The 69,280-nt window shown below is 53.8% G+C and overlaps 10 protein-coding genes across 10 annotated transcripts; 4 read left to right on the top strand and 6 right to left on the bottom strand.

Moving 5' to 3' along the window:
• Nucleotides 1-8,962: 8,962 nt before the first annotated feature.
• On the top strand, nt 8,963-9,334 carry CGGC5_v001097 (uncharacterized protein; the record flags this gene model as incomplete). The annotated part of the gene is made up of 2 exons (XM_032029961.1): nt 8,963-9,013; nt 9,077-9,334. The coding sequence occupies 2 exons, from the start codon at nt 8,963-8,965 to the stop codon at nt 9,332-9,334; spliced, it is 309 nt and encodes a 102-aa protein (XP_031890526.1).
• Nucleotides 9,335-11,288: 1,954 nt separating this feature from the next.
• CGGC5_v001096 (uncharacterized protein) lies at nt 11,289-13,830 on the bottom strand (the record flags this gene model as incomplete). The annotated part of the gene is made up of 4 exons (XM_032029960.1): nt 11,289-12,648; nt 12,703-13,403; nt 13,466-13,687; nt 13,741-13,830. 4 exons carry the CDS (start codon nt 13,828-13,830, stop codon nt 11,289-11,291), a joined length of 2,373 nt encoding a protein of 790 aa, XP_031890525.1.
• Nucleotides 13,831-14,747: 917 nt separating this feature from the next.
• Nucleotides 14,748-16,298, bottom strand: GUN-0 (Endoglucanase; the record flags this gene model as incomplete). Its single annotated transcript, XM_032029957.1, has 1 exon — nt 14,748-16,298. The coding sequence occupies one exon, from the start codon at nt 16,296-16,298 to the stop codon at nt 14,748-14,750; it is 1,551 nt and encodes a 516-aa protein (XP_031890678.1).
• A 2,219-nt stretch (nt 16,299-18,517) lies between these two features.
• CGGC5_v001094 (uncharacterized protein) lies at nt 18,518-20,188 on the bottom strand (the record flags this gene model as incomplete). The annotated part of the gene is made up of 5 exons (XM_032029956.1): nt 18,518-18,735; nt 18,793-18,934; nt 18,992-19,762; nt 19,815-20,056; nt 20,107-20,188. 5 exons carry the CDS (start codon nt 20,186-20,188, stop codon nt 18,518-18,520), a joined length of 1,455 nt encoding a protein of 484 aa, XP_031890677.1.
• Nucleotides 20,189-35,228: 15,040 nt separating this feature from the next.
• On the top strand, nt 35,229-39,312 carry CGGC5_v001093 (uncharacterized protein; the record flags this gene model as incomplete). Its single annotated transcript, XM_066150771.1, has 4 exons — nt 35,229-37,476; nt 37,825-37,985; nt 38,039-39,159; nt 39,222-39,312. 4 exons carry the CDS (start codon nt 35,229-35,231, stop codon nt 39,310-39,312), a joined length of 3,621 nt encoding a protein of 1,206 aa, XP_066009906.1.
• Nucleotides 39,313-43,660: 4,348 nt separating this feature from the next.
• cdcA (Tyrosine-protein phosphatase cdcA) lies at nt 43,661-45,799 on the bottom strand (the record flags this gene model as incomplete). Its single annotated transcript, XM_032029954.1, has 3 exons — nt 43,661-45,189; nt 45,242-45,562; nt 45,772-45,799. The coding sequence occupies 3 exons, from the start codon at nt 45,797-45,799 to the stop codon at nt 43,661-43,663; spliced, it is 1,878 nt and encodes a 625-aa protein (XP_031890685.1).
• A 1,369-nt stretch (nt 45,800-47,168) lies between these two features.
• PCC1 (EKC/KEOPS complex subunit PCC1) lies at nt 47,169-47,606 on the top strand (the record flags this gene model as incomplete). Its single annotated transcript, XM_032029953.1, has 2 exons — nt 47,169-47,206; nt 47,333-47,606. 2 exons carry the CDS (start codon nt 47,169-47,171, stop codon nt 47,604-47,606), a joined length of 312 nt encoding a protein of 103 aa, XP_031890684.1.
• A 448-nt stretch (nt 47,607-48,054) lies between these two features.
• nuc-1 (Phosphorus acquisition-controlling protein) lies at nt 48,055-50,156 on the bottom strand (the record flags this gene model as incomplete). The annotated part of the gene is made up of 2 exons (XM_032029952.1): nt 48,055-49,554; nt 49,605-50,156. The coding sequence occupies 2 exons, from the start codon at nt 50,154-50,156 to the stop codon at nt 48,055-48,057; spliced, it is 2,052 nt and encodes a 683-aa protein (XP_031890683.1).
• Nucleotides 50,157-54,927: 4,771 nt separating this feature from the next.
• On the top strand, nt 54,928-56,480 carry CGGC5_v001089 (uncharacterized protein; the record flags this gene model as incomplete). Its single annotated transcript, XM_032029951.1, has 7 exons — nt 54,928-55,103; nt 55,164-55,242; nt 55,323-55,522; nt 55,598-55,734; nt 55,794-55,914; nt 55,978-56,020; nt 56,076-56,480. The coding sequence occupies 7 exons, from the start codon at nt 54,928-54,930 to the stop codon at nt 56,478-56,480; spliced, it is 1,161 nt and encodes a 386-aa protein (XP_031890682.1).
• Nucleotides 56,481-65,869: 9,389 nt separating this feature from the next.
• CGGC5_v001088 (uncharacterized protein) lies at nt 65,870-66,343 on the bottom strand (the record flags this gene model as incomplete). The annotated part of the gene is made up of 1 exon (XM_032029950.1): nt 65,870-66,343. The coding sequence occupies one exon, from the start codon at nt 66,341-66,343 to the stop codon at nt 65,870-65,872; it is 474 nt and encodes a 157-aa protein (XP_031890681.1).
• Between the last annotated feature and the right edge of the window lie 2,937 nt (nt 66,344-69,280).

Raw genomic sequence — 69,280 nt, 5'->3', positions numbered from 1 at the left:
CCAGTAGGCAAAGATAGACATGTGAGTGGACGATTCGGCGCGGGTGGAATAAGTGGAGGTAACAGAAAGAGTGTAAGAGCAAAAAGCGTCTTCGATTCCGACCTGGATCACACCCGGACACCACGTCCCAGCCGTACGGGGTATCCTGGTCGAGAAGGCACCACCCCTGCTCCTGCTCCTGCTCCTGCTCCTGCTGGTCTACGAATACCGCAGTAGAAAGATACGTACCTCCGATGCCCTTGCACCTATCGCGCCCCACGCTTTCTCAGGCCGGCGCTCATGTCACTGTCATTGTCATTCGCATTAGTCTGAGAAAGATACGTACCGCCACCACTTACACCTCACCTTTGGCTCTTGCCTGTGGGCTGAGAGCACTGTCCCTCGAAATTCGACGATGCTGGTGGCAGCAGCAGGCGCAACGGGAAGGAGATGGATGGCTTCATCGTTCCCCCAAGGTCCCTCCCCCAGCTATCGCTAAGGCAAGGCTTGACGGAGCACGTCGACGTCCGTCAGTCGGTCCTCGTCGACGAGGAGCGAACCTATCACCGCCGCCCCTTTAGTCGGTACCTGCCTTTCCAGAAGACCAGGACGGGGCTGCCACGATGCCACCGGGTCGCGGCGCAGAATACGTATCCCGGAGCGGTAATCAAGCTCGTGCTTTGGTTCCTCCTCGCCGCGTGAGAGTCTGGGGACGAGCTTGCTGACGATTATTAACATTACTGTGTATCTCATCAATCAATTTCCGATGTCCCTTTCCCATATCAGTCCCTTCGCCCCGGCCTGACCTGATACTGTCCCTGCACCCGGCCGCGACACCTCTCTCCGACTATCCCTCCGACACGCGTGGGCAAATCTCCCCGATTCCCTATCTCTGTCTCGCCTCACCCCGACTATCAATGCCGACGTGGATCGACCGTTGCTGGCGGCTTCACTCCGGCTGAACGTCTTATGCACGTCTTCCCCGCGAAGGGCCCCCGGATTGTGCATCATGTTGGACAAATACCGCATAGCTACCGAGTTGCGACACTGCCACCTCGACACTCCATCATACCTAGTAGGTACTCATCACCGGCCAGAGTACAACCTGCCAAGACAAACCAGCGAAACTATCGACGGCTTCAACGTCGACAGACCAAATACAGTTTCTTGACCCAATGCCTGCTCTTGGGCTGCCTCTCTCGCTTCAACGACCCAAAGCTTGGCATCCACCGAGGATGAATTAAATCGTGAATCGACCAAGAGGTTGCAGATAAGAGATCCGATAGGCGCAAGCGTAGCGGGACCTGTCAGTGGTGAACAGTAATTGGGCTGAATCAACGAAATGCCTCTGGTCCACTCAGAGGTGATCGTTTGGTTTGTGGCTGCCCGTCCGCTTGTCAGGTCGTTCCGTGCTAAATGCTCTTCCAGGCACAGCCTCGGCCGAACACTGAGCGAGTCTCGTCTCCAGCGACGAGCACCCCTTAAAAACCAGCGACAGACTGCTGCAGCCCAGCCCCTTGCACGGGCGGCCCAGCAGTCCGGCAATCGCAGTGGAATGCCCCACTCGGCCTCCCTCCACTGATGCGGACGGGACAAGACTCGTCGACGTGGGACTCGCCTGGGGACCCCCCAATCCATTTGCTTCTTCTCAATCGATTCGCCCCAATACGGCAATCCTCTTCACGACAATTCCCGTCCCCTCCACCCTCCAAAACACCCCCATTTCGTCTGTCAGCCATCATGTCTCGACCTTATCGCAAGGCGTCTTCGTCTTTGCTTTTTAGCCGTGGCATGCGCTGACAGGTTTTCAAACTAGGGAGTCATTCAGTAGGAGGGATACCAACAGGGCGATTGTGGTTTCTTATTCACTCGGCTTGGCCAAGAAGTTGAAGGAGATGCAGGCTTGACGTTGATCTTGGGACGTAGGTCACCCTCCATCACGGACAGAGACCCCCGATGCCCAGCATGTGCCTCGAGACCAATGAGAGAACGCCAGGCTGTTCGTTCCTGACAAGACATTCTCCAAAGTGGCCCAGACTGTCAAGCAAGGCTTGACCAGTCATGCATGCCGTGGCTCATGCCATCGCCAGGGCCAACCAACTGAGCCTACTTTATCTTTCATCTGCAGTGTGGCATGATTTGAGCTGTCAGCCAGATCAAACCACCAGAACGACAACCTGCAGATGTTCTTCCTCGCGAACCCCGAAAATCTCGGACCATAACTTCCTCCAACAGAAACAGGCACAGAGGCAAGCACACATCAATTTCAGTGTCCAGGGTCGATTCTCGAAAACCACTATCATGCTGACTCCGTTGCCGGCAGTCCTGTCTAGCTCCGTTTTCGGCATATGTCAAGGGAGATTTCGGGACTCAGTCTGCCAGCCCCATCGCGCTCGTCCGCAGACGCGCCTTTTGTGGGGGGATAGGAAATCCATTAGTCGTGCTTCTAAAAATCGTTTGCTAACACAGCACTGTCAAAATGCCGAGGGCCACTCTCGATGGCAAAGAAAGCCCCCAAGGCCCCGAACTTGGCTTCCTCCACCGTCGGCGATCTCCAGCTGGGGCGCTCCCGCAGCCCCAATCAACGGTTCGCGTTTACTAGAAACCTGGGTTCACACGTTGGATTCCAATGCCATGGGGCACGTCGTTGTCTAGACTCTCGAGGGCTGTCGAGGTGCGACCAGACCCAAAGAACCTGAGAAGGGACTGAAGGACTTGTAAAAGAAGCATCGCCTCTCTGAACCTCACGAGAATTGCCGACGAAAGGCCGGTTTGGCTTTCACGACACAACATCAACAATGAAAGTGCAGCACGACCAACTCGTGGAAAGGCGGCAGAAGTCGATTAAACATTTGCCGGACGATGACAACGACGCCACATTCCACGCGCTATCCGTCGACCAGGTGGAAGTGTTCGCTAACTTGCCAAGATCGGCGAGAGGCTTGTCTCGTTTTCAAGCTTCCGCAGCGACTATCTTACAATCGTTGATGATGGTCGATCAGCGCACAATTGAGGCATCAGATCAGACACTACATGACGTTGGCGACGCGGCGACACCTCCAGATACGTTAAAGGTGACCTCAGCCGCAGGCATCTGCATGAGATATCGTCGCACCATTACGCCGCATCATCTGGACGCAAGATAAAGACCTTTCGTGTCATCCAACGAGAACTCGCCGATATATGTTTCCCCGTACGCTGTCATGCCCCTTCGTCCCAACGCTGCACCCCAGCTTTCATGCTGTCGTCTGCCGACACGAGACTGGGCTGAACCCATTGAAATCCAATATGGCTCGCGTTCGAGAATCTGACCATCACCCAGTCCGGACGACGTCCGCCCATTTTGAAACCTCGCTGGTGGGAATCGCGACCCGGAGTTGGGGGGCAACCCAAAATGACGTCCCTGGGCAGCAAAGCAGCATGGGGGAGGCTGTTCTTTTGCGACAGGCGTCTGCAGGGAAGCATTCCCTGTTCCGGGCCCCTACGAGTGCGCTAAACCTTAGCCTTATCAGCGCTCAGATGGCCCAATCACGACCCCGGTCACTTTGTCAGAGCAAAATGTCATTTTCCCTCTAGCGGCGGTTCCCACACAAAGGAGGCGGGATCCACATCGGGGCTTTCGCTCCTTTCCGGAAGGCGGCGTCTCCACTCCGCGGCGCCGCTCGGGCCGGCATGTCCGTGGACTCGACTTTCTGCTTTCGAACAATGCCATTGATCTTGAGGGAAGTGCAAGCTGCATGAATACGACGTGTGGTAAAAGCCCAGTGAATGTTTACTATGACAATTGGTTGGGTGTAGAAAACCTTCTAGCTCGTCCAGCATGAAAGGGGCTATCCAGTATTCTTCTCAAAGTCTGGACCTAACAATGCGCTGATTGACCATCTTCCGTTTTGTGTGCTGTGGCAGTCTACCTCCATCGCCGAGTTTCCGCTTGCTGATTATGGCAACATAGACCTTGAATTGAGCACTCATGGTCTTTTGGTCAGAGCAACAATGATCACCGTCACTGCTGTTGCCTAGCAAACAGTATTCCTCCATCTCCGAAGATTCACGTTAGAATATGAATAGTCCCGAATACACTAAGAAAGATGATGGGAAACATTCAAGCACAGCTACTAACTGAGGTTGGGAAGCCATTACAACCGTGTCAACGCCGACTTCAACGTGGACGAATCAACCCTTCCATCCGGCTGCTATGATGAACAATGGCCAAATTTGTACATCGTCAGGCACGATCGGGTTGAAGGCTCATGTACTGCCATTAGAAAGCCTGATATTTATCCAAATGTCTTGCTGTGGACTAACAAAGTGTCGGAGGTCATATGTAGGTGGCGCCGTTGTTGACTGTCAGTAGATTTCATCTGCCCCGGCTGTCCTCACGACAGCATACTCCACAAGCAATGTGTGTAATCTGCGGATATCTATAAATTCACCCACTTCTGGTTTTGATTATGCATGTTCCCAACCACCGAACCAATAGTTTGGTGTGCGTGATTTTGAAGTTAGATACTTTACCGCAGTATTCTACCAACACTGAGCCTATGGTCGACGATCCCCGCTCATTCGGCGTCGACAAAGCCGTTTTTTCACTTCTTTGGTCTACCAATTAAACTATGGTATAAGCCACGGGCGAGGCGTGGATTTGTCGGACTAGGAATCACAAGCATTTCTTCGTTACTAGCAGAAGGCTTCTCAAGTCATAAGTATGCATCCGAGCCCAGCTGCCTGTATTCAAGATGGCGACCCAATTTATTTTGCGGCGTCATGTCCCAGACAGAAATTTTGAGATATTAAATACTCCCGCTGTACCACTCCCAGCAGCATTGTAGCACTCAATCTCCAAACCGATGTCCTTCTTGACCCCAGGGTAGTTGATGTTGGAGAGGACTCCCTGTCCGAGAAGCTCTGTGCCGTCGGGTGCCAGCGTGATCAAGAACCTTCTTCCAGAGCCCTTTCTCAAGTGCAGGATGAAGGTGTTGATCTTGGCATTGTCAACTGTGGTATTCCCAACATGCGACGGGGTCAAGATCAACGCCATCGGATCTCTACTTGGCGACAACTTTATGAAGAAGGCCGCAGAGATACTCGTTGAAGTCTTCGTCTGAGTCGAAACCTTCTTTGATCAAGAAGAAGGTCAGCTGCATGAGTACTTCACGTCCCTCGGCCTGAAATCGCTGGACTACGCTAAAGATGCGGTTATTGAGAATGACCTTCTTCTCGGGTAAGTCTCAGAACGCTTCGTTCCAAACACCGTCGTCAAGCGACATTTTTGCTTGGATCTAGGTCCGGGCCGAACCACCACTGACCTAGCTTGATGTATGAGACGCTCTGTTCCCGCTCTATAAGGCGGGGCATCGAGATTCAGTGTTTCATTGTAGCTTCAAGGGGTGCTTTTATCTTCATGTGGTCTGCGGAGTATTCATCCCAGACGTGTGACTGGACGTGAGTGACCATACGAGGCACATCTGGAGAGTCGTAAAAGTCATGTTGGTGATAGGTTGGAGAGACGCATGGCAATTGACTTATTGACTTGAGCTGTCCGATTGTGAGATTGAATTCGTCAAGCCTGAGGTGCATAGCCTGGCTTTCTTGTGCCTGTCAAAGCCATTAGACTGGGCTTCCAGGAGATGAGAGCCTGGCGATGGCATCTTTTCCAGTATGACTGAGTTCTCACCGTACTTGGTTCATTTCCAGTCAGCCACGGTTGTCTTGAGGCTGAACTAGGACATAGGAGACTTTCCCAGGGCGATTTTTAAGATGCCATGAGCTGAAACGGCCCCCCAACCGAGTATCAGCACTTGCCAGGAAGTACGCGAGCCAGAATTCAAGTCTACATCAGCCCTGACTGCTGTGAATCGAGACTTCATAAAGCTGTCGGCTACAGTTGTTCGTGATATCTGTTCTTTCAAGGGAAACGAAATGAGATGGCCTTCACCGATTGTGTTCAAGCACATATTGGCATTGGCAGTAGCACGTACATTGCACTAAGGTACCATCTCCCGCAACGCAGGACGTGGCTACGTTAAAGCTGTCGTCTGGCGCCGTCATACCACGCCGTGAGCACAATGTGTCCGAATAAACACGAAAGAACCAAGCCTTGATCTCATCGGTAGACTATGCTGCTACTCCGCATGTTTGAAGCCAGGCTAGTCGTTGTGGTGAAGGGAGAAACTTCGGAGCCTTGAAGAACAACAACTACGGCAGAGGATATTGTTGTCTCAAACCCTCTTTGGTGACTCCACGTAACTAAATATGAGCTCGTGGCTTTGGGTATTAGCTCGAAAACCTTTGGGATAGGCTATTGGACACGCATCGTGGCTCCTGACTTCACCGAGCTATGAAAGGCGCTGCTTGCTGGTTCGAGCTTCCCAGTTTGGTCAGCCAAATTGCCTGGTAATCGATGCCCGTTCTTGTTCGGACATAGAAAGACGTCTTCTCTAACAATCAACAAGCTGGACCTGAGAGTGGGTCTGCCTTGAGTTGAGAGTTGGCGTTTAGCAGTAGGAAAATGCTTGGGAATAAACCATCACCAACAGCGATGAAGAACAGTCTCTGCAACCTCCGAACTTTGTGTCACTCCCAGTGTTGGAAGTTCTCACTGGAACACTTCACTGTAGGCAGGAAATGGAATGCCGGCTTTCTATCGCATTGTTGTCTTGCGTTGTGTTTTCAGGTTGACATTTGTCTCTTTAAATATCCAAGATGGTCCTCGAATCGTCGAGTCTCATCTAAAAAGTCTCTGAGGTCTTTCCTAAAGTTCTCAGCGTGAGGCAGGTGTAGTCTCCGCAACAGCCAGAAAACGTTGGCGGAGATACATATGCGAGTGTAAAAGACCGTGAGAATCGACAGTCAAGACCAAGTTCGATTGATTGTAAATCCGTCATCTAACACAGATCATAGTTACTGCTCCCCTTCCCTAGAGATGCTACCGGCCACAAGGTAGTATACCACCGCGATATGCCCCGAGATCGTAGTCGTTGTCTTCGACTAGTGTTTAAGGATTATTCTGAGTATCATAGCTGTGGAGTGGCTGAAGATTTCCAAAGCGACTGGCAAATCTTACTTAGTCACAAGCATGTACGGGCAATGATTCGGGTATCCTTGAAGACGAGCGCAGACGCACATTGTACGCGATTGTGCCTGTCGGTAGCTTTGTGGCAAACAATGCGCTTCATATATAATTCGTATGACGACGTGCAACAAGTCGAAGATCTCGCGGGTTCTGTAACCAAGTTGAGACGCAACTTGATGAGGATTCGCTTGGTCTTCATCTCGTGCTCCATGGCGATATATGAAGACGCTCAGCAACGGCATTTCGCATGTAAAGACAACCGGAAATATGCCTCCAAGAAGTGTTCAAGCTGTTGAAATCAAGCGGTTTTGCTTTTTGGTTGTATCATGCCGAACCGAATCGAAAATCAGCCAACAAGCCTCTCCTCCCGTTACCGAGCCTTCATCGCCTCCTGTCAACTCTGTCGTCCGTGAGAATACTCCGTCATGTGGGCAAGGCAATGCTGGCGATGGTAGGCTTTGCGCAGTACGACGATTCTCTTTAGCAGATTTGACTGATGACAGCATAGCACTCTGCAAAAGCTTAGGATCGAAATGCCAAGATCACTTACTTCATTTGAACAACCAATCATTTGCGGCGTAGCTGCTTATAAGGCCCGCAGAGGTGAGATCAGTTTGGCATTTGAGGAACGGCAGAATGTGCCTTCCCATAGTTTGCGACTAACTTTGCTAATCTTTCTTGTCTTCCTACTCACCATGGTAAGTCATCGTTCTGTATGAGAGAGTCATACAGAGCGATGCGCTTCTTTATTCAGAAAACTTCTAGTGACTTGATAGGTTTGTCTCCGGGTTCTGAGCACATCCTGCGGCCTGTACTTGCTTAAGCATACGGACGCGTCTTTTCATAGTCTTCTCGGGCTCAATCAGTGCCATTACATGTTTTTGGGTCTGTCCGGGATGGACCTAGCCATGTGAGCAGCCTCAATGATGATCGGGGGGATTGGTTGTTCCCATCCTGAACTCGGTCTTTCTTGTACGGGAGAAGGAAATTTGTCCCGACGAAGGACGGTGGCCTTGGCATAGAGTACAGCAGCTAAGGCGCTCTAACAGTGCCTACTAGGGGTCCTGCCTGGCATAGTGCATGTCTAACAACTTCGTCTCATTTGTTGCCCACACCGAATGAATGCACGAAAGGCGTAGTGTAAGTGTCTCACTCAATTGGGGGTCGAAGGAATCTACATCATCGAAGTCCGTTGGTTGTTGATTGACAGCCTGCGGTTTGTGGCGGTGATCCGTTGGCGGGCAACAGAGAACTGCGACATCTTGCGGGAGACGCGCGCATAGAGTTTGTGGGGATACGCGACAACTGTCAACTGCTGCCGGTAGGGGACTAAAAAGAAAAACAACGATGCTGTGCAGTCTGTCCTAAACCTAAAAGCCCCTTGAAAACCTTGGAGCCGGAGATAACCGTCTCTTAGCCTTTGGGAATCTTTCAGTCTCTAACATACTGTGATGCTGGAGGTCAGGACAGGAAGTCGGGGAGGAATTCCTCATGCGGTGCGCAAGAGCAAAAGTGGTATGAGGAGCAGCTGCATTACTGTTAGGAAGACCAATCTTTTCGTGTAAGCCAGACAAGTCGAAAAAAAGTTACAGGCTGGCCGTCAGCTCCATATGGGGAGACGAGAACTCTGAATATATGATTTAATCAATCAACCTCTTGTTAGTGCCCGGCCCTGCCGCATCCCACAGGCTCCGAAGCCGATGGGCGTTTTGTACAATCAGTCAGATATAAAACAACTCTCTGTTCTTTTGAGACTGGAAGGAAGTGAACGGCACAATCACACCGATCATCAAGTAGCTCAATTCGCTCGCAATCTCAGTAAGTACGATGGAGATCACGAGAATAATACTTCGAGAGACTAACTTAACTATAGTACCATAAGTCTGCATCTCAGCGCTCAGCCTCGTCATCATGAAGTTCTTCTCGTCATTGAGTCTCCTCCTCCTTGCAGGCGTTGCAAACGTGCGTACGATTTCTTCTCCAAGCCCTTATAGGTCATTGGCTAATAGCAAATCTTCTGAATAGGCCCAGTACAAGTGCTACTGCACTGGCTTCGGTGCCGCCAACCCCGACCAGTTTTCCAACACCTGCTGTGTCACTGGAGACGGAGTCACGTTCCCTGACGGAGTGGATCGCAAGGGGACTTGGTTGAACGACGGCGGACTCTGCCAGTTCAGCGGGCTGGGACAGTTCAGCCAGAACCAGTTCATCTCCGCGTACGCAGCTTGCTGTGCCAGCACAGGCCCTCAGGAGGGGGATAAGTATGGGGGCAACTGCTTCTGAATGTGGAAAAGTGTACGAAGCTTGTCCAATAGGCTGTAGGGGAGGCGTTAAAACTCTATAAATCAAAGCATCTAGGTCTCAACTTCAAGTACTAAATAAGCTAACATTAAGTGGAACAAATAAACGCAGTATTGCTTGTGTTGACTATTGCTAAAGGCTATATAAGTATATAACGCGCACATTTTCCTGAAGATCTAAAGACTGTAACGAATTCTTTTTTGGCTCTCTGCTTGGACTTAGTCTGGGAACAGCGCTTCTGAAGGAGGTCCTTTGAAGGATAGGTGACGTTAGGGGAGTGCGATGGATAACTCTGAGATGCGTATTAAGCGCGAATATTCACGTAGTGACGCTAAAAGACGGCAATTGAATAGCGGTCTGTCTCCTGGAGGACTGATGACAAGTGACAACGACGACGACGTGGTGAGCATTATACATTGAGACACCGTGACAAAGACGTCTTGACACTCTTCTTCTTGTCGTCGATCACAGACAACCGCGATAGAATGCAATGCTGGAGAATAAGCTCACTCAGCATGCTAAGCAGCCTTTTATACACCCCTTGATTACGAGTGTTCCAGACTATCCAAGCATCCATGGCACTTTGGAGCTAGGCTTGCAAACCAGGCTGACAGTGGTCTGCAGAGCACCCGGCCCTACCTCCGTTTACCTCCTGACTATGAGGTCGTGATATAAGTCCCCTCTCCCACTACCTTTTCAGCTGCAACCAGAATCATATGTCGTTGTCTGGTGTGTTATTCGAAAGAGACCTGTCTTTACTTCCGTGGTACCTTCCATTAATCTTAGACGCCCAGCCGCACTTTGAACCACGTCGGCGATGAGATCGGCGTCAGTCTTCATTGTCATCCACGCTCTCATTCGCGGGAATACCTACCGAGAGAAACCATCATCCTCGCACAAGGACTAAATCTTCGTCAACGACTTTTCGCACTAACCGAATCGAACCCATGGACGCAAAGTCTTATGAGGAGTTGTTAGTTTCTAACACACACCCCCGACATTCGCATCATTTTGCCGTGGCTAGTATCATCAAAGGAGACGTACTGCTGTTTATATGCTATCACCACCAAGCATCACCTCATCACCAGAGATCAGCATCTGTCACTGGAACTTGCTCGGTTGGAGATGGTACACTCACTTAACGTGCTGTAGCACGCCAGCTTGGATGAAGTATGTAAAGCATATTACGTAACGATACATCCAAAAATCTTTGAAACAATGTGGTATCGTTGATCGCCACAGTCCATCCAATACAGGCAGTCGTACTAAGCTTCAGGCCACGCAAAAGCCTGAAGCACCAATGACACCGTTGCTCGTGTCCGACTTTCGCCGTTTCGCTGTTTCGCCGTTCCACTTCGTTGCTGGGATATTACTGAGAACATACGTTATCTACAAAAGAATGCCAAACTCATCGAGGATTCCTCCTCGCGCCGTAGGGTGGACGAATGTCAGCCTTCATCAGAATGAAAGTACATTCACTGGAATACGATGTAATTGCACAGAACATCAGTTCCCATGCGAACCCAGCCTTCTTTTATAAATCACAAGAGCTTATCAGCAGCAGACCTCGTAAGCAGTAGAGCATACTCTAGCCATGCCCTCACCTCAACCTCTCGACACTGAACTCAGAACATCAGCAACCGCCCCTCGCCGCGGGATCATTTGACACAAAGGAATCATCATCAACACACGAAGCACCGCAGATGCAAAATTTTAGTGCATTCTTCCAAGGCCTAGCTATATCGCTCCAGTGACCCCTGAAATAGGGGCACCATAGGCCGGGTATCAGGAAAGAACCCCCTCCTCAACGCCAATCATGTCCATGAAACCCAAGAAACCATGTTTACCGAACCGAAGCCTGCGTGTGCTACCGAGACTTCATAATAATATCCGCTTTCTTTAACCTTCGCCATCTCTCAAGACCACTTCCACACGCTCAAAAGACGAGAAGATGCTCCCCCTTCTCATCCCTTCCAATATCATAACTCAAAATCCTATGGTCGCGGTAATGCAGCATAAGCCGGTACCGCCTCGTCGCAGGCGACGGCGCCGCCGCACCGTCCGCTCTCAAAAGACACCCAGGCGCGCCGGCCTCCTGCACGGGGCCCACCGCGATGCCGTACAGGCTCCTGTTAGGCCTCTTGCCCGCCTCTTCGTCCGCACGCGTCGGCAGGACCCAGTCGATCCGGAACCCGTTCTTAACCTTGAACCCCTCCCCGCGCAGCCCGTGCGGATACGCTGTCCGGGTGGGCGTCAGCAGCACCACGCGCCCGATCGCGGAGCCGACCACCACAAGCGACAGCTCCGGCACGTGGATGATCATGTTGAGGCGCTCGGCGTGCTGCATGAACATATTCTGCGCGGGGTCGAAGTTGATGGGGTCCCGGCAGACCACCGCCGCGCCGTCGTCCATGTTGATGCTCCTAAGCTCGATGTCGTACTCGTAGGTCCGCATGATGCAGCTCCGGCTCGCGAGCTCGTCCAGCACGTCCGGGTCCTGGTCGACCGTGTTGCGGTTCCGCACTCTCTCCCTCTTGTGGAAACGCACCCTTCCGGTCAACGAGTCCGGCCAGCTGAAGGCCTTGCCTTCGTGAGGGAGGTAGACCATGTCGCGAAACGGTTCAATTTCCGACTCGATGCGTGTGTGCCATCCTGGTTGGTCTTTGTTCTTTTCCAATGCCCCAAGCGCGGCATCGATTGGGTACGCATGCGTCAAGGGGGGATCTTGTTCCGGGAGGTAGTTGACGGGCAGTTGCATAAACCAGTCTTGGGCTTCCAAGAAGTTCGGCAGCGCAGCACTACCGTCGCTGTCGCTATCGTCCTCAATCTCGTCTTCGTGCAGCGGCGCACTGACGTCGGTGTCGCTAGAGTCAGACGACAATGTTTCGGCCGGCGGTTGCATGTTCAGCGGAGCACTACCATCGCTGTCGCTGTCCTCCTCCTCCTCCTCCTCATCGTCGCTGTCGTCAACGTCTATCGTGAGCGCCGGCCCGTTGCCCCCCGGTGGATTTCCCGCCAGTTCGTCGTCTATCCATGCTCCCCCATCCAAAGGCGGCACCTCAAACCCCATTGGAGCGAGAGCAAATATCTCGTTGGGCTCGGGCTCTGGGACCGCTTGTGCAGAAAGGGGTGACGGGTGGTTGCGCACATTGGCGAGGCTCTTCTGTGTCTCCACCCAGCGTCCAGCAAGCGGAGGCTTCGAATTCATAATGTCGCCCTCCTCCAGCCCAAGCAACTCTGCCGACGAGTACGCAGGCAGAAAGCTTTCATAAGGTAGAACCGCAACACCCCAACCCCTGCTGCGTGTAAGTATAGCTCACAACTTCACACCGTATCAAAAGGGGACTTACATCTGGTGGCGAAAGTTCCAATGGTGCGTCACATGCGTCCTGTGCTGGATCTGGATCGCCTTCGTCTTGGGCTTCCAGATATCCAGGATCCACAGCGTACCGTTGATGTCGATGGCGACGACCTTCTCCGCGAACCCGTCCTCGTCGTCCCAGATGGAGATGTTGGGTATGTTGTGCCCGCCGTCGCCGAGCGGAATCACGATGCGCCAGTTCCTCTTCCTCTTAAAAACGCACGCCTCGCAGTGGCTGTACGGCCTGTCCCGCCGCCACAGCGCCTCGGGCAGCCGCGAGAGCGCGAACGCGAACACCGTCACCTCGAACCGGTTGGAGCTGACGGCGATGAGGCGCGACTGCTGGTGCACCACGATGCCCCACGCCGAGCGCCCCACGTTGTCGCGGAAGAAGGGCGTCGGCACGGCGGCCGTCCGGCTGTCGACGTAGTCTGCGATGGAGCCGACGTACCACGCGATGACGGACCCGTCGTCGTACGCCGCCACCAGCACCTCCTCCCGCCCGAGGAAGCCGGTGGTGATGTGGTTCGTCTGGTGGTGGAAGCGGGGATCGAGCGTGCCGCCGACGTGGATCGCGACCTTGTCCGGCTTCGTGGCCAGTATCAGGTTCGGCTCGCGGGGGAGCGCATGCCGCAGCGCGCTCTTGGGCCGGTAGGCGAATATCCTGTTCTCGTACGCCGCGAAGTAGAGCTGCGAAAGAAGAGAGTGTGTCAACGGAATCCCATCACCTCGTCCGCGATGGTTACACCAACATTGTATCGCTGCGACAGTGCCGTCAGGTTATTCCGATAGTACGGCATCCGCGGGACGTGTTTCTCGAGCGGCTGCTGCTCCGCCGCCGCCGCGGGGTCATCCTGCTCCGACCCGGTGAAGATCTGGTCCGTCGGGACGCCTTGGACGATCGTCTCGGTCGCTACCTGGTGGATGTGGTCGCGCTCGTGCTGCCGGATGATCTCGGGGGCGCCGTCGCCAAACTGAGGGGTCGGAGATTCAGCAACCCAGCAGCTTCCCTGGGGATAGAACTTACCCGTTCCACGGCGTCCTGGACGAAGCATCTCCCCAGCACAGCCTCGCGGAAGCCGCGATCGGGCTGCTGCTGTCCCGTTTGGCCCGCCATGGACTTACTCCTCAGAGTCCTGTCCTCTCTTTCTCTTCGAGCGCGACATAAGCGCTTTCCGGGGAAACGGTGTGCCGGTGGAAATCAACCTTGCTCTTATTCAGTACGAGAAGGTTGAGAAGAAGCCTCGGGCCTGTTGTGAAGAAGAGCTGTTTGGTTGTCAGACGTGGCCAGCGGGGTCAGGCCGTCCGTTAATCATATTTCGGGTTTGTTTGTCGACAATCCGCCCGCCTGCCCACCTTTGCGGCCGGCACGTAGGGGTTGCAGAGAGGCAAGGAGGGGTGGTCCCACTGTAATTTGCTTATCGATAGGGAAGGACCACCTATGCTTTATCGATAAGAAGCTTAGGTGAGCTCCACGTTCCATCCCCTCGCCCCGCTGCTGGTCCCTGCTTCTCGCTGTCTGGAGAGGAGGGGTCGAACCGTTTCATCAAGCCCACGCGATTTGCAGTTTGTGGGGGGCCATGAGAGAGCTCCCAGGAATGTGGATGCATGCTTTCGCGATGGTTGATGGCATCAATTGTCACGAACTAGCTCTCAATGCACAATGCGTTGGGTGAGTTTAGTAGGATTCGGTCCAGATTGTGTCTCACAGTCTGACCACAAGCAGAACACACAGCACATACAGCACACACACAAGTCGATCACGTCAATGCTCGTAGATAAAGGTCATAATCATGAGTCCAATTGCCGTGTAACAAGCACTTCGCAAACACACCATCGTCAAGTTTCTAGCTCGTGCCTGACCAAATAGGTAGCCGGGTATCCGAAGCTGGCACCTCGTCCAAGTACCAATTCACCCTCCAAACGCCTAATTTTTAAAACTCAGTCGAGACATCAAATGCATACCGTCTCCAAAAGCTCCGTAATCCGTGACTCAAGCAAGCACTCCTCCCGGTCGTCCAACTGCGGTGCGCTCTAAGCCCGCATGATCTCGACCATGTCCTTCATCCTGTAGTCCAGCACGGGCGTGACCCAGTCGTCCTCCACCAGCGAATACGTCTCCTTGGTGTTCTCGTGGGGCTTGCGCGGGTTGACGGCCCAGTAGCCAAAGTCGGCGTCGATGACCTTGAGGTACCGCAGCAGGTTGTTCCAGTAGTTTGCATCACCAATACTCGGACGGTGCGGCGCGCCAAATTCACCCACCCACACGGGCGCCTGGTCGCCCTCGACGAGGTACGCCCAGTTCTTCCGCATCGCCTTCACGAAGGACGCGTAGCCGCGCTTCGAGTAGCGGCCCTCGACGCTGCCCCAGCCGGACCAGGCGTAGACGTGCGCCGAGTAGACGACGCGGTCGGGCACGCTGAGCACGACGGGGCGGTCGGCCACGCCGGTGAGGTCGTTGCCGGACTCGGTGCCGCCCACAATCACAAGCCAGTCCTTGTTCATCTCCAGCAGACGGTTGCCGGCCTTCTCGGCGGCGGTGGCCCACTTGTCCCACGACATGGTGCCCCAGAGGCCGCGGACCTCGTTGCGCAGGTCGACGCCGATGACGCGCGGGTTGTCGACGAGGCGGAGCATGATCTTCTCCCAGTGCTGGATCCAGTCCTCCTCGGTCTGCTTGATGCGGCACAGCGGGCCGAGGTGGTCGTTGGCCCAGTGGGCGTCGCACGGGTCGGCGCCGCAGCACCAGGTCGAGTGGGTGATGTGGTTGTTGACGATGACGGCGATGCCGGCGTCGGTGAGGGCCGTCACGCAGGCCTCGAAGACGTCGAGGGCGTGCATGCCGACGAGGTCCGGGTTGGCGGAGAGCAGCTCGGCGGGGACGGGCGGGTCGGTGATGACCATCTCGTCGCTGTAGGGCAGGCGGACGCTGTTGAATCCCAAACCTCTAATGGTCTGGGCGATGGTGTCGCGGTGCTGGACGTCGAGGCCGCTGGGGATGTTGAGCTCGTCGCTGGCGCCGTACCAATTGACGGACAGCAGCTTGAAGCGGCGGCCGTGCTCGTCGACGACGTCGCGGCCCTTTGTGTGCAGCGGCAGGGTGTAGGTCTCGATGCTCGTCTCCTTGATGGGGGGCAGCAGCGGGCGTTGCTCGAAGAGCCTGGTCTCCGGGTCGGGGGTCCACGCGACGCCGAGGGCGGCCTCGGCCTTCCAGAGGTAGTGGACGTAGCCGCCGAGGAAGACGAAGGCCAGGAGGAGGAACATCCTGAACTGCGATAGCCTGATGAAGCCGAGGTGGCAGAGGGGCCTTAGACGTGATGGTTTTGAAGGCGGGTTTGCAAATGGCGATGATGGTGATGACGACGACGGGGTTCTCTTTCGGAAGCAGAGGCCGGGGGAGGAGGCTCCATGGTCGGCTGTCGCAGAATCGTCTATGCTGGGGAAGTAGACACCGCCTCTGGCTGGCGGAGTGCTCGGTTGCTCGATGTCATCAACCAGTGTCCCAGCCTGGGGACGTCCCGAGCTCCAGCGCCATACCCTGGCCGGCAAGCCGGGGGGCAGCTTGAAGATCTCGGCGAACGGCATTACTGATGTTCCTTGCGTCTGGACAGCGATAAAGATGGAGATTGGCCAATCAGAACGTGGTGGTGTAGCTGATGCTGGTGCTGCACAGCTCGATCCGCTAGGCTGTTTCCAGCGGGAACAGCCCTCCACTGCTGCAAGGACAAAGCCTCAATGACACGGGAGATGGCCGGGGCAAAGCTTGTCCCGATGAAGCCGACAGGTAAGGTAAGGTAATTAGTGGAATGACTTCACACACACTCTCTCTCTCTCTTTTCCTCTTGCAACCTCACAATGCTTTTCTCTTCGTGTTTGCTGGCGGCAAGGTAGATGCTGTCAGCCACGTGCCGGGACGGATGCACGTCACAGACGATGTTTATCGCAACGTGTGCAACGGGCGGGCCGTCTTGTTTCGATTTTCTTATTTCTCTCGTCCTTGGGTTCGTTTCGTTCCCGGGGAACCGGCGCAACGGTGCACAATCCGACCAGATGTCAATGCTGTAGCGCTGTGTCTTCTCCAGTGTCGACACCTGAGGGAGGGCTTTTCGTATCTGAATTCGTTGAACGGTAATGCCCGCCTCTGATCCGTCGTTTGCTGCTTCGCCTCTTTATTGTTCAGCCGGGCAAATTTCAGCTCAGATGCAACCGCCGTGATGGAACCTCTCGATGGGGCCGGAGTGAGGACGTTGCTGAGGTTCTGCCGTTGGACGCTGCTCAGGCTGGGCCAGCAAAAGGCACTCGTCAAGTGAGCTTCCCCGAGTGTAGGGCTGCCAGGATGAACAGTTCGTTGTTCGTCGGCAGTGGCGGCGGCGGGATGCTTGATATACACCTTGTGTTTGTGGTTCGACAGTCGGGTTCTACGCAGGGTGCTCTTCCTCCTCCATGCGTTGACGATGCGATCCGTTTCAAAGCGAAGATGCGATGGAAAGAGGAAAACAGAAAAAAAAAAAAAACAGCCTTTCTTGGTATAACTCACTTTGCGCACCCAAAACTACTTATAATTATGAAAACGCCAAGGCGAATCGAACGAGAGTCGGGCAGCCGAGCGGCGCCTGCTGCAATGCACTTCCCGCTTACATGACTGAACGGTCAGATTTGTGATGTCGTGGGTGTGGTGTGCGCTCCCCCCTTCCCCCTCCGAAGAAGCCGGACGGAGCGGAAGACCTGGGATTGGGGGTTGGGAATACAATCAATCGAATCAAAACCAAGAACCACCACTTCCCGTGGCCCCCGGCCAGGCTGGCGCCGCTGGGATTCGGGACCTTGGGAACAACACTTTCACAATACGCGCGATCCGGCGCACTCTGCAGAGATTTGCGGTATATGGGATGGGATGGGGTGGTGACTCCTGCTAGCCTCTCCGCCGCTCCTCGCATCATTCGTTAATCCCAACCAGCCGTCCATTCCGCAGATTCCGGCTGGGCTTACTTTTGCCAGACCATCGCTGTCCTGCCTTATCCCGCCGACGCCAGCTCGCTCACACACGCGCAATGCTCACCCTCACACACCCAGCATCATGATCCTTGCTCGGTACTTTGGATCTGCTCTCATTCCTCACCACTCAATCGCCTTGTTGCGTCCTGCATGGTCCGGTACTTGATAGGCAAACTTGCATTATAGTGTCGCGTGACTCTTGTTTTTTTTGTATTTTCGTCGGACTTTGGACAACGCCTACATGTCCGTCCCCCGTCAAATCATGATTCGTTCCGCCCATCCCGTCAAGGGCCTTCTTCCGCCCCGAAACCTGGGTCCCCTCTCCCACCCCCTCGGTGAGGCTCCGGACGTTCCCTTTGTCGCCTTCCGCCGTCCCTCTCTCTAAAAAGTACAGAGTCTCTAAATTGTGGGTATTGTACCCGTCCCTTCGCTGCCTAAACAAGTCCGAGACGCCGACGCTGGTATTACATGGTTCGGGTTTTTTTTGTTCATGAAAAAAAAAATATGTGACAAGGCCAGTAAATAAGGCCGACTATTCCTCCACATTACATCATCTCTGTTAGTTGGCTGATATGTCAATGACCAGCACGTGGTGGTGTCCAGATGCTTCGGCCGATAATAATGCGAACCATGTTTGGGTAACCGGGTCCGTGGGGTGGTGGTAATATGTGTTTTAAGCTGAGGGGACATGGAACACTCTAGTTCCTCGCCTAAACCTCCTCGTTCTTCTTTTCTTTTCCTTTTTTGGGTTTTACTGTTTTCCTTCCTTTTTTTTTTTTTCTCGTTCCATTCGTCGTCGTTCCGTCTCATTATATCCTGTTCATCCCAAGTGGGTTCATGTCTTCGAACCCGTCTGGCCGGGCTCGCGACTCGGGCCGGGCGTACGTCGCTCGCGCATCCCAAGTGGGTGGTGTTTGCGGCGGGCGGGGGCTTGAGAAGGACCGCATCGGCGGTTGGTAGCGGGCTGTTTGCCCAAAGTAGTCGGGCGTTCTTCGTCCGCTGTTGGGACTTACAACGGGGGATTTGACTGGGGAAACTGGTGTTACAACAGCGCTCGAGTCTCTCGACAGCATCTCGTACGCACGGGTATCTTTCTTGACGTCGTATCGGGCATCCACCGACACGAATTCTTTCTTGTTCCTGCCTCCCAAGGAGGTGACAAGATCAATCCAACCGAGGACCATGGCCCATCGACCCAGGAGGAAGAGCAGCCAGATGCCGTTCATCTATGATCAAATTAGTATTTGGGTTCCCGTCGACTTCTCAGGGGAAGCTCTTCTTACCGCGAGTAGAATCAAGACCGCCGTGATGGTCGCCTCGTTGACAACCATGTTCTTGGCCTTGTCGTAACACTGGCTTCTGTCACCCTTGGTGAGGGTGATACACGTGATCCAGTCTGCGGCGATGGTCTTGTCGTCGTGCACTGCTTGGACTGTGTTGTCCTGAAACACGAAAACGACAGAGAAGAAGATGACGTCGGCAATGATAATGAGAACGATGGCAATACCTCTCCACTGGAGTGAGATCACGCGTCGTACTCGTCGGTAGGCTTGGCGGGGGGTCATGGTCCGGATGCTCTGAGAGTACTGGGGCAGGCTCGAGCCTTCGGTGGATGCGCTGTTGTCTGCCAGCGAGGCAAGGTAGACCTTGATACAGTAGCCGAACGTGGCGAACTGGATGATGACTGTGAGGCCGGCGAACACAAGGAGTGGAATCCAGAAGTCGGCAAGACTGTTCTTGTGGTTGATGTGGCAGGTAGCCCCGAAACGAAACGACACACCGCTGAAGACGAGGGCGACGACAATGCCAATGATTGGAATTCCCCAGCCGGCGGCTTGGGCAAAGATCATGAAGTTGCGGCCGACAACGACTTGCCAGCAGATCTGGAGATGCAGAGACAGTGATCGCAGGAAGACCCACATGACTCCGGCCCAACCTCCTAGCAGGAGGAATGCACCAGACGCGCCGCAAACCTTGCTCGACTTCATGCTGTGAGGCGTGATGTCGTTGTAACATTGCTCCGGCTCAGCGGCGAGGGGTACAACAAAGCCAAGCTGATATAGTCAGACATCAGGGGTGGTCACCGTCTCGCGGGAGGTAACTCACATTCATAATGAAGACGGCAATCGTCAGGCATATGCTAAGGTAGTGTCTGTACGTCTTGTCGACGGGCAAAACGGCCCAGGAAAGGAGGAGAAATAGGCAGCATGCCGCACTGGCAACGCAAACCCAGTTGGCTGCTGTTGTCATGGTGTTGAAGTAGTCTGGGTACACCCAGTCTGTGAGCGGGCATGGCAAACAACATGACAGCGTTTCTGTCAAGTTCTGGCAAAGACGGCCACTGATGACTGTGAGAGGTTAACGGCTTGTTCAATCTTTCCACTGCGATGGCACTTACAGCCTTCGTCCGCTGGAAACAGGGACCCAGAGATGAAAGGCGCAGGGCAGCCCCCTCGGGACGCGATGTCGGGGTACGCCATGGTTGAGGATGAGACGAGCAACCGCCGAATCTAAAGGCGATCTGAGGAGCGACCAAGGTGATATACGACGACGATGTGGTAATATTCGATGTGTTGTCCACCCTTTTCCCGGTTTGGTTGACACACCCTTGAACGATATCTCGCACTGACAGTTGCGGTAGGCTAGTGAATCGAACTAGAGAAAATTCGTAGCGTGGAGAGTCGGAGTTGATGCCGTGCTCTGTCGGGAGATTCCGATGAGAAAGGAAAAAGAGGTACGTCTTTCCAGAGTCCTCCAAATGACGTCCTCAGTCCTGCTGAAGCCCAAGCCGTGGTATGTACTCGGGATCGGTTGAGTGTGATGTCGAGATGTCGAGGTGAGGTGGCCGTGGAGGTTCGTGTAAGTCGGGTCGGGGCGTTGGAGCGGTGCGTCACGGGCGACCTATTGTGTTGATATCGTCATTGTCCGCAGTTGACAAGGCAGGGCGGAAGATGCTGGAGGCGGAAGACTCGTGGTATCAAGGAAAGACTCGAGCGGGAGCAACGACGAAGAGGCCGGAAGCATCACAGAGGGCACGAAGGCAGGACGGAGGAGGGTGGGACTCTATTATGTACATGGAGGCGTGGACTACCTCACGTTGGACTGACTACCTACGTTAGCTGGGCTGCATAGGTTGGCCCTTGTGAAGGTTCCTGCAGAGCGGGTGGGTGTTTCTCAGTCCCTCTCATTCTCGGGCAAGCTAGTAGTGCCCAGGTTTGTTCAACCAGTCGCGGTGGTGGTGCTGGGGGCCTAGGAAGTCGATGCTGGGGTACGACGACTCCTCCATGGTCCAGGCAGGCAGGACTCGGGAACGGGTATTTTGTGTGTGTGTGTGATGGGTTGGATGGGTTGTCCATTCTGGGACTAAGATGGGCTGTTGGGGGCGAGCAACTTTGCCAGGGCCAATGGAGGGAGGGGATTTGGACGGGCAATGATGGGTGTCTTTTTAGGAAAATCCCGATGACCCTCTCTGGCGGCGACCTCAAGGACCCAAGGACCCAAGGATCCAAGCAGCCAAAGACGGGACCCTCTCTGTTGTTGTGCAGGCCGAGTGCATCGGGTTGGCGTATGAGGCGATGCATCACAGCGGCGCACCTTATTGGGGAGGCGATAATCTTCACGGGCAGGGGTGTCTTTGGGATGCTGTGCAATGTTAGTGGGTGGACGGAAGGATGAATTCGATGGACCAGGCCCAGGATTGCACAGAAAAGAGAGGAGAGGCACCGCAGAGGCGGCCCAAGATGGGTTGGAGAGGAGGAGGAGTTGAAGGCCGGGAGGTGAGGTGGAGGAGGAGGATGAGAGGAGACACTGGAGGAGGGCCGCTGGTGGGGTGGAGCAAGAAGGGTGGTGGGTGGATGCTGGGTGCTGCACCGATGCGGACCAGGGACCGGGAAGGGGAAGGGGAAGGGGGGGAAGGGGGGCGGCACAGGCACGACGCCAGCCAGAAGGAGGGGGAGGGGGGCGTGGGACAACCAAAAGGACTCCGCTTCGGCGGCCGGGGGTCCTCGATGCTGGGCAGGGCCCGTCCAGCGACTCGACTCCAGGGAGGTGCCACTGGGCGGCCGGGCTGTCGTGTGGCCGGGAATTTGGTGGTGGACACTGAGGGGATCCATGGATGGGACACCAGGTACCTTGAGCCAGTAAACGGCGCTGGCAGGCCTCTGCGAGGATATTCAGTGGACCTCCGCCCGGCGCTGCTCAGCAATTGAGCACCGCGTCCCGCTGCAGCTTCACCACTCACAGCGCCCAGAGGCCGTGTCGAGCGGCCTGCTGAAAACCGACGCCATGATGCCCCCCGTCAGGCAAGCCGCTCCAACAACCGCAACACCGCAGCTTCTCCCATCGGTTGGCTGGCTTTGGCCTCTCGTCCACTTTGTGCCAATGTGCCAATGCTGCTTCATCAATGACTGATATCACGCGAGGGGCACAGGACATGGTTCCAACAAGTCCTCAGTCATGATCCCCGAGGTTTGGTGTGTCTAGACTCAGGCCCGCCCCAGTACGAACCACAGTTGCACACAGCTGGTTCGAGCCCACCAACCTGTCACAACCCAGAACGAGGCATTGACCACATTGAGTCTTTAAACACAATACCTACCTGGGTATCTGTAGATGGGCCATGGATGGTTGAGAAAGGCAGGTGAGCTGCTGATAGGCAGATGGCATCCTTCACACAATTAGGAACCCTTGACGTTGTGGCGTGGCTGCCGCCGAGGCGACCACTGATCACCACCACCACCGAGGGGCAAGCAACCTCTTTCCATCGATGTCTTTCCAACTCCCTGGGTCGTTCTTTCTAAGGTGCTGTATACCTAGGTATGTACTTAGTTATGTCCAATGTGATGTCAGGCGAATCCGTCGTGTCTTGCGGTTAGGGCCTTTCCATTGTCTTGCCGCCCTGGCCGCTGCTTGTCGACCACATCCTTCAACGACGTCTCTTTCATCACCTTAGTCCGGCCTCGATCTCGACCTAAACTTGACCTCAAAATCAACCTCCCCGCTAGCCAACGTCTGGCAGATCTCCTTCGACCCTGTCGAATGACGAAGGGCTCCCTCGACTGTCGACGGCCTCCCGCCAACTCACCTAGTCGACTGTCGTCACTGGAGGTTTCCCAACACTGCCGCGTCCCACCAATCCCGCTCAGCCTCTACCAACCGTTCATGCTTGGAGGCTTAACACGACCAGCTATTCATCTATCCTGCCTGCCACCCATCCTGTCTGTGTCCTGTGGCGCAAATCGGACGCACCGCCGACCACCTGTTGACTCAGATCCCTCACCTCCATCGCCGTCGTTGACCACATCCTCGGCACGGCACCATTTGCTGCATGTCTTAGACACCACCAGCTCAATGTCTCGCCCTTTCGACGTCTCTCTCGTTACAATGCATCTCCATGTCTCACTCTCTTGCCCCTCCTGGAACTCACAGAGCCGAGGCACAACTATCGCAACGTGAACAACAGCTTCTTCTGCCGGCTGCTGTCCTTCCGGGACACGTTTAGGTCAGGCTCGACGGTTCTCCTCTGCCTGCCACATCATGGATCAACGGCTCTTGGCCATCTTTTAGTGCCATCCCGTTGTTTGGTACGCGGTCGAGCGTTTCAAAGGCGGCTAAACAGTCCCGCTGAGGTGCGTGGCTTGCTGGCGCGAGTCAGCTGGACGCCAGCGAGGCACGAATGGCAAGAGCCCCAGCCTTCGAGAATGGAGATGCTACTGAGAAGTGCCGAAGGCGTGCGTCTCGTGGGGCACAGACTAGCAGTAGAGACCGACGACACGGGAAAAGGAAGACACGAACGACGCCTGTCGCACTTTGCGCAACCTGTTTTTGGTTCTGTTCTGTCCCAACCAAAATAAACGCAACAGGTTGACGACTCTTTGCCACGTCGGTCCACCATGAAGAAGACTCCATGTTGCGGTTTCGCCGTATCCGTACTGCACTGCGCAAAAGGCCTCCTCTCAATCAATGTACTGCATAGTGCTGCTCCGAATGTACACCACCTGATATGGACATGGGGCATGGCCACCTGGACGGGCCGACATGGTACCCCTATGCTGGCCCAGCTGTGGCACCTGAAGGCAAAAACAGCACTCAACCGACTTTAGGGCTGAGCAGTGCCCTGTCAATTACGTCGTGTGTACGGATACAGCTGAAAAAGAAGAGGCAAACTCGAGATGCCCCCGGTTTACTTACTGCAAGGCCCTGACTCTAAGGGTCCATTAAAACGACAAGAAAAGAAGCAAACATATTGGCGGTCGGTCTCCGACGTCAAAAAGAAAGAATAGGGCCACGTCCTCTCAAGACGTTTCTCGCTCTCACGTCCAAGGCGCCGAAACCGTTGAGCTAGTCTCAGCAACTAACTGCCTTAGCAGCACCGGCGGTGAGGTATGCTAGTTGGCAACCGCCTGCGTTAGGTGCGATCAAGAAACGCCACGGCAAAGACGCCCTTAGGCGCCAGCCATCGCGCGGACATCTTCAGACCGCAGCCACAGGGTCTTTCTCGCACATGGAAGCCAGCATGCTGTTAATTGAAGGTTTCCCAGCCAGCGCCGGCGTTCCTGCCCGGGCAGGCATGGCGGAAACAGGCTTGCCAACCCAAAATGCTCACAAAGATTGAGTGGACTCCGCCTTTTCATTTCCAAGCCGCCTTCAATCTCACTTTCCAAGCCCAACCATGCCAAATTGAACAGCGCCAACGGCCTTGTTTGCCTGTCAACACAGATCATAGTCTGGGGCACAAGTCCCGGATGACCGTCACTCCGCAGTCCGCATGGCCATCTCGGCCGACCATGTATTCATCTCACGCCGGCGGTTGTGGACGGCGGCTTCAAAGTCCCATCTGCGACATCGAGTCTCGGCACTCTACTCGTCCCCAACGCGCCAGCCCCCGATTGAAGCAGCCAACTAGAATGATGTATGACACGCATCTCAATTACATGGCAGTCACAGCACGCATGGCGCCGAGCTAAAGCACACATGGTCACAAAGACACGGCAGCCTCCGGCAGCCCATGTGCAGAGTCACGCACCAATGCAACTGGTCTCTGGTTGGCCCTGTGGTGCTTCGTCGCCGAGCCTCTCAGAGCTCACAAGACAATTGCTGCAACCTGAGTGGTGCTTTCGACCTGTCTGGCTGACCACTCACGCACCCTTGTTCCAGAGATCGGTTGGCCGTCACCGAGGCCGTTGCGAGCACACAGCATAAGACCAAAGTCGATGCCAATCCTCTTCGCTTGTCCTGGCCATTCATCGCCTCCCATGGCGCCCAAAGAGCTCTCACGTTACCAGCGCAAGATGCGGCCTGTCTCTTTCTGGATGCTCAGAGGTGGCACGCAACTGAGGCCTGGAGAGAGTCGGCTGGAGTGTTTCCCGAAGTGTTGGGAACCCCTTGGTGCTTCAGAAAGCATAAGGTCCATCCGAACAAACTCCCCCAGAGTCGAAATTTTCTACTAGCTTCTCGGCGGTCCTGACAGAACTCAATGCCCGTGTCTGCAGGTCTTGAACCCGCGTTCTCTGCATACACATGTACATGCGGCGCGTCGGTACGAATGTGCCTGGCATCATTAGGGGTGCGCACCACGCAGGAGGAAAGACTTCCCGCCCCTCCGCGACCCCTGTACGCGCCCTCATCGAGCCCTTGTCCATGCACAGACATGCTCAACTCGACCCAATCACAGACAACAAGACAGAAGCGATCCCACCCACACCTTTTACCCCCGCAACCCACACCACCACCACCACCAACAGCTCGACCCTGGACATTAGGAAGGCCTTCACATCTGCGCGTGCAAAATGAGGACCAGATTGGACATCATGCGATATTGCGTCCGCCGATGATCTTGATGACGGAGCCAGGCTCTTTGTAAGAAGTCTGGCTGTATCGCAGCATCAAGGCATCCAGGTCATCTTGTGGCGGAAAGCCAACTACTGCCCAGCCAACTATCGAGGTGTTTGTGTGATGAGGTTATGCCGCTCAATAGTCCTTGGAACCGCGGCGCTTGTCGATATCTGCAGCCTTACCATTTCATGCGATCGTCCGTCCTTCATCCCTTTGCAGTCACAGTTCGGCCCTTCTGCCTGCGATGGATCGACTGGATTTGGGCGTCTATCACGAGGTTCTGTGAGGCACCACAGACGGCCAGCTTGCCGGCGTTTCACAACGTCACAACAACACTTCCCTGCACCTCGAAATAGCCTTTTTAGGGCGGTCAACAAGTTGACGTCCGGGGCGGCAGTTGAGTTGCTGAAATCTCAAGCAGAGATGGATGTGCCGATTCTCCTGCCCGCAATGCATAACGTGGACTGCTGTGAACTTCCTGCCGTCACCCTGTTCCTGGGCTGTCTTCGCGATGGCAGACTCGAAACGAAATGCCTCAAGGAGCATGTCGTAACGTTGAACTTCGAACACGAACAGGCGGACAGTGACCGTTTGATCGGCAACAAACCACGGGATGGCTAGAATACGACATCTGCGCTATGCTGTTCCATGTCGCCCGTTTAAGAACACGAGAGGCTCGCCAACCACCGGAACCAAAATGAGACATTACTTGGGTCTTTAAGCTCAGGCAAAAGAAATTCGAGCTTGCCGGCAACCGAAGCTCTCTGAATGCGGTGAGCCGCACATGGTTTCACGGGAGTCCGTTGGATTTGATCATTGGGTGTCTCTACCGCATAATCGCATTACGGCCGCAGGAACGGCACGCATCACCGTCTCCAGATGACACGGTACGGGAGGCTCGCCGGTGTTCTGCGAGAACCACGCAGAGCTGTGCTGGATCTGCCGATTCCATATTGCTCAAATCCCTGCCATTATGTAGGCTCCTTGGTAGGGCGCAGAGGTAACAAGCAGGTTGGTGAAGAAGGCGCAACACGGCTTCGAGGCAGGCCGCACAAAGGTGCACTGAGCCGTCTTGGTTGCAGCTATCGCCTGCTTCTCTCACTCTTCGGCGTGGAATCCTTCGTAAAGCAACGTTGTGTGGCTCAATCCTCAGCCTTGGCGCCGGCTTCGACAGGGTGTGGCATCCGCCAGTGGGCTTCTAGAAGATGCAGAAATACCGCGCAGAAAGCTGCTCGGACGCGTCACTGCAGGACGGCACACACTTGCTCGAATGGGTATGGACTTGCCGCGACTGACAAGAGTAGCGCGTGGTACCGGTCCATTCCGCACCATGTCTCACTTCCAGGCCGTTGCTTCGAAGCTCAATGGAAGCATCTGAGCCGTTAGTCGTGGCTTGGAACGATGCCTGCGTTCCTGACTCGAAGTTTGCTTCTTGTCAAACTTCTTTAAGCTAGGTATTATCCGGGTCAGCACTATGGACAAAAAGGAGCGGTCCGAGAAATTGGCCGGCGGGAAGCAAATAGGCAATACTTTGGGGGAAATTGATCGTCGCGCGGGTGGCCTTCTCCCACCCCAGCATCGAAATGCACCCAATCCCATCGAGGCCCTCGCTCGGATAGGCATGCGGACGATGTGCAGCGCAAGAATGCATCCGCACCTACATGCGCAGCCGCGGGGCACCCAACCTCATTTCCGCGTGGGCATCAAGAGGCTGCTAAGGTTGCTGAGTGTCTGGTGCGTTCCGCGACTGTTGCGGTAGGATCGTCAGTCCAGGGGACTCTAGGTCGGCGATTGAAATTGCCTCGCAACGAACCCGGTCGTTGTCAATGAACTTGACATCGGCCCGGAAACTGAGCGCAACCAACAGCGGACATCGACCGCAATGACCTCTCAGTCGTTGCGAACCGCTATGGGGAGCAACTCCTATCATTTCCACACTTGGTGAAGGAAAGGTACCAAAGGGTCTCAATGTTTACAAGTTCAAACATTACAGAGGGTCTGAGCTTTCAATGATTGCGACGGGAGGTGAGCCGGGGTGCCTCTTTTGGACGAGTTGAGGATTGGGACCGTTCGGGGAACAGGCTCGACCGTATTGCCGGAACGCAAAGCCGAATCACAGTCATTGGAGACGCTCCGCCGTATGCAAGTCAAGTGCGATGCTGCGGATGTAACGATTCTGGTCGTGAAGGGGTAAAAGTTTTCGGTGTTGGCCCGTTTCCATTGTCAGCCCAGGCTGCCGTCCATTGGCATCGTTGCAGCGTCAGAGGGGTCTTTTGGCTCGCCTGTGACGTCGGTACCAGAAAGACTAGAAGCTGCGTAACACGGCCAGTCGATTTCATGATCTGACCACAGGATTACAGATATGGCGATGCGGAGCCCACGTTTACAGCGCCCGGCCCAAGCAAGTCACGACAACGGTGACTGGTCAGCTACCTGGGCTCTGATCGGGCTCTCGGTGTGAGCATTCCGGGGCCGGCCTAGATCGCCAAGACAGCCTGAGAGGCTTGGGACACTTGGCCAGCCGGGAAGCACTGGATGGGGAAGTTGAAGACGACGGCGATGAAGATGTTGGTATGCGCCGCGACGGATGACGGTCTGGACCGGCGGTTTCCGGGGGACGCACATCGGGATTGTAAGCCTCGCGAGGTTCAGACTGCAAGTTGCTACTTCGGGGCATAAGAAACCCTGACTGAGGCCGACAATCGAAAGGCGAGAAGGCCGGCTGTCGTCATCAAGGCCAGTCCACACGGATAGCTGGTGGACGCAGTGGACGCCAAGTGCCGCCAGGGTTTGACCAGATTTTCCCCCCTGAAGGGTTTCTCTGCGGCAAGATCCACATCTTCCCCGGTCAAAGTAAACAAGAGGGTGGACGGCGTTGGAAAAAGGACAAAAAAACCTCTCAAATTCGTGGGAACACCAACAACAGGACCGACCGAGCGGGTCCGGCGCCGGGCGACGAAGCAGTTTTCGGGAGGTCGCGTAGGAGCAGGCGGAGCAGGCGGAGCGGGAAACTAACTGGTTCCAGAAGCCCGCCCCGAAGTGGTAAGCCAGGGGAACCAGTGCTGACAAGGCCGCCAGGGCGCCCTTCTTCTGGGAACATCCCACGCAACCAAGTTGCGTGTGCGTTGCTGGTGCTGCCATGGCCCTTTACCAGGTGCTGCGTAAGGTCGGGTAGGCAGAAGAGTACCTGCTCACTCGCTAATGCATTGGGCGACTGGCTTGAACCCAGCATCACAGCGAACTGCCTCGCACGCCGCCGTAGTTGATCTGTTCACACCTTCTCGGACCACCCCGGCCACGCAGACTGGATGGATGGATGGACCCAAGATTTCTCCCGCCGTCATCAATGCGTGACGCCGAACTCGACTGTGCGCGTCTGTCATTGCTCGTCTACGCTTCCATATCCGTACTGCGATATTCGTACTGCGGCACACACACTACCACCAGATGCCCACTTCACGCTCACCCGCGTCCGTCGATCCACTGGCGAAGACGAGGCACCTCCTCTCATTCAACAAAGGCGTGCCGGTCAGTTGGGCAATCGGAGAAGGGGAGTGTCTTCCGCCAGCCGCTCTGGAGACCACCCACATGGCTTCCCTGCCGAGCACGTAAATCGCTGCTCTGTCGTTGGAGGCGACACACGCGAGACGTGCCATTGAGACTGGAACCCATCGTGCCATGTTCTCTCGTCAGCCGCACCACAGCTGCAATGGCAGCGAAGACGACTGGCCGGCTCGGAGAGGACAGCCTGGGCAGCTTTGCCTCTTACAGACGGGACTTACAGTTGAAGATGTCTGAGTGAGGCATTACGAAATAACCGACGCCGCTCCCGGAGTTGCTGTCGATTCTAATTCGACACCAAACGGACTGGATGCGGCCCGCACGCCGGCCGATGGAAAAAAGCGTCATCAAAAAAGCAACGACCAGCTGCGGCCCCTCCTTGGGCCGCAAAAAGCCTCTTCAGGCCACATCCCGTTCTCGCGTTCGGAGCAGCGCAAACCTTATCAACTGTGGGCAGCGGAGGCATTAATGATTGCATACTTTTCCCGGGACCAAAATCAAAAGAAAAAAAAGACGCTTCCACTTTTCAAGGACCTGACAGGCCTTTACACATCCAAGCGCACTTCGTCGGAAACATTGTACCCCGGGCAATCTTGGGAATGCCAGGACAAGGTGCCTTTGCACCACGTTCGTCTCATCCACTTCCCCACCGACCTTTTTATCGCCCCCGGTCTGTCCCAAGGACTTTTGGACATCTGCCTGTCAAAACTCTCGACGACGACAGGCAGACAGGCCCACCAACTTCCAAAAGCAATGTTGGCCAGCCTCATCCCCTTGATCTGGGTCTTTGGGCCCGTAGCGGTGCTGATCTTGGACCTGTCAGGAATCGATTGAGGGACCGCCAGCAACCCCCGCAAAACGAACGGATTGGCTGTCGGCCTACACAACACGATGCCTTTCCTGGCCCAGCACGGCGGGTTTGAAATCGGCGCAGAGGCAATCAGTCCAACCCAGTGACTAACATTTGCCAATCCCCTGCTGGATGGTGCTGCCAGCAGGCCCCCTATCCCCTCGGATATATGAGCTGAAGCTTCGAGCGAAGATGGCATGATGAGAATAGCAATTGCTCAGCGCGCATTTGATACCGACCTCGGGTTTTGCTTGAGACACGGGGTTCTCACGCCTCCGTTTCCTGTGTCTAAACTCGAGCCGGGCAGCATGAGTGATGCCTTTACATCGTCTCTCCCCAGTCCTCAACGAAAACTGCATCCTTGATGGCAATTTCACTTCTTTGTTCTCGCCATTTTGTGGTGTGAAGCACCAGACCCTTCAGATTCTGTCACATTTCTGGAGCCCCTCAGCATGCGTATGCACACTTCGACGCAGGCACAAGTCGTCTTGGAGGACCGAAAAGGCTGCATACTGCAGCTCTGGTTGGCCGAGTGAGTGTGTAAGTGGGTAATATGCAGCTTGGCATCGCTGCTCCATCCTTCTCCTTCCTCAGATGCTCACCCTCCGTCTTGGAAGCCGTGTTCCTGTTCGTCTCGCTTGGGGGCCAGAAGGATCGTCTCTGTTCTCGTCTTTTCATATCGTCTCCGTATGTCGTCATGGTCAACTTATTCAAGTTTCACATATCGCCCGCCCTAGCTAGAGCCTTGCGGGATCTTTCGACGAGGATCAAACGACCCTACACATTGACAGTCGTGGATATCTCAGCCCTTTTTTGGATGTCATAACACGAAATCTGGCCCATCGGGGCGGTGCTCGAAAGTTGGACGGACCGATGGCAGCCCAAGTGGGCCAAGACCTTGTCAGAACCTTGGTGAGGAATGGTGTGATGGGGTCGTTCACCGGCAGCCCGGTGGCCCGGGGAAGTTTGAGTGAGCTCCTGCAAAATACCGTATCCAGGAAGAACCACTGCAAGCCACGATGCGGAGTAAAGGGCAAAGAGGATTCTCTAGAGCCGACGGGACTCGGGAAACCTCATTTGCGTGCAAATACCCCAATTCTGCAGACTGCTCGAAGGGGGGAAAGCTGACCGGCCAAGGTGTGTCGCCTCTCGTTCCAACTCGCGCGCAATCGTCTCGTGTATATGCAGTTGGACGTTGGATGCAGGCCAAGCATAGTCTGCAGGAGGCACAGGCCGAGGGTGGCGTTCGACAACGACGGCACAATTCTGAAGACTGGAAACAGGACGCAGGGCAAGACAACAGTCGACCACGCACATGTGAGCTGGTTGCCTTGTTGGTGAACGAAACCCCGGTCTTTGCAATTCTGACAGAGTTCGCCCAAGGGGATCTGGTAATTTCATTTCGCCAAACTGAACCGTGCCTCGTTGATTCCAACGAGGATGCGGGCTAGCGTTTGGCACTATTGACAATTCGACATAAACTCGCCGCTGCTGCAGAGGGACGTCTTCCCAGCAATATGGGAAGATGAAGAGAGTCGGTCGGGCTGGACAAGGGATTGCCATTTTGACACACCCCGGAAGATTCCTTGATGTGACGCTGAGGTTTCGTCGGATGGAATTATCAATCTCGTTGATCGACGGGAGCCCGAAGCGACTCCGCTAGGCGGGCAGCAAAAGAGGGCAAAATAGCAGCGCTTCAGTTGGCGGACCCGACGATCCGACGATGAGGGTTGTGTCCCGTCTTTTGCGGCCATGCCCAACGGAGGTTTTTTCCTCTGTTCCCTTTTTCTCGCTTGTCGTGTTTGCCGTTGGGGAGCTTCCTTTATCCACCCTCGATGGCACCTGTCAAAGGGTCTAGTCGTTCGAAAAGAATTGAGACACGGCTAACTTTGGTTTAGGCCGGACTGGAGCGTTGCATCGCGTGGCTCTGGAAAGAAAGCTCGGGGGGCACACGTCGAGTAATGATCTTCGCGACGTGGGCTCAGGCTATTCTCTTTTCGACACAATCGTTCGAAACTTCGGGATTGCGAGGATTTGACGTCTTTCTCTGTTGGTGCTCCGATGCGACGTCGGCCGCGACGCTTTTCTGGGGCCGTTGGGGATATTTTTTCTTCTGCTGTTTGCGCGCGCCGCAGTACCGTTCTGCCGCCAAATGCGCGCAGCGGAGATGCGCTCCGGTATTTGATCTGCAAAGCGCGAAGCTTGCGAAGCTGCGAGGCTGGGGTTTCACTTATTTTGCGCACTTTGGCGGTGAGGCTTGCTGCTGCGGTGTCTCTCAGGTCGTGGAGTTCGTTTTTGTGCGACCGACTTGTCTCCGATGTCTCTACCGGAAGTCGCGGTTTGCTTGCTGCTTGTTCGGCGACCGATATTTGCAGACTGGGCGAAAGTGGCGCCTGAAGATCGCCATCTGATAATGACCCGAGTCATGGTCGGACAAGGCCCCCTTTGTTCGTTCCCGGGCTATGGGGAATTTGGATGGAATGTTCCTTATCGAGTGGGGGATCGATGATCGCGTGGACGGTCTTGTCGTCCTTGGCCTTCGGGAAATGTCGATTCGTGATTTCGGGGCTGAACAGGGGCGACCCAAGTGGTTGGAGAGGGCTTCTTGGAGATTGACGCTTTTGGGATACATTGGTCTGGGCAGAAAGTTTCTCGGATTGCGACGGTAAGCTGTGCGGTGATCTCAATATCGGAGGATGTTCGATGACTTTCTTGGATAAAGTGTCCATTGATCTCTGTGGTTGTTTGGTACTTTGGGTTTGACAGCTTCGAAGGTTTGCTTGGAGGGCTCGGAGGACTCGAGGAGGGGTGGCATCCAACCACCTCGACGAGGCAACGGCAAAGGGTGTGAAGGATACGTGTCTGAATCTTTCGATTATCCTTTCGACGTCTGTGGGGGAAGTGTGCCTCGGACGCCGCGGTTGTCGATCTCCGTCAACGACGACACGTGAAGTTGGAGATGCCCTCGGGGTCAAGCTGACGTCTGCCTCTTTGCACCGAGACATCCTCACTGGCACCACATGTACTCAAGTCACGCTGCATGGCCATTTGCAGGTGGACATCAGCTCTTCTGAGAGAAAGGTAAGGTCGTCAAGTGGCAACTTGCCAGGTAACTAACAAGACTTGCCCTCGGAGGTCGGCGACGAGCAAAAGAGGGGGCACCACAAATAAACAAAAAAAGACATGCAACACCAGGCATTCGCTGGTCGTCTCCGACCCAACTACTACTCTGGCCCTCACTGGTTTATCGATGGGAGAGCGGACGGGATCCCGAGTTCTCCAGTGGGTGTGGTCGCATGTGTTTGGAGATGGGGTGGAGGATGGTTATGAGGGGGGTGGTGATGGGTTCTGCGTAAGCTGGTGTTGAGAGTTGAAATTTGATGAGAAACTACTCAGACTAGAGTGTTAGAGTTGATTTGTCTTAAGAGCCTTTATTCATGCCCAGAATTCGTCGCAAGTTGTCACTTGGAGGGAGTACTTAAAGAGGGTTGAAGGGGTTGCGATAGAAAGCTCCGTAATTTTGATATCGTCGACGCTCTAGTGACAATGAATATATCCTCCGAGACTGTATGCTGCGACAGTTCTTACTACGCAGATATTTACGACCCAAGACACTTCGTCACCAGTAGTTTCTCTTCCAGCTGTCCTTCCTCGCTTCCCCGGGGGTATTCGTGTTGAGAGCATAGAGGAGGGTAGCATGATGGGGCGAGCTCGTAGACCAGTGAAGCAGTGGGCACGCCTTCAGTCATGATCTCCGGCAGCCGGTGCCAACGTAAGATGTGAGGAGAGTCAAAGAACATGGACCCAATCCATTGGGTCTAGCAAAACAAATGACATTGGCACCGAAACTTTATATTCCCCGTCATGGAGGTGATCTTAAGACGAACGCATCGCTCAGCCGGCCTACTTCTCGCTGTCTGAGTCGGATGAATTAGTCGGTCCCGAGTCTGAATTTGCTGCTTTAAATACCTTTGCCGGTGAAGTCCCGTTTGAAGTCCAAGCAATCTAACAAAGTAAACGACTATGGCACATGATCCGACTAGTTGCCTACCTAGGAAGAGGTATTGTGTTCATTGGAAATGCAGCTGGTAAGGTCCGGGCATGTTGTCGTCCCGTTAGTTGCCGTACTATCGTGGTCGTTCTGTTTTTGGTCGTTTCTCGTAGTTTGTGAATGTGTGTACTTGAAGAATACGATATGGACAGAGAGTCTTCCACGATCATGTACAGACTCGTCTTACACACCCTAGTTCTGAGCGGCGCGACTACTGGTCGTTGAGCTTCTATTTCAACCTAGAGCAATGGGACGAAGGCGTTATTCTGGTTTGTGACCAGACTGTGTGATTACTCTTGGTTATTTATATAACTCTGACGGGTCTGCTCGTACTATGGTCCGCGCAACTAGCTTTGCGTTCTGACGTGGACTATTAGCCGAGATATTGCGAGGCTGTACGAGCAGGTTGTATGAGGGTATAAAAGGAGGATGGCTGTGACGGCTTATAGAGGTCACAAGACAATGGATGGGCAACGAGTATTATCTGGGCGCTGTGAGTGTGGCAGAGCAGCACTGTTATGATGTGATGCGATGTGAGTACTGTCCCACTAGGTCAAGCATCCACGATAAGATGAGTGATGATTGGCGCGTATCCAGAAACGAATATAATATCAAGAACGGAGATTACGACGGGTCGTAGAGACTGGTAGTCACGAGTAGTCATTTTAAGGGTGTTAGTTGAGAAAGCTCCGTCTCGTGTGGCGGCATGAACTTGTGGCAACAACATGAAGCCCCACAGGCACATGCGTGCTTCTTTCAAGAGCACTGGAACATTGCTGTCTCCTTGCTCAGTAGACTGAAAACGAAGACATAACAACAGTCTATATACATTATGAACTTTCTGCTAGGCCCGGACCTTCACCCAGTTCATTACAACAGGGCATATTCGTCTTCAAAGCCCACCATTCAATTTGAAGCAAACTTCAGCTCAGAAGCAAAGCAAAATCAAGCCAAACCCTGTACGATCGAATGTTGACTAGATATGTACCACAGCAGCAGCAAATCACGCATTCACAACCAATACAAGCTGGCCACGAGGCATGCTGCCTGCAATATTCGATTTAGCGGTGACCAATGCCAAGAATTCAAACTTGCTGCGCCTGTTGCCTCGTGAGAGCCAGCCCCTCAAAGCCACCTCGAGGCAATGAATCGATCCTTTGATCGGTCCTTCGACACTCACCCATCTTCGCAACAAGTACAGAGACACCCCGAAAGATCCGTTCATATGGCCAGCAACATCAAAATCTCGGCTCAATATGACCTTGACGTCGTCTGGCTCCAAGTTGTGAGGCGGTTCGAGAAAGAGACAGGTTCCAGACTGCAACCGGCTAATGGAGCAGCCTTATCTGTCAGCGACGTGATTGCTGGCATCGACCCTGATAACGATGTCCCGGAGAGCACCAAAAACAAGGCGATCAGGGTCACCCAAAGCATACTATCGTGTGTGCAGGTGTTTGGCGGCTTCGTTGGGTCTGCGGCTAGTGGAGTCTTCGGGCCCAGCCAACAATTTTTCAGCGCTCTGAAACATGTCATCGCGACGACGCAGAAGTACAGCGAGGTCTTTGAGGACCTCACCACCCTTCTGGAACGCGTTTCGGTGTTCTTGGAGACTCTGAGCAACTATCTCGACGAGGGAGATGACGAAGTAAAACTGGACAAACGACTGAGGCGGAATGTGTACCGGGTCTTGGAGCATTCACTCGTCATCCTGGTACTCACGGCTCGACTGGCGAAACAGAGAGGAAAGGACAGACTCTTTGAGAGAAATTTCTTTTACGGCGACGATGGAGGGGTGACGGCAGCTCTTGCGATGCTTGAGACTCGTGTTATTGATGTCACAAGAGTCCAAATTACCACCATCGGCAAAGATCTCAGCGATGCCGCGCGAAGCATTCGCAGCATACAGAGTGATTTCGACGCCATATTGAAGTATGACGAAGAGACCTCTATAACAGTGAAGTCCTTGGCGGCAACCGGGTCAGGCATACCTTCTGCAGAGGCGATCCGGAACTGGCTCAATCTCGAGGACACTCAGTCGTGGCCACATCAACACGCCAGACTGACCGAGCAATCTGTTCCAGGCACCGGCAAGTGGTTGTTCGCGGACGACAAATTTCTTCAATGGAAAGACCCGAGCTCCACGAAGACCAAAGTGGTATTTATCACGGGCAAAGAGAATTGCGGCAAATCGTGCCTGACTTCTGCTGTGATAGACCACTTGCGGAATTCAATGAGAAAGACGGGGGGCCGAGTGCATTGGCTCGCCTACCATTACCTGCAGAATACCATTTACCAGGGACCGGGCTCTTCGTCAATCAACCTCGCATTGAGATCCATCGTCTGGCAGCTGGTTCTGCTCGACCGAGATTATTACGCCTTCTTGTCCCAAGCCTGTGCCGGCGGTGTCAGTCTGCAAGATGCAATTTCTGTTTGGCGCAAGCTTCTTGCAGGCTATACGCCGAGCAATCGAACGATTCTCTTTGTTGTACTAAATGGTTTGGATAAATCGGCTGCCGAAACACTTCAAGCAATTGTTGGGGAAGTGGCGGGACGATGCGAAAGATCGACTCACGAAACATCAACGCATGAAGCATCGACCCCGAGTCACCTGCAGATCCGACTTTTCCTGTCTGGATCATCGGAAGCCACCAGCCTGCTTGAAGATACTACGCCGGTCCACAAGATCGCTCTTGACCCAGATTTCGACAAAGAGAAGAAGGTGGCAAATACAGACGATGTCCAAAAGCTGATCAGAACACGTCTGCGGTCTCTACCAATCTTCCGCGATGAAGTTATTTCTTTCAAGGAGCAACGGCAACAGGAGATCATTTATGCCCTGACCTTGCACATCCAAAACGATTTCGCGGCCTTGGCTCTTGTTTTCGAGGAGCTTGAGCGTTGCACAAACTTACACCAACTCAAAAAGATACTCGAACGAGTGGACGAGGGTACGAAAATTAGGTTCGGGCGTCAGATCGATTCACTCAATCAATCCCTATCTCGGGATGAGATTCTAGAGGTCAATTCTATCATGGCATGCATTGCAACACGCAGTGTAGATAAAGGGATGATTGATGAGGCCCCAATCGAGCTTGTGCAGGAATACGTCGATTTCTCATTGGGAATCACGCGCTTGGTTCCTCTTCAGCAACAGATCGAGCAGGTATATCACAGTGTATTAAGTTTCACCGACGGAGGACTAGTTCGTTGGCGTCGCGAAGAGTTTAAGGACTACCTAGAGGAAAGATCTGGAGATGAGCGGATGACGAGGACAATGCTTGCAGAGCGCGTGCACCGATCTGACCTCTTTCACCGTGAAGAGCTGGATTTGCCCCAGAAAGTCATCCAAACAAACCCCACGAATGTCTTCGGTGCTAACGGCACTGATTTCTTCGACAGGTACGGCTCTCCGGGGTTGTTTCCTCCTGGAAGGAAGCCTTACAAGGTTTGTGTCTCGTTCGGCCAGCGAGAAAGTGAGTTTGCAGCGCTTCTACTCTGCTTGAAAATCATCTGTGAGAATTTAGACGCTCACAGTTGCCATGAGCTGAGAGCTTCCGCACTCCACGAGGTACACGAGCGCCTAGAATCGGCAGATCGGTGGAGTCTTTGGCCAGAGCACGGAGGGCCAACATGGCCAACAACCAAACAAGAAAGAGTTGCTGTAGGCAGATTTGTAGTCCAAATTCTCTGCAATGATTCCGTTATTGATGCATACGCTCGGGATGGACTGGGGAGTATAGGCTACGGCTTTTCGCGCCGTCATGAAAAGATGTCCAGCGATAAGGACCAGTTTCTCAACTGGCTGACTGACTTGGAGCCAGATGACTTGGAGGATCGAGAGGAGAAGGAATGGTTTCGAACTTGGAAGTCTGGTCCGGGCTCATGTTGGGATCATGTGTCAGACCGCTTGGTTCGTCGCTGGCTGAAGATGGGGGATGAAGCATGGTCGGTTGCAAGAAATTTCGTTGATGGTGACAACATGGTTAGTTTTCACCCGCCTCATCTCTGGAATGCTAACCAGCTGACTTTGTCAAGCACGAAAAGCATTCCTCGCTGTGCATCAAATTCGCCGGCGATGGTCCAGAAACTTTTCAACGAATCACCAAACTAATAATCGAGAAATGCGAGAACGACCCCGATGAAGATACTCGCCATTGGGATAGAGATTGGAAGGTCAGCGCGTGCGACAAGACCTGGTGGGCTCTGTTCTTTGCCGCTAAATATCGACTGCCTGACTCGATCCTTTCGGAAGTGCCAGACATCGACAAGAATGAAATTCAGAAGGCGCATGACAACCTCGAAGTTGCTATTAGCTTGGAGCTACTCGAGGACGACGACTATGCGAAACGCTATTGGCAAGAAATGCTACCGTTATTTGCAAGATGCCAAATCTATCTTTCCGATTTGGCTGGAGCAAGAAAAACATGCATACGCATGATGGAAAACCCCAAGAGTCGGGACTTGCTGGAGTTTCGTCTATTCAGCTTCTTCGAGCCACGCGTGATTATGGAGCTGATAAAGACTGTCCAATCAGTCTTGCCACTGGAGCCATCAGGCCACAGCATAGTCAATCAAATGCTTAGCGGTTCTCTAAGGGAAGAGGACCTGCTCGCGTTGAGGATTGTAGCGCACTCTGACTGCAATTGGGAAACTGTCGTGGATTTGATCGAACATTCTACCCCCGCCAAGTCGAGTGCTGAGATGTTATCGTCCACTATGGCACATATACTTTGGCAGGAGAGTGGGAATACGCAGCGCGAAGATCGAGCCTTGGATATCTGGGAGCAGGGGAAAAACACGCAAGCCATTGTTGATGCATTGCTGGGAAGAGCTAGAAGCGAAATGCCGCACAATCCTCTAGAATCGTATTCATTCCAGCGGCTCAAGCGAATGCACCCCGAGATCAGCGATCCTACCGGCGACTCCAACAACAACATCTCTTTCAGAGCAAAACTAATGATTGCAGGCTGGCAACATCGGTCAGGACAGGTGGCCGAAGCCAGACTATTCATAAGCGCATTGCTCGGCCACAGAGTGTATATGAATTCTACAGATGGCGTTAAAAGAAGAGCAATGCTGGCGGACTGGGGATTTGCGTGTATTGCAGTTGGCAACGAAGACCTTGGGGTCCTTCTGTTGGAGCAGATACCTCTAACGTATGGGTATGATCATGAACGCCATGACCATGTTGGATGCCAGGAGATTTGCTCGCGAACAGACGATACTGGAAAATCGAACAACAAGCCCATGCTCCTATGCTGCAAGACATGTTTGGTTGTCATTACGCCAAAATGCCGGGCAACAATTGAGAAAGGCGAATGGGTACCGGATCTGTGCGAGCCGGGTCACCAGTATCTACCTCTGAGGAAACTGCAACACTCGCCATATTCGGACGAAGACGCTAACTATGGTGTCACACTACATACGGATTTGGGGACACAGAGGTACACGGGGAGATGTTCGTATACCACCTGGTCGCAGGAGAACGATGGTTTTAAAAGAGCCCAAAAATTTGTACGGGTGGGCCGAGCCAGTAGTCATTTGACCAAATATCCACACAGGTGGCCAGGTAAAAATGACTTAAGTAGACGTTGGAGAGTATCATCGCACCAGTTTCTGGTAGATAAAGCGAATCAACAACAGCTGTGTGCATCAGCTGAGTACCTGCCCGAGCTTGTCACTAAGTGACTTGGACGTAACGATACCATTACGGCAGAAAACGCTTACGATCCGAAACGCAGTTCGAGATTGCGATGAAAGAATAAGACTTACCACAAACCCACAATATATACCGTCACTTCAGACAGCCCAGAGAATTCAGCATTGCATGTTGTCTTGCGAACCCGCTGGTGGCTTCCGCCCTTAGAGACCTACGACTCTGTATCACATCGACACAGATACACGTCAATATCACCCGATAATGTTGCAGATTTAGCCGTCCACTTCGTATAAGGCGAAGTCTCTGAAATCCAGCATGACTACAACAATAAAGGCGTGGTAATCTCGATCCAGGCCTGTGTCTCTGCCGTCTCCTGTTTATGCATGGGAATATTTGGACCTCGGTCTGAACTAGAAGCGGCGCAATAATTAAGCCAATACGTATAAATTCTGATGCAACGATCGTATGGGCACATGTTGCGGATATGGAGGAAATTGTTAGGGGATCAAGAACGACACGACCCTACAACTGTTGTCTTGGAAAGAGGAGCAGCTCTGACTGGGTAGTGGATCTTCTATAGTCCCCGTCAGTGTTTAAATCCAGCAGTCAGGTTTGTAGTACATACAAAACTCAAGTCCTGTACACGTAACCCCATCTAGGACCATTATTGAAGACTCGAATGGTCAAGGGGACGAGACCAGGCGAGGTCTATCTAACATGTGTAGCCGGACAAGGCACACTTGCTATGGCTCGTCTGTCCTCGCCACTGAAGAACATGGAGGCAATGATTTCTAGGTTGCCTACCTAGTATATTATGGAAGTAAAATATGTGCCTCAAAAACTGATTAGCACTTCAAATGGTTCTGAGAACACTTAAATCACATGGTCACCTGCGTCATCGCTGGAGGTGGTTTACACCGTGCCCAAGCTATTCCGCGTCTCATCAATAGGCCATGCAGGATTGATTTCTGATGAGGCAAAAGCCAAAGACAATGTCGTGTGCAACAATGCCGCAGAAGTCAAGATCACATCATAAAATACTGTGTCTGTGAACTCCGACATGTGTTGGTCAACGAAAGCATTGGATGGCCAGGTCGTCAATGGCTCGGCACTTCTGTCGTCTCTTGTTTGTCAATTGTAGTATTTGGCCTCTCTCCGAAGCAGAAGTAGTACACACACAGCGTATGCATATGGACGTATGAACATTCACGTTACTACTAGCCAGCCACTAGCCAGCCTACAACTTTACAGACTCATCGCCTCTTCCGAATTGTCTGTCACCAAGGAGGGGCTCTAATACTGACCTTAGAAGCTCATTGACATAGCTCAGGCAAGGATTGTATGCCTGAGTAGAGGACATCTGCAACAGTTGCATTTGAGAGGTAAGTATTCTTGACCAATATCAAAGCGACGCATGCATGCCATATTGTGGTTAACAGCCAGCCGAGAGTGGGAATCTGTCTTCATAAAAGACCAGGAAGCCACAGATTTACCCTTTCTGGACCAAAATGAAGGCGTCGTGCTCGTCACTAAATCCAAAACACCACATCTGGTTCGTGAATCCAGACACTGAGCAGGGTAGAGATCATAGTCTTTCTGCAAGATCACCGCGGGGGAAGATTGCAAATGCCTTTGCCCGATGATTCTCTACGGATACACGTAAGATAGAGAATGTGAAGACTTCGTTGAAGGAATCAGTCAAGAAAGACGAGAATGCTTCTAGCCTAAGGCTGTGATTGAAGAATCTAGGATCGAGAACACAGTCATGTCAACCACCATTCTTGGTGCAATCAGTTCCAGAACCCCGCACCCGTTCCTTATATGCAGCCTCCTATGGAAACCAAAGACTCCAAATGGCTACGTAGAGTCTTCATAAGTAGTCCTCCCCGAGGACGATTTCAGTTCCCGGCAAATGCCTGCTTCTAATGGGAGTTTTTGGAATCTGCAAATGAACCGGGAGAGTACGATATCACAAGGAAAACAAGAATATGCGTTGTTGCGTAGAAGGATAGTGAAGATCTACTTCAGAGACCAGAATATCCATGGATAATCGAGGAAGAGACGTCCAGGATGACGACGGAGGTATCCCGTGCCGGGGGGCAGAGAAAGCAAAGTGAGACGACCTGTGGAAGTATCGCGCCTGCGAGGAGCTGGCTTCAGTCAGTCTTAGCTCAGTCTTCCATCATCAGGCGTTCCGAGACCGACCATATTGCGCGGGAGGTACGTTAGGAACTGCCGTTAGCATGCAATATATACTGGCACCGTAGATGGTCAACGAGTCTCTGCTACACGAACGAGTCAACGGCTAGGTCTCAACCCCCTTACTCCGGGCCAGTCAGATAAATAGGGACTTGTTCGACTGAGAAGAAAAGCTTAGGCAAGCAATCAAAAAGCTCTCCGTTAGGTTGTGTAGATTGTGTCATAAAACCTTCGCCTGCGGGGGGTTTGTCTCTTCCAAGAAGACATCGCTTCCCGTCATCGACAAAACAGCAGGACATGAGTTTATGCCCCGGCTACCTGCCGTCCTTCATCTCGGCCGCTCCCATATCATTCGGCCTCTCATTCCACAAATTTATCACACGAGGTTCGAGTCCAGTGCATGGACTGAAGAACCAGCCATGGCCTCACATTTCATGCGGAACGCCCGGGAAGCCTTTTATCCAGAAACATGGCCATGTCCCTGGGAAATTTGCATGACGGGAGTTCTTGCCAAAGCGACGGTAAATATATACACTTCCCAAACTTATCTCTCAACAGAAAGACCATCCCCAGGTTCGAAGCTTGGATCGCGTCTGGCGAGGGTATATAAAGCCACCAATACCGCTCTCAATGTTGAACTCTCCAATGGGATGTAACCAAGGTCTTTGTTTGCACCGTATAGGATCTCGTGGATACTCAGGCTCCCAGATGCGTTCCATGGATGACAGGCCTTGTCGCCATCATTCTCCGGCCAACACTCTCCCCTCATATCTCCACCAACCTCGTCCCTCATCACTTCCTTCCACAGGGTATCCAGCTGAATGCTTCCAAGTTACAACCAGGCCTCCTGGAGCTGTGAACACTCTCAACAAGCATACATGCCATTCTCCTACATCTCTGTACAAGATGGATGCCATATTTTGAACTGGCTCTCATTGAGAAGATTAAGATAGAGGATGCCATCTGGCCTGTTCGTTGAGGCAAAAGTGACCTCAGCATGGTCATACTTACATAGAGACCCCTGAAGGCTACCGCAGCAGCCCCGGACCAGCTTTCACGATCATCATCTGCCTGATCGATGGTTTACGGAGGCTCTGTGTCTGATGCAGGTTGAGCAAAGAGGCACTTACACATGACGAAGCGAGCCAATCAAACATCACCATGTTCAAGACTGATCAAGTGTGCGTACTTTTTGTATTGCTGCGGAAAATCAAGCGGGCAAAGCGTATCCATCATATTCTGACGATGATGCTCACAACACCTCTCCGGGAGGAGGCATGCCCACTGCCACTGCCTACCATCCCGACCTCTCCTCTCTGCCTCTAGCCCATGCGCACGGAACGACCAAAAAATAATGTTGAAAACAGCAAACAAACAAATACAATTACAATACTCAACACCCTTATGCCCCATGAACGCCGTTTGTGAGAAACCCTCCAAGCAGTTTGAACCGGCTGGCTGCCGTGCCAGCCCTGGTATATATGCATTGAATGCCTGGGCAGGTAGAGAGAGAAGATGCAAAAGCCCTCGTCAGATACGCCGAAGTGACCATCATCGTCATAATCGTTTCGCAATGTCGTAGACATCATACCAGCCAACGCTGGATTTCCTCCCATTGAACACCAGTTCCCCTTTGCCGCAATCTCCAAGGTTGCCAGAACCCAACGCCAATTCATGCAGATCGACATGGACCGGTCGTGATCATCATCATCATAAGTGGTTAGTAGGCTATCAGCAAGCACCTAGTGGTCCTCGGAAGTGACTCTTAGTCCTGGACGAACGAGACGTCTCTGGCGCTCCTACGCGCCAGAGACTTTGCGCGCGGTCGAGGCGGCCGTCGCGGACATCGCTGAGCTGCCCACGCTGCCAACTCGACCACTCGTCTTTCGTACTCCTTCCTTGGTCCTCAATGGCGAATCGCCCGAACGCTTGCTGCCACGAACTTTGGTGAGGACACCTGATGCGCTGCTAACGCGGTCTCCAAGGTTCTTGACGCGTTGTGTTCCGATGTTCTCCGCATCGTTGCTGGCATCGTTGTCGATGTATGTCTGGTACACAGTGGCGGCGGAGTGGCTAACTGATCGCTTTTCACTGCGAGTAGGCGACTGCGAGGTCTTCCTGTGTGTGCGCATCCTAATGTCCCATTCTTCGTCAGACTCGTTGGGGCCGCGAGACTGCTTGTGGACGGAAATCACTTCCGTCTCCTGGTGGATTGCGCCCTCCCCATCGACAGTTGCGTGGTATGAAGGTGCTCTTTGGTAGGGATGATGACGGTCTGCACCTGCCCTGTTGGTCTTTCTTGGCTGTCCTGGTGTTGGCGCCGGGAGGTAGTCTTCCTGAGCCCCAATGTTATTGCGGTCGTGGTCGACTTCGCTCAAAGGCGTCCTGTTTGATGTGCTGCGGTGGGGAGGTGTGGAGGCCTGGCCGTTGCGAAGGGAAGTCTTTTGCATGGCGCGGATGGGGGTGCTGGGGACAGCAGCGTTGGCAGCCATCTCCTTGCGGAGCTTGCGCTCGATGCGCTCCTCAATCCACCACTCACGGAAGATACCCTGATTGATGTGCAGCCAGTGCTGTTGGGGACCGACGACCATGCCGGGGCGCATGAAACGCATGAAGGCGATGATCTCGTTGGCGGTGAAGCCGTGGCGGTAGATGAGGTAGGCGCCAATGAGGCAACCTGTCCTGCCCAGACCGGCCTTGCAGTGGACGGCGATGCCCTTCTTCTTGACGGTGATGGTCTCGTGCGCTAACCTGATGAACTTGCGGACGGTTGTGAGAGGCGGGCAGGTGCCGTCGTCGAAGATCATGTCCAGGTGGGAGATGCCCATGGACTCGAAGAATGAGGGAGAGTAGAGGGGAGAGTTGAGGCGGACAACAAGGCCAATGTTGCGCTCAGTGAAGTGCTTCAGGACGTTCTTGAAGGGCTGGGGCAGCGCCTTGTTGGCATCCACTTGTCCAATGCTCTTGGGGAGCGCATCCCACTCCTCAGTGCCCTCAATGACCTTGGCGACGGGGGTGTGCTGGGGTGACGCAAAAGCCAGGAAGTGTGGTGTGATCCAGTTGAAGTCTCCGTGCTCAACTCTCTCGAACTTCTCGTACTCATCAAGGTCGAAGTTGTCCAGGGCGCAGCAGCCCTCTTCCTTGGCCTTCCACACGCCGTAGACGACGTCCTGAACGGTGATGCCGTAGTCGGCCTGACTGTATCCGGCGTCACGGAAGGGCATCAGAGGGGGGTCGACCTGGGCGATGGGGGCCAGCGCCAAGTGAGGCGGCCAGTTTTGAATGAGAACCATGTAGCAGGCGAGCATACAAGCGGCGTTTGCGCGACCTGGGCGACTGTTAGTGACCGGTTTTCATCGCGCCTTGAGACTGGTACTCACTTCTGGGGTCAGCTCTGCTCCAGAAGACGATGGGGCGATCCTTGTTCTCCTTGGCACCGAGCACATCGTGGAACTGCAGGGCGAAGCGGTACAGGTGACCGATGTGCAGCGGGCCGAAGTCGTGGTGGAAAGCGTTGTAGAGGAGGGTGTCGTCGACGGAGAAGTAGTAAGGCGTAGGGCGGACGGCGGCGGACTGAACGGGAGTAGGCCCTTCGGCGGCTCTCTGCGATCGTTTCCTGGGGGAGGTCTGGACGGGCTCGCCGTAGGGGAAGATGGTCTCGGCCGTGGGAGGGTGGATGTACGCAGCCAGGTATAGCCGGTCTGAGAGGACAGTCAGAAAGGAGATCGGGAAGTATGCGCAATAAAAGTAGGGATGGATCTGTTGCGATGCCGCGCTCATGCTGGAGGGTGTTGCGCTCAGGTCGCTGTGCGACGATCTTGAGTGCCGACTCCGCGCAGGGTAATGATGCGACATGATGGCGACGATGCGAATGGACGGTTGAGGTCCGAAGACGGGAAGGGAAGCTTACCTGGGATGTACTCAATAACCTGGCCCATGTTTGGGCTCTTAGAAGAAGGGGCCATTGGTCTCGTGACACTTTGTTTCCTCTGATGGTGTTTGGATGAGGCAATTGCTCTTGCGACGGGACCTTCTTTTGGATGCAGGTGCAAGCGGGCCTGGTTCGGAAAGGATAAGGCAGGTGCCGAAATTATCCAGAGGCGAGGCTACTCTTTGTATGCAAAGTAATGCGCGATCCAGGGAAGGCAGCGACGGAGGTGCGGATGCGAGCGAGATGTGTTGGGCTGCGGGTGAGGAATGTTGGAATCGTCGGGTCTGAAACAATAACAACAACAACAAGATCTGTAGTCGGCGGCGAAGGCAGGGAGGTATTCCTGACGAAGCGAAGGCAGAGTGCAATCAATCCAACCCAGAGGCGATTAAAGCGGCGCTTTCCTGCGGCAGCGCAAGAATTGAAGAGATTTTGGCGAGAGTACGAGATGGTGAAAAGGAAGGTATTCCAAAGGTTAGGAGCGACCGATGCAGGTGTTTTTGTATGGTTTGCTGTTATTTTGGCCGAAGCGGTCAATATGGGGCAGGCCCAAAACAGCAAGGGTCGACTGTTGTTACGGAGAAGCTTGGTTGCTGGCTGCCGGGCTGCCAGCCGTTGTCGAGACAACCAGCAAGGGGAAGCACAGACCACCCGCGCCTCCTGACGAATCGTTCGACGTGGTTCAGCGCCTCAGGCAACCGCACCCGCCTCCAGCTCATGTCTCTAAACCCGAACCAGCTCTTTGACGGCTGTTTGACCACTGACTGTCGCCCACGAAGGAGTCCGAACACCCATCAAAACAAATCCATCGATGTCCACTGCCCCTCAGTGCCCTTCGCAGTGATCCCTCCCGCCGTCTTGAGTCTAGCCTTGCTTATCGGGGGGCGGCATTGAGTCTTGCGCTGCCGCAGCCAGCCCAGCGCCTAGGCAACCCCACGTCGTCCAGGTCCGCATCAACCTGCCGCACCTTGCAAGCTGCTCGCAAAGTATCTTTGCACAGGTTCTAGCCTTGCGCAGTACTTGTCGACGCAGCGATCCTGTGCGCATGCGCTGTCTGGTGTCACCCTCGTGGAATGGCGGGGCACCTTGTCTTCTTCTGATCTGAGCTGTCCGCTGCCATCTAGAAGGAGTTTGTCCGCCCTTGTGTATCCTGTCTTGTCCTGTCCCGTCCCGGTCAACCCATCCCATCCCGTCCCGCGGTGAGCTATGTATCATCGGGTGGGCGGGACACCTTTTTTTGCGCTGCCGCCGCCAGCTCCAATGACGACTTTGTAAAGACCGACAGCCAAACACCAACTTTTTTTTCCCCATTCCTGAACCCCTCCAAACATTTGCGCCCACACTTAGCCCAATCCACTCCCGCAAAAACCGCAGCCATGGACAACGCAATTGATACCGAATTCCCATGCTCATTGTAAGTTCCCGACTCTCACTTGTCGCATTGTAGTCCGTGCAAGGTGTGTCGCGCATTGTGTCATTTGCGACAAAAAGAAAAGCCGACGAAAATCACAAAAAGAAAGCTAAGACAAGATTTCCGCAGAACTATCGACGTCCCGTTCCCTACCCCGCGCCTGGCCTCCGTCGCCCACAAGGCCCTCGCAGTCGATAAGGAGCTCTCGCCGCTCGTCAGACGCACCTTCTCCATCGAGGAGAACTCCTCCGAGTCTGCCATCCTCCGCGTCAACTACAAAGCGACCACGAACCGCATGCTCCGCGTCTCCGTCAACGGCCTCATGGAGAGCCTCAACCTCGTCGTGGAGGTCATGGAGGAGCTCGACGTCGACGTTCTGGAACACAACCGGGACAGCCAATAATTGCGTGTGTCACGCCGGCGTTTTACGGAAAGCTGGGTTGTCTTGGGGTTCGGACGTCAGTTTCGGAGGGGAGAGACAAAAATCAAATCGCATCCACGTGCGACGGGAAATAGGAACGATGCATCATTATTCTTTTTTACATTTGTGATACCCAATATACAGCCACACTTTGTGCGACGACTTTTGTGACGCCTGGAACATGGCCCATGATCACAAGGTGTCAATCCTACCGTGTGCTATGCCCAGATCTAGAAGGTCTGGAACATGAGCCAATCCTTTCGCACCTATTTTCGCCATGGTATATGACGTTTACATGGCCACATAAACCTAGCAATTATACAAATCCAAATAACCCGCCATCGATGCTCCTAGATTACCTCGTATATATCGTGCCTGTTGGGATATCCCGCTACCGAAGGCTCCATAAGCCACCCTTAATGCGCACCCATTACTCTGTCGAGCTTTCTTTTTGTTCAACAGTTTCCGTGCTTCCTGACGGCTCCATGCGCTCCAGCTTCTTCTCGAGCTCTTCAGCCCTCTTGTTGGCCTCGGCAATCTCCTGCTTGAGCTGTTTGATATACTCAATCGCCAATTCGACAGTGCTAGCCTTGCTGTTCGGTGCGCCTCCCGCCTTGTCCTTCTCCTTCTTGTCGGCGTTGTCGCTTTCGCCCGATTCCTTCAGCGGCTGGGGAAGAAGCGTTGCGATCTCCTGCAGTGCCGAGTTGATGCGATTCCTTCGGCCCTGTTCCGCAATCTTGTGGGACGTGCGCTTGGACGTGAGGTTCGTCGATAGCTCGCTCGGGTAAGTGACGCCAGGAACAGTGTTGCCTTCGAGAATGTTCTGGTAGTTTGACTTGGAAGCCAAAAGGCGGGAGGCTGTATCCTCGGCAGACATCCCGCCGGGCGTGCCAGGCAGAAGCGGCTTGATGCTAGGTGATATCCTGGGTCGCAGAGCAGGAGAGACGTGAACCGAGCTGACACTTCCCCTTTTCCCGCTACCCTTGCTTCCCCTTGCCAACAGCTGGGGCGTCCTGCGTGCCGAGGGACCCGTGGAGCCCGGTGCGAGGTTCGGGCTTGCGCTCGCTGAAGCAGCGGCAGTCGGTTTCGCAAAGATGGGAGATGGCAGCGGCTGGAACGACGAAGCCCTAGCCGAGCCTGGATCTGAAGGCGACTGAGTCGGCGTTGCCGTATCAATTCGCGGAGGCTGGGGTCTTGAGTTGAAGTTGACGGACTCGGGAAGTTCGAAGGATTCGATATGATCCGAAGGCCCAAGGTCTTGGGGATTTGACGCTGCTGAGTTGTTCGCGCTGGATGAGGGAAGCTTCATGAGGGAAGCTGGTGTGGCGGGCGAGGGCTTTCCTTGGATGTGAGCCGGAATCGCGGGGTGTGGCTGGGGCTGAGGTTGAGGCTGGATGAATGGTGATTTGCTCGACGCCTTCTGGGGAAGTGGTGGTGGCGGCATGTCGGACAGGTTTTCAGGTGAGACTGATGCATTTTCGGACTCTTCGCTGCTCATAGGGGCAGGCAAGGCCGTCGAAGGCAGCATCTGATCAAGCCCATCTTCGTTCACTTCCTGCATCTCAGTGAGGGCTTGCGACACCATCTTTGGTGTCGGGCCAGCTTTCTTCCGCTGAGGCTTCGTAATGGGAGACTGGCGAACACTCGACTTGGCCTTTACTCTTGCGTTGCTCTTGCGAACTTTCTTGGCCAAATCCATCGCCGCAGGCTGCGCGTTTGCTGATGTCTCAACGTCCATCTCGGCGGGGGAGTTGTGCGCCGACAGAGACGAGCGGCGGTCGTACAAAAGTCCCTGGTCACTTTGCGCATGAAGGGCTGGAGAGGTAAGAGGGCTGAAATATGCGCCAGGAATTGTAAAGCCACCGGCTTCCATCTGGAAATGGGGATCTAACGGCGTAACGGCAGGCGACACCAAAGGAGTAAAGGCCATCTGAAATAGTCAGCGATGCGCTTTCGGGATCGTTAACGAGAATACCTCACATCTTGCTGCTCCTTCATCCGTTGGTACCGGTTGTCGAACATTGGGGTTCGGCTTTGATCCGAATAAAATTGATTGCTAGCGGGAGGCATTTCAAGGCTTTGGGGGGTTGGGGGAACTGCATGCTGGTTGGTGTAGTAGACATGCTGCTCATGAATCTGGCGGTGTTGCTGCTGAACGCGCTGCTGCTGCAGATACTGGATCTGAGCATCGATTTCGGTGATGGCGTCTGTGGGAGTCGGCGGAGGGATCAGTTGCGTGGGAATGGCAGGGTGCGCAGCTGCAGTGGTCATGTTGATGAGCTGCGTCTGCATGGCGGCATTGGCGTTGCTCATGACCATATTGGCGTCGGTTCCTCCCATCTGTGTGTCGAGCTGTTCACGGCCGGACTGGTGCATCATGCCGGAGCCACTTCCGGACTGGAAATCGTTGAAGTCGAAGGCCATCGAGTCGCCCAAGTTGCCCATGCCTCCCATGTTCAAAAACTGCTGGAACTCCTCATCGTGGGATGGCGCCAAGGCCGGATCTTGGTTCCAAGATGCGGCGTCCATCATGGCGACACTGATTTTCCGAGCCGCTAATTCGGGTTCCGAAGCACAAATTCCAAAAATACCAATGCGCCGAAATCTTTTCGTAGGCCTTTCTCCGCCCGGTTCACTTTCAGTGGTTCAGATCGTCGAGATAGTTGATCAATACCAATAGTCGAAGAGGTAGTTCGGAAAGTCAGTTGGTCGGAGGTTGTCGGTAGATTGCGCATGAAGAAGGGGAATGCACAGCACAGGTGGTCGTGGGGTCGTGTTCGAGTTGCGTGGGGAGAGTTGGAGGTTGCCCTACGTGTCAAATGCGAGAAGCGCAAGTGCTTCGCGCCAAAGAATTTGGTGAGGATGCGTGATCTCTCTCGATTGTTGGGTAGCAGAGACGTCAGACGGATTGGTTAACGGGTGATGGATGAAGTCAAGAAGGGGAGGGTGGCAGCAGAGAAAAGCTGCCTCTCTTGGTGGAGAGAGGCTGGCAGAAGGACGGCGAGCAGCGGCCGGCGGCAGAGGACGAGCAGCTGATAATGGTGGGGGGACACACCCCCGGGCAGAGAAGGATGGACGCTGGAGGCGGATGGGATGGGCTGCCCAGATGCAGATGGATGGGTGGTTGAGTTGCACTGGCATTGGAGGGCCATGACTGGTCAGCGAGACCGTGGACACATTTTTTTTGCGCATGTCGGCGGATCCAAGCTTTGGGACTATCAAGGATGTTGAGGGTCGCTAACTTGAGGAACTGGACCGTGCCCAGCGCACTGAACCTGCCAAGGGTTTTCCTTGCACTCGACCAGCACTTTCTGCGCAGCAAGGAAGCCATGTTCTTTTTTCTGCAGCAACCGTTGCCGACGGACACGCGGTTTTAATGGGAAGAGAGAAGGACAGCCTGGGTTGACGGGTGAACGCTGATGGCCCGTGGAAGATTGAATGAAGCAGCTGGTACGTGTTGCGCTCCCGTCACACCGTTGCAGAAACCGACCGGGACAGGAGGAGGACGTTCAGGGCAGGGCAGCAGGGCGCATTTGACGCTTCCATTCCGAGAAGACGAAACAACTGCCTAACGAGGTTTCATGTCCGGTCTTTCTTTGACTGCACTGTCAGGTTCGGAAATCCCCGCCTCCATCAGATCAGGCACCGCTGGAGACGCGGAGGGCCTTTTGCATGCTTAGGTACCTTACCTCAGTATCATGTCCCTGGCCAACTGCAGGAATAATTACTTGGCCGGATGCTCTTCAACTGCACACTAATGTCCACAGTTCAGGACCTTGAGTGCGAGCCGCTTCACAGTCACCAATGGTTTCTTTGGTAAATGCCTTGACTAAGTTGCCTGCCCCGACAAGTCGATCCGAGACTGAAGGGTCCTGTCTGTGCTCAACGAGACCCTGACTAGGTTGGTCCCTCTGCGGTCTGCACTCTCGTCCCTCGCCATGGGACGAAAAGCTTCTCGTTTTAGCCCCTCGGCTCGGAGGGAATATCGGGGAAACAATAGCCTGCGATGACCAACCGTTGAGGAAGCCCGAAGCATCACCCGCCTCTGTCAAAACCGCGACTCCCCCGTCAGGAGAGCGGAGAGTCGCTGCTAGATATCACGGCTGAGAAAATTTCTCACACGATACCCTTCTTTGGCCAGGCGCCCCGATCACCAGAGGACTCTAGCCAGCAGTTATCAAATTTAGTGGAACCCCTCCCCTATCGGTAACGGCGCCGGTGCCTCGCTACATAAGTTCGTCGCCAAGCGAACTGCAGGCCGGTGAGTTCCCAGCCGCGTGCTGAGTCCTGCCTATCCGTGTGTGTGAACAGACTCCCGCCCGTGTGGTTCGGACTATATATCCAGAAAACTACATACATACGAATACAGACATCACCAGCGGCAGGAGAAAAGAGGAAAGCCAAGACGAAAAGCTGACCTGTCAACTGCCCAAGGTGGCACCCGCATGCTGGGCGCTGGGCAGTCGACCACATCCCGTCCCGGCCGGCGGATTCATGTCCACTGGCCTCGAGTCGGGGTGCCATCCGACTTGACACTGACAGCTGCTGCGGAAGATTGGGAATAGTACCCAGCCGGCATCGGGCACTGCACCGCCGCATGCCATGTACGAGAACGGGGACCAGACACTGGATGTAACCGTCGCTATGGAGTCAGAGTAACAACAGTCCAGCTCGCATTAATCTAACGCCACCGGTACTTGCCTGTCCAGAGATCCAATATCGGGTTCTTTCGTGACTCTCACAGTTCGAGTCCACAGTCTGAGCCCTTCTCAATGGAACATGCAAGGAACTGGCCAGGAACTGGCCTCGGGCTCCGAATGCCAGTGATCGCCCTCATTACCCCTCTCTCGGGCCATTCTTTCATTTAGATCTGGGTGCGTCTGATGAGTGTCTCGTGACGGCTCCAGATAACGCTCAGTCGGGAGATGTGAAGACCGAGTGAAGCATTCGCATGCGACGAAGCCCGTCATCAACAGTTGCGCCCGACTTCTTCCGCGGCCCAACCCCCCAGGCATTTCCTTAGGTAACGCAGTTCTAGAACAAAACCGCAGGGCTCCTTCACGTGCGTGCGACACTCGTGGGGGTTCGATGCTCAAGGCGGGGGGTCCAGAGCCCCCTGCTAGGTTGCCTGTCGGTCTGTCCAACCCGAGTCGGTACGTACTGCGGTGCCTGCACGTCTCGAACCTCGAGGTCAATCAAGCCTGCGCTGAAAGCTTACTGCACCCGCTGCAAGTGGTCCGAACTTCATCACGTCTTCAGCCAGGCAATTTGAAGATTGAGAATTATGTCATTACCTCTGCAGCTGCAGTTCGACAGTCAACCTTGTCTCAACCTCGCATCTCTGGACTCTTGAAAGTTGCGTCCCTCCGCAGAAATTATACCATTTTTAGGACACGGCCGACATTCCCTGCAGTTCACCTCCGTCATTTGCATCCACCAGGTCAACTTCCAGACGTCATCTTCGGCATGGCAGCAGACAAACAATGTCGATCTTTGTCGGCGAACATATCCGAACGCCGACCTCAAGGCACGGAACCGCGGAAACGCAAAAGAAGCAACAATGAAGACCGTACATCCAGATCGTTTTAGCGCGGCTGTCGAAATTCCGCTCAACTCGTCAGACAAGAGCCTCCATCCATCTCTAGGTCGAACCCACTTAACCATAATCAAATACCTACCTAGTCGCCCACGGCTACCATTTTCTCCGAGCCTTGTCGTCGTCACCCAGACTCCCTCAGGTGAGAAAGCTCCGGATGACTTTTGTCGACGCTTTCTCACGCTGTTCGCAGGCAAACGGGTCGCGCGCCAAAGGCTGGTCGAACAACGATGCGACACTCTTGTGCGGGTTCAAGGTCTCAACATTGCGACCCGGCATCGAACAACGAGATGCCCACCACCCTGCTCGAGGCCTAGTCATCTGTGCAAGACAGCCGATTCGCCGTCACCTGGCCTGTAGGAAGGACGTCCTTGGCAGCGTTCCCCCACAGGCATCCGTTCAGGACGATCTGCGAACTTCAGCACACCAATCCCCGCCGTTCCAGTTGGTTTTCCTATGTACTCGATCCAATCTCACCCGCAGGATATGCGAACGAATCACATTGCGGCCGACTACACCTATTACTGCCAGCTGCAATGGGTTCCAAGAAAAGAAGTCCCACGCTGAACCGAGCGGGCGCTGTAATTACCCTAATTGCCCACTAATTGGTGCTCCCGTCCTGCGTCGACTTTGCAACCGGTGCCGCCATCTTTGGCTGCATGGCCTCCGCGCGGAATGTGCCAGCGGCTGCAGAGCGGGAAGCTGCGGGGGGCAAGGCTCTGACTTCATCCATCACAGCCGCAGTTCACCGAGAAATAACCTCATGTGTCCAAGTTCAACCTGGCCAACGCAGCATGCCTCTGGCACAATAAAGCAGTCAATGAACTGTAAACGGATCGCTGCTATCGTTGTGTTGGTGTCCTATCATTCGCCCTTTCCGCCTTCTGAGAGTGCAGAACCAGCAGGCCTTCAGCTGTGAGGCTCATCGAATATACCCAGGCGGGCAACAATTACAAGAAGACGGAGTAACGGGCAATTGCCTCTCCGTCTGTGTTCCAGGCCTTATTTGTGATTACTGTTTCGTGGAGGCGGCGTCAACTCCGAAAGTGAGGCTGGAATCAAAACTGCGCCTGCTTTCGGCGGTTGATTTGTCTCAACCACCCTCCTGGGTAAACAGCCATCGGGTCGGTATTCGATGATATCCCTTGTCTTGCGAGCATGTTGTGCACGAGGGCAACCCAAGAGTCAGAGAAGAGAGGAAAGAGGCGAAAGTCAGTCCCCGGAAAGCTATCCCATGAGTAGCTAGTGCTACGCCTCAAAGCCATGTCGATATGGGCGTTGGCTGTTTTCGGCGCAAAGTTGGTGATGATCAGCCTCGACCGAGCCGCCGGGCCTCTCTTCGTCGCCGTTTGTCTCGCGCCCACACGCAACTGTTGGCGACAGATAGCTCCAGCTATCGCATACCCCCTCCAAAACGACGGCATGGCATTGCGCGGGTGGCTTCTAGGTTACGATCCGAGCTTACAGGCCTTTGTGTCGTTAGGGGCAAGTGCCCGTCCATCCCTCGAGTCGTTCTGGCTTGCCTGGCACTCGGCGGGCAACCTGCCGGATGCGGCCAGGGACTGCCGAGCCTAGAACTAGTCGGCGGCCAGCTCAAATTCCTTTCGAGTCTTATAATTCTATGGACCCCTCTCATGCCGTCGGGGCGCATCGTCGCAGTTGAATGCTGGAGTCACAACTTCCGATGAACGCTCTTGACGGACACCAATGGTAGATCTCGGGGTCAACGGCATCGACGCCAACATCGAATCGAGTATACGAAGAACGGTTCGGTTTGGCTCGGCGTGGTTGCATCCTGTCACGAATATGGGAAACCCGGTGGAGATGACGGCGGAGTGCTGGGTCTGGTACTGTTTGGCCATGACAGCGGTTGTCATCCGATTGTTCGTCCGACTTCACTATCTGGTCTCAATTTGACGATGAACTGACCTTTGGACGAAAAGCACATCGCAGTATATTGTAAGAAAGCGCAAATTTATCAAGGAAATCCCGCCAGATGATATCTTGATGTTGCTCCTCAGCGTACGTTCCCCATCGTGTGCTCTCCTAATCATTTTTCTCCCGAGTGACAAAACCCCCGGCTGACTCTGAAAACATGTTAGATCACATACACAACTGCAATCGTCGCGCTGTTCCTATACTTCGAGATCGTATCGGACGTCGACCTTGACAACATCACTGCCGAGGATAACTTTGTTGTGGGTCGCAAGCTCGGGATTCTCAACATCCTCGCAGAGACGTCCATGCAGACGACTCTTTGGGGCAACAAATGCTGCATTCTGTTATTATACCACCGCTTGACGTACGTGGGCTCCTCCCGTTCGTTCAGATTTTTTCATGGACCAGGATGGCTGACATTGGCCCCGGGGACACACAGTCTCTTCTGTCATCATCGCAGGATGTGGGTGCTTGTTTCGGCATATGTTGCCTTGGCATACGTCGCAGTCATCGTCGCTTTGTACGGAGGATGGTGCCGGCCGTTCTCGGGTTACCTCGTGTTGGAGCCGGATAACAGTGAGTCGTGGTCATCGTTTGGTCCCTAGATGTCGGTTGTTCTAACGATATGCGATCAGTGGAGTGCCTGACCTGGCTTCACTACAACAGCCTGCAGTTGTCATTGAACCTCTCCACGGATCTCATCCTTCTGATCATTCCCGTCGTCTTGATCAGCAGGTTGAACATGAAGATTGGGAAGTAAGCATCACGCCCCTCGCCCACCCAGTGATTCGACCGAACTGACCATTTGTTCTTCAACAGAAAGATACTGCTCGTCTGCCTATTCAGCCTGGGCATCTTCGTCGTAAGCGCCCAGTAAATGACTGCCCTCTCTGACCTGTTTCTCTAACGAAAGCTAGATGCTCGCTGCGATCCTAACGAAAGTAAGCGTCTTCACAAACCAGACCGCCCCTATCTGGTTCCTCTGGTGCGTCCGCGAGGTCTCCACAGCCATGCTCGTGGGCAACCTGCCGCTGTGCATGCCCACCTTCCGCATGTGGTGGCGCTTCTTCTTCCCCGGCAGCGGCGCCAGCGCAACGCCGGGACCGCACGAGTCGGCCAGCGGCGCGAGCGCCGTGACAAAGAGATCAGTGGCGACGACGGCCGCCTTCAGCGAGGCTACTGGCGGCGGCGGAGAATCATCCACGTGGGGCTCCTCGCCGGCGAGGAGTAGGATGAACGATGATATTGTGATGTATGGCACGTCTAAGGGCGGGGCGAGCGGTGAGGGTCGGAGGTTATCTGTTGACGAGGAGAGTGTTTGAGGGTTACTTTGGGTCCTATCTTGTCCGAGCGAGCGTTGTTTTGTTGTGACTTGATAATATTCCCTCTAATTCACTAATGCTAATTTATCAACCTTGATTCTGAAGCTGGAGCTGGTCGGTTGTGATATGTCGTAATCAGCCCGCAAGCGTGGACTTACCTCCAAGCACCGCCCCTGCATCTCGTGATCAAATGCCCACGGAATTTAGTCTGGACACTGGCTTGGCAGGTATTAAATATCTCGTTGCCACGCTGCCTGGTTTGAGAAGGCTCAAGAATCGTGAACGTCTTCCCAAGTCGTTGCTGAAAACAAGCCATCCTCGCCCAACGAGAAAGTCGATAACTAAGACACCATGGAACTCATAGACAGTCATTAATACCCCCGACATACCGAAAAATAACATATGAATACGTTAGAAGCAGTGGCGATGATGAGGAGTGCTATGAAGCAGCTCTCTCGGGCATCTCTCAGGGATGAAATCTTCTACCAAGAATGTATTGTTTGGGTGCGTGTAGGCTTTTATTACAGACACATGAAGCATGACTTTTGCATTGTTTTGTTTCATTGTCTTCGGGGTAAATATGCGCGTTGTCGCATTCTTATAGCATTCTGCAGACGTGTACGGAACGGCACGGCGGCGCTATTGACAAACACAAAGCAGCAACAGAAACCTAGACTTGGCTTTTCCTTTAGGTTTCCCTTGTTGACGGGCTGAACTTCTATAAATTCAGAGGTTCTGCCTCAATTGCATTTGAAAGGCAACAATCAGAGGGCAGTTCTGTGTCATGTATTTCTCCAGAGGTTTCTCGGGCAGGCGTGCCGGTTGGTTGTCTCGATGGATCTCCGAAGGCAGCCGGATCCGAATCTGCCTGCCATCACTATCCGTGTTACATTCCTCCGCAATAATGACGAAGTAAGGTGACAGGGGGAGCTATCTTATTCTCCGGGGGGGCTTTTGCTCGGGCGTTCCAAAACATGCCTCGACCGAGACTGTTGGCTCTTGCTGGCTTAGGGTATACAACCACTCTGGAAGACGGTGTCCAATTTTGGCGTAGAAATATGGTGAGACCACAATTTTCCTTTTAAGTAACAAAATCTGGCTCAAAAATAAGTCTTTCGATTTGACGGCCCCTGCTTTTGTGACGCTGCGCCGCTTCCGTGGCTTTGGCACGATGACGCGGAGCTACAACGGCAGAGAGTCTGAGATCCCGATACTGGTATCTATGTTTCATATAAGACAAGGGACTACCTAAAACTTGGTTATTTCCTCAAATCGAAAGGTTTTGCACATATCGGAAATTCGTGTTCCTTCTCATTGGCGGAAGTGTGCGATACCCGATCACAGTTATCAGTGAGTAGGGGATAAAGGAGGGGGGAGGAAGTAGACTCGACATCATGGCTCTGCATCCCGCGGTCGTGGCGGTATTGCTACGGAATAGTTGATGGGCCAAGAAGATTCAATGCATGGAGTATGGCCGGAGGCTGGTGCAAGGAATTCTCCTGGTTTCTCGAATACCAGTCTCAGATGCAGATACAGGACAGCAGCAACTTATAGCTAGAATTCACGACCTCACTGTGAATTATCGCGATAAGATGACTTCAACGCCGTTTTATCATCAGATACATCTAATCAGTTTCGAGGTGAGCGAATGAACTCAAACTATCAAAGACAGAAAGGAAAGATGCGATGGCCACTTGGTGTCTTGTTGCTCTGGGATCACCTATAGACTGGATCGACGTTAGATCTCTCGGTACTCCGTTCCGGGGTTTACGATGCCGACCGAATTGGTTCCGCCTGGAAAGCAGCTGATTCTCTTCAAATGTGGGCAGATTTTAAGTCCTGGTCTTCGGGATGTTATGTCGGAGTTTATATATTAGAGCGGAGCCCGCAGAATCAGCATGGCTTTCTCAACGACAATGTTCAAATATATCGCCTTCTTTTTCCTGAAACCAGTAGGGATTTCTTCTGACACTTTCATGACGTAGTTACCTAGAAGTTATTGTGTGACCGTTTCATATCTCAAGCTGCAGTACACCCGAGTAAACCTGTAAATACGACAGAAACAACAGAGCACAAAAGCAGACAGGCAACGTCGTTCGCGATGGAAACAGAGCACCGTTCAGACGAAGGCCGGCATGACAGCATTTTAATTCTGCGCAATGGAGAGCTGGTCACCGCGGCCATTGACTGAACAGTACTCCCGAGCGCACCATCCCTTGGTTTTGTCGATTACCGAGACTGTCCAGCCAAGATCTTAAGTACTCAGTATGGTGTCAATAGTTGGTTGAGCTTGGTCCAAGACTCTGAGCTTTGGGTAGCGAAAGACAGTAGTGTCTGGAAAAATGTTTTCACCTATGTCATTCTCGACACTTCACTGCTTCCATGAGCAGCCCCAGGCATTTGTATCGCTTGTGGCCTTCCCTATAAATACCTTACTACAGCGGCCTGAATGAAACACAGTGCAAGATGGTGATATTTGAAGTAGTTTCTGCCCTGGAATGTGATTCTCAACCTACAGTCGAAACCATGCGTTGCGACGTCGCGACTGGGGTTTCGTATGCTATCGGAAGGAGGATCGTAGGCTGTCCTACCATCAGTGTCCGTGGATGATACCACTCAAATATGCCACAACAGAAAGGCAGGTGATTTCCAACCCTTGATGCCATCGCTCATGGCAAAGTCGAGACTGGTCTTCGAAGAGATCTGAGGCAGGACGATTAGCCATACACGAGCCCCTTTCCTCACTACAAGCGTTTCTATTCCGGGCCGAACTTCTTACTTTCCAACGACTCCATTGACCGTCTCTGGTCGTCACGGCCAAATGTAACGTACTCTGTGTGTATTGCCGCTGACTCTGATTCAATTCAGATCCATGCTACTTGTTCCTCCTTTAATTCCTTAACTAAGGTACTAGTAGTTTCTCGACTTGTCATGTCCAAGATACCATACGACGCGTTGGCAATATCATGACGACTTATTGTAATTGCTGCCTTTTGCGAAGAGATGAGTTGAGCACGCCTGATTTATACCCCGCAAGCAACAAGACTGGGATACTCTCGAGCTCCAACCAGTATGTCTCGACGCAGCCCAGCCCCCGTCAGTGGACCCGACTGGGGATAGACTTTCCAATATGAAAGACTTAAACATCTTCACAGTGATAAGCTTCATTTCCAACCACCAGCAACAATGAGCGCGTCGTGGTGCCTTCTTTCGCAGGAAGATTGCATTTCTTACAAGAACCATCCATGGAAGTTACCACGACGCGAACCGAATTCTACACCAGGCATCCGAGCAGCCCTGCCGTTCTTCTTTTCCGTCTTCCTGGATATATCCATTTGTTGTACCACCTAAACGACGGTAAGAGTTTCTTGCAACGATATCATGTGCCGTACTTACACAAATGCGGTCTTCTATCCGCAACAGAACGTCTGTATATTTTCTAGACTTGAGAACAGACTATCAGCGTATTGTACGGATTGTGTTTTGCACAAACCCTTGCAGTGCAAGACAACTTTATAAGCCAGCCCTAAGAAGCGGCAGCATATCATCGAACGCACTTTGATATGATGTATTCAGGACCATTGACATTACCTAAAATTGCCTGGCCAGGATCGCTGGTGTTCTTGCCATTCTTTACGCATGATCATTGTCTTGTACAAGACGGCCTGATCGTTTCGTCAACATACTTCCTACATCACAGCACGTGTCAAGCCAAAGCCAGTGCACTGAGGAAGAAACCTTCGGTAACTTCTTCTCGTCAGCTTCCCTCATTACTTCAGATGTATTCTAAGAAGTACACTAAGCCTCAATATCTTGCTCGAAGCATGTTAATATGTATCACTGGGCTAGCTATATTGTGGATACTCTTCCAAAAGATGAAGCCTTGTAAGATTTCTCAGTGGAAACCTGGGCCACCGGAGCTCTGGTGCATTGCTGCTAAGACAGAAACACAGTAACCAAAAAGCCAGTTGCATATATACATACACCTCCAACACTACGACACACTTTCATGCTGATAGAGAGCCTCCCCTTCCGTAGCTGGTATAAAACCTCCCCACAAGGGCCGTTCAAATCGCTTGCCAGACCAATCGATCCTTTTGATGTCTAACATGAGAATTGCCAGAGGAATAGCATCAAGCGGATGGGATATCAACTGACAAGCCTGCAGGAAAATATCACCAGCGCCACACAAAGCATGATAGCATCCAGACAACTACCGTCATCTTTTGTCGTCCACGTCGCGAGCGTATCCTTTAGGAATACGCAACCCCTCAGTTGCCAACATCGAAAGCCACGTTACATATGCGACATGGTCATACACCTTGAGGGAACGGCGGTATACTTGATGTCCACGGAAGATACCCTTCCTCGAGTTCATTTTTCGCTCGGCGACGGAAACCTTTGATTTGAAGACCACCACCACCGCCTCGTTCATGTCATATTTATCTAATGCAGTTAAATTAGTCTAGGCGTCTTGTCGAGCATGAAGAACATTAGACATCTTGCCAAGTTTCTGTGCCATTCACAACACATACTAAACACGCGCAGGTTGCTTCGATAAGCCTGCACTTCAGTACAAGAAGCAATAATCCAGAAAACCAGACTTGACCCAAACCCTTCCTACAATACCCAAACTTCATCAGAGCCACCAACAAGCGAAATCGTGAGCCATACAAACCCCCTTGCACCTTGCCAACCCCTCAAAATGAACACCTCTCATCCACCCACCCCTGAGCGACCTCCCAAAACGTCGGACACCACAAATCCTGCATGCCGAACCAAACATCTCACGATGCCGGCCCAGTATTCAAAGTCCCAAAACGGGCATTTCCCTAAATCTTACATTGCTAATGCCCCTCCCGGGGAACGCGGGTCCGCCTTTCTTACGTTTCAAAAACCACCCGCGCAGTGCCGCTGTGTTTTGTGCATACCTCGGCGCATGCATCCAGAAGGAGAAAACGCCCACAACCTATGGGCAAAAGCAGACTAGAGAATCCCAAAGGGCCACATGGCAGTAGACGGCATAGCTGAAGGCTCGTCGCATCTCACAGTTGACAGCGGCGCATCCGGATGCTGCCACGTTGTTTTCCCGCACAGCTCTCAAAAAGACTGCACATGGAGCCAGGAAGACCCCGTTTCGTTTCACGTCCGGGGGGGAGGGGCAAACAAAAGCCCTCCTCCCCCGCCTCAACGAGAAATACCTCGCGTGCCGCGGCAAAACCTTTGCCCAAAATAACTGCAAAAAGGCGAGAAGAGAAATGACCGACACGCACAACGAATGCAGGTATCGGACGCCGGACTTGGCTCCGGCAGAAGGAGGGAGGAAACGTTGCTGACGGCTTGTAGAATTTGACTTGTCAAGCGGCAGAAGGGGATCTCGAAGATCCCCATCTTCGCGGGCTCATGGGCCACCCCTCTGTCCCGGATGTTCGCAAGCGAGGGAAATGCACAGCACACAGGATGCACAAGGCAGGTGACGGGCATGCGAGATTATGTCCAGCCAATGGCCCTCCTCCGCGGGACATCCCACCAAGCTCCCCGGGCCGTGTCGACTGGCTCAGAAAGGATCCCGGTGACATGGTTCCTTGGTGGGGGCTGCCGAGCAGCGACGAGAGCCTTGTGTGGACGGGAAGATGTTCCGTGACGCACGATGCAGCCGATGCGTTTTCCGTTCAAAGTGATTCGGTAGAAGAAGAAATCATGTCAAGGAGCGCCGATTGTGCGAGAAGGTGGTAATGGCTCACCCGGCAAATCCCCCCCCCCCAATGCAAAGTTCAAGCATGCTGATGCAGTGTGTCCGGCGCTCGAAGTTGAAAACTGACAGCTGACCCCTGACCCCGGCAAGGTCGAAGGAACAGTAGGCCTAGGCACCGGCCCTCAGGGATAGCCTCAAGCGGGAAAGTCTTTTCTGGAAGAGTGGACTGGTTTGCCCCAGAAAGCCGGGGTGCCGCGCAAGTCGTTCTCAGCATGTCATTCCACCGTCTCTTTCGGCCGTACAGAGGGACTCCATCTGCACAACATCCTCAGCCTAATCGCGCGTCCCCGGATCTGGTTTCTGTCAGATTCTCCTCGGGTTTCTTATTCTGTCAAGCCATTGGTCGGTAGATAACAAACCCAACGGCCTGTCTCACTCCCGTAACGCACAGCTGTTGAATGCAAGTGAATATAGCTTCGCCGGATAGTCAAAGCCGGTCGCCCGGTTTGCTGTTGAGCGGTTTTGTTGGCGCTGCCCCGAGAGCGGATTGACCTCGCGTACTGCAGGTGAAAAGGAGTCGAGATTCAACAAGCCCTTGTCGACACAAACGGACTCGTTCTCAAATCTGCAAACCGTCCCCCGGCCATATCACGTCGGATATGGCAGGGTTTCCACACGCTGCGCACCGGAGTGGGAATGGTTCGGTCAGGTACCCGTTTCCTGATCCACTAATGCACCTCATCAAAAAATTTCGAGTCGATATTGCGCCAGAACAGGCCATACTTTGGTCTGGTCCTGTCTTGTCGAGGAGGCTGGCAATTGTCAGATGCTCAACATGGACGGGTGATATAGGTTGCAATACGTGGGGGAGAGCATGAAGATGACAGTGAACCTTCTTGATTCAGTGCGACGGAGTAATGTCGAAGCGAGTTGGTCCAGGCGCATTGGTGAAGCAGGAGAGGAGAGAGAGGGGTGAGAGGGGTGAATCAGCCATGTTCTGCAGAGCGGACGGCATCAAGAGTCAGGTCCTAGTCCTGAACCCGTAAGCTTGCCGTGTTGCCAAGTCAGACCTCGCACCATCCTGGCCAACAGGGTGCCCAAAGTCTTTCCTGCCGGAGGAAGAGGCCGGTCCCGAAGCAGGATGACTTTAGGAAACTGAAAGACCAGACGAGAAGGAAACATCACGCAGACCGGATGATGATTTAGCATCAAACGTATCATCCTGCAGTATTGGGTCAGCGTAAGTACAAACTGCACAATAGGCAAAAGCCGGTTGGCCCAGGCAAGGGGCGCACTGCCACAGCCCCGGCAAGACAGAAAATTTGAGAGGCGACGAGGGCGGGATTCGACGAAGCAGGTTATGTAGGTTCGGTGCCACCCTGCATGGCTCCTCCGCGTCTCGTAGCCCGCATGCGAACGCGGGTCGATTGTCAGATGTAAGTGAGCTTGTGTGCGTTTGTGCGCAAGCGCGAGAGGACGGCTGTGTGTGTGTGTGTGTGTGTGTGTGCGGTGCTGGCAGGCAAAACGTATATAAGCGTATGAGTCCCATCCCTTCTGGAACGATGGAGCTGACAATCGAAAGACTGAACCGTTACCGACACCTCATGCGAAGAAGACCCCCTTCGAAAACCGGACCTGCCCAACCTCAAGAGACCTTGCTTGTCGTGCTACCAGCAAAGCCCACCGTACACCCGTCCACCTTGGGCGCCCTCTGTCTGCGTCGTCCCTTCTCGAAACTTGGCAGCCCCGGTTTCTCCGTCAGAACAGTTTCAGCGGGCCGAGCCGTGAACGCTATTCAAACGACCGGACCGCGCGAAAGAAGTCGTCCTAACCTTGTTCAAGGTTTATGTTGAGAAAGATATCCGACGAACGCCACCACCGAAATCATGATCGACTCTCCTTCCAATAGCAGCACCTGCTCCCACGCCAAGCCACAAACGAATAATATGTCGATGAAGCAATGTGATCACAAGGCCGTATGCGGTTGTGAGGAGCGTATACCGGCGGACAAGACGCTATGCGACCGTTGTGCGCAGGGGAATTGCTGAAAGATCGGCGCGCAACGCATAAAAAAGGAGGACGGCGTGGAGCAGTGGTTGGGACAGAGCGAACGCGAAGCCGTCATTTGGCCATGCCCCTTGTGGCCATAGACTCGAGTGATCCCCGCGTCTCACCCACTGACCGACCGCATCGCCACGCTGGCAGTCCTCAATACAATCTTCATCAGGACTGCTTTCGAAGCAAGGAAATGGTTTCAAGTTGATGCGAAAGGTCGGCAAGCAACAGACCCACGCAGTTCGGAAGGGAACCGAAGGCTGCGTCTGCATTCATATCGACGCGGCCCAAAGCATAATCTGTAATAGGCGCAGCGGGTTTGGAGTTCTTTGCCTTGGAGGGGTTGCTTTTGTTTCGCGGGGTTCAACGCGCCGGATAGAGCTGGAATGGGGAGGAAAAAAGGTCTCGGATTTGGGTACTGTACACCGCGTAGATTAATTCATTCCTGTGCTCGAGTGCTCTCGTCTTTTGAAGTTTGACCTGTGCAGGAGGTCGATGGGCGCAGCGCAGCGCAGGTGAAGCGTAAACTGCTCTTCGGCGCCAATCGAAGCGATCGATGCAGGGATGCAAGCTGCCGGGATCGTGCGTATTGATGGTGCTCGATTGGCGCATAACCGTCGGAACCCGAGGCGGCGTTGTGGCATCCTTGTTCGGTGCAGAATTCAGAGTTGAACAACATGAAGTCCAGCCATGTCCTACTGTAGCAAGAGGTTTCTGTGAGAGGTCAATGTCAGAGAGAAAGATGGCGGATCTGTAGAAATGGGGAGGCGACGTTGAATGTCTTTGTTGACGAGACCTAACCAGCGGCCCGTTCCTTTAGTAAGGCAACCACGTGGGCGAATCAGTGCGTGGAAACAGCCATCGAACCAAAGAGGCCTTTTGGAAAGACGCCATTGGTCGAGGCCGCCGTTTTCAAGTCCCAACGGTGGGCAGGAGCTGTGTTACATTAGGCTAATGCTGTCTTGGCTCTCTTCCATACAAGACCGCATGCCTCCTTACTTGCCATTTCCCTCAAGTTGAACCATCTTATATAAAGCAGGCCTACTTCATTTCAAAGGTGCAGGCGCACTACCACTGATGCGCTGTCAGGCTGTCAGGCTGTCAGACGAGATGTAAGTCAGAGACATTGGCTTTGTTGAGAGGAATTCGGGGCAAGGCAGATTCAAGTGAGGTGCTTGTGAAACGTCCATAGCAGATCTGAGTCGTCCAAGTTCCTCGATGGAGATCATGTATTGAAGCGGCCATTGTGCGTCATTCACAAACGAATCGCATGCCAGTGGCAGTGAAGCATCCAGAGTGAGGTCATTTCATGATCGTGTCATTCAAATAAAGAGTATGTGCACCATATAGGGGTATGTATGCGGGCAACTCCGACTAGGTATAAACTCTCCTCCAACCCGTCCTACTGCCCAAACAATAAGTCTACGGCCAGAAGTGAAGGCCATCCGGTAGCCAAGGCTCCAAAACGCTCTCCGATAGATATAACACCCATAGTAGTTGTTAAGATTTATAAAGTTCTCCAATCAGCCTATCCCCGTAGAATAAATGGTGGTATCGGTAGAATCGAATTAAGTAAAGGTAACAAAGGAGTCAATAAGTTTCGGTACTCATGTCATGTTGGATGAGTGTGGCGACGCGCTTAGTTGAGAGCGATGGCAGCAAGGCCGACAACAGCAGCCAGCAGACCGCTCTGGACGAAAAGACCGTTACCAGCGCTGGCGGGGGCGGAAGTCGTAGCGGGGGCGCCGGAGGAAGGAGCAACGCCAGAGTCGGCCGACGTCTTGATGGCAGTGACGGAAGACTTGGTGGTCCAGGGAGCAGTGGCGGTCGGGCCGTAGGTGGTAGAGTTGGAGGCAGCGTAGAAGCGGCTCGAGGAGGTGGAGGAGGAGGTAGAGGTGGTGGAGGGAACGACGACGCTGGTGGTCGAGTTGATGGTGGGCAGGATCGTCGTGGTCGGGGTGTACAGGGGGCAGGCAGTGTTTGTCGGGTTGCACTTGGTGATGGTGACGGTCTTGGTGGTGGTGGCGGTCATGGTAGTGGTGGTCTCGTCGGCGGAGGTCTGCGCGACGGCGACGGACGCGGCCATGAGGGCGAAGATGCTGGTGAAACGCATTTCGAATGATTTGGAGGATGAAGACGAAGAGTCGCTGATAATTTAAGTGCTGGTACAAGTCGATGTATGACCAAGAGTGATTCTCCACCGAATTGAGAGTCGTGCGTGCAGGCGTGGGCCAAAAGGAATGCAGTGTCAAGGAATTGACGTGACGATGCTGTCTTGTCGATAGATATGTTTGAAAAGAGAGTGATGTGCAAAGAAGGCACGATGACGAAGAGCAGATGTCAAGAGAGTGTGGGCACCGGACGCGATGGTAAAGAGAGCAACAACGGTGAGGAAGCAAGAACCGTGTAAGGCGTGTGGGAGGGGGCAGGCGAGGTATTTCTCCTTTTATCGAAGCGGCCTGTGGACGACGTGACTGCAGGTACTGGACGGCTACCACCCACCACCCACCACCAACACCACCACCCAGGGCAGGCTAGGGAACCACCCACTTCACCCCCATCCGCCATCTCCCATCCACGACAATAAGCACACGCACATAAGCGCGGACAGAGCATGGGCTGGCGGCGGAAAATTTGCCAGCGCTGGGTTGGGTCGACTTTGGATGGCGTGCCCACTGTCCACGTCCCTCTGGGCTGTCTGTGCCTGAGCCCAGCTGAGCCTGTGCCTATTGCCTGTGCCTGCACCTGCATCTGTGCCTGCGAGGTCCCGTTGGTCGCCTATGCGGCAGCTGGAGGGAGGATACCTACCTAGGTTCTAGGATGGATGGGCGGCCTGTGGGTGGAACGAGAATATGGGATGGGGGATGGGGGCCCTCTCTCGGCTTTGGCTTTTGCTTTTCTTGCCAATGAAAGCCAACGGTATGCTTGTCTTGCTTGGCGGTAGACCTGCCTTGTCCATGCCTTGGGGGAGACACCGACAGGCAGCAGATGCCAGAGACACTGAGTGAGAGAACTCAGGCAAGCCCAGGAGATGAAGCCTGAGGATGGTGCCTGTTGTGTGTGCTTGTGTCTGTCGGCGTCCCGGTGTCCAGGCCCAGAAAAAGCTGTGAAAGCCGGGCGACGGGCCACGGCACCTCAGGATCGTGTCCAAAAATGGGTCAGTGGCGCCGTGATTGGCTGCGCAAACCTTCTCGGTGGGACGGCACTGAGCTGCGCTTGTCGACCCTGGGCGGTGGCTGCACCTCCCACTGGTTCGTTCCTGGAGCGCCCCTGATGATCGCCCCCGCCATCCCTGCTAGCACCCTGCAGGAACAGCAGCGCCCATGTCGTCCGAAAACAACTCATCCGAACTCACTCGCTCGAGAGCAGAGACGCGCAGAGTCAGTCGAATCAAATCCTCTTTGCCGCCATTGCCAAGAGCCCAAGTCGATGCTGTGCTGCTGATTGCCTCTGTCTGGAGCCCTCCGGGACGTGGGCGCAAATGTGGCTGCTGTTGGGGGGCCGTCGCCGTTGTCGTGGGAAATGCGCCTGCCAATCATTGCCCGCACAATCAGGGATTTACATTGTCTTCCACGTCGTTTCCATTCTTTTGGGTTGTCCCGGATCACACTGTAAAGTCGAACAAGACAGTCCAACAGTCAAGCCATCGCTCTGCCCTCCCGCCATGGCGCCGATGCGGGCTTGCTATCCGTCGACGGATGGAAAACTTTGCAGCCAAGAGGCGAAGCAGATGTTCTAGCCCGACATTAGCTGGCGCTGATGCCATCGTCCGGTCTAAACATTCTAATCTTGGATCCTGCTGCGTACCGGGCAAAATCCAGAACACACAGCAGAAAAAAAATAGGAAAACCTGAATCAACGCCAACAACGGTGCGGGAGGACAACAACAGAAACAACCCACCATACGATGCGTCTTTTCCCCTTCCCGCTCTCGTCTGCAATGACGATGCTGTGTGCCGTACGATCCTTATCGTTCGGCCGATTCAGGTCTTTCTCTTTCTGCTCGGTCATTTCGTGGTTCCACGGTGTGACCCCAGAGGCTCCAGGGTCCTAGCATTGAAACACCACTCAGGTTGCTCCTCGCACCGTCAATCTCACCACCAGATCCCGGCCAACCAAAGTTCAAGACGTTGCTTCCAGAGGGTTCCCTTGTCGGCGCAACTGTAAATCGGCGCGAGAAAATGACCCCAATCATGGGGATCTCCACTGCCATTTCCCACCTGGAGGGGGCCTACGCAACACTCTGAGAGTTGACAGCGTATATTAGCCCGGGGGCCAGCAAAGTGAATCCTTCGTCAAGCCTGATGCGGGTTTGCGAGCGTGGAGTGTTCTCTCGTCCGAGTGCTCTTCCGAGATGAGGCCAAGCTGCCACGACGGGGTCGGCGATTAGCTTTTGCATGGCTCGCAAAGATGATGACGATGTCGGTTAAGCCCCTCCGACTGCGTCTGTTGAATGCGATCGTCAATGAGCAATCCAAGTTTCCGCAATTCCTCTGCAGCAAGCTGGACCACTTGTGTTGTTGTGCAACAGTCGGGAGGAAATCGCTCTAGCAGACGTTTGTCTTTTCCGCGCCAGAGCGCAAAACCCCCCTCTGAGTTCGTTCATTGCAACTTGAAACCATTGTCCATCGTTTCTGTCTTGGTTGTCACATCGCTCAACTCCTCCATGTTGATTGCAACCGGCAGACACCTCTCGTGCATCCCGAAATTGAATGGGCGCACATTGCCAGGAGGCCCTTGCTGAACTTGTTTGGAGGGCATGTTGGTCTGCTTGCAATTGAGTTGATTGTCGACAGATGTCTCTATTGCAAACCTCTCTCTGACAACGAACGAGAACCACAGGCCAGAGCGCTCGGATATCGAGGCATGGCTAGTTGCGGTGGTGTTGCCGCGTTGCCGCGCAGCGCTTGCCCGTCGCCGTGCTCATGGCCTGGTGCTAACTCAGCACCAACGTCGCAGGCGACAGGCCACATTCCATGTCGGGGGCGATGTTTCGAATCCTGTGATGGGGGCCCAGAGTCGACACCGTACCATGCGAGGTCTTCAGGTT

The sequence above is a fragment of the Colletotrichum fructicola genome (assembly GCF_000319635.2).
Source record: "Colletotrichum fructicola Nara gc5 chromosome Unknown KSG_Nara_v1_contig01, whole genome shotgun sequence".
Classification (NCBI taxonomy): domain Eukaryota; kingdom Fungi; phylum Ascomycota; class Sordariomycetes; order Glomerellales; family Glomerellaceae; genus Colletotrichum; species Colletotrichum fructicola.
The sequence above is the reverse complement of the archived record's forward strand: the minus strand, read 5'-3'. Positions and strand labels throughout refer to the sequence as shown.